Here is a 72,089-nt window from a genome sequence, read left to right as displayed (position 1 = left end):
TTGACTCCCAATCCATAGGTCATTCATTACAAAAATATAGCCCATTAAGCATGATCAATTACTTTACAATCCTCTATGATCTTTTGGTCTGTTTTTTTAAATGGGCAAAATTATGGCTTGTTTGATTCGGGTAAATATCCCATCGCACATTCACTTGAGAATTTAATGTTATTCTCTTTAAAAGGTTTGGATCCATAGGACATTTGCATCTTTAACCTGTTTGAAGCATGCATTTCCATTTTTTAAAACATGTGTAGAAAAATATCTTTCTTATAAAACTCCAAGCTATTAGGGATGAACTAGTGGAATTTCCAAAACATGGATAACAAAATTTTTGTGTTCATTTGTGGTGTGTGAATAAATTTTCATTACCTACATTTGTTATTGGTTTAAATTTTTTCCATACCTAAACTCTAAAATTTTTTTTTTGTTGTGATCGATTTGCCTGTTATCTTTTTTTTTTTGTTTACGAGATGAAGGGAGAGTGAAAACACTAGTTTTTTTTTAAGAAAAAAAATACATCTAAAATGGAAATGAATGATGCACAAATGTAAAGAGCGATAATTCCAAAAATGGTATGTAATTTTTAGGGATTGTAAACTCTTTTTATTTTTTATATATCAAGTTTTGAAATCGAATGGAAAAGGGGTAGGCGGGGGATTTTTAACCGAGTGTTGACTCCAAATCCATAGTCTTTCCTTAAAAAAAATATAGCTCGTTACGCATGATAAATCACTTTATAATCATCCACGATCGTTAGGTCTGCTTTTGTAAATGGGCAAAATAATGGCTTATTTGACTCGGGTAAATATCCAACCACACGTTCACTTGAGAATTTAATGCTATTCTCTATAAAAGGTTTGGATCCATAGATCATTTACATCTTTAACATGTTTCAAGCATGCATTTCCTTTTTTTAAAACATGTGTAGAAAAGTCTCTTTCTTATAAAATTCCAAGCTATTACGGTTGATCTAGTGGAATTTCCCAAACTAGGATAACAAAACTTTTGTGTTCATTTGTGATGTGTCAATACATTTTCTTTACTTACATTTTTTATTGCTTTAAATTTTTTCCATACATAAACTCTAAAAATTTCATTTTGTTGTGATCTATTTGGCTTTTATCTTTTTTTTTGTTTACAAGATGAAGGGAAAGTGAAAACTCAAGTTTTGATTTAAGAAAAAAAAAGTACACATCTAAAATGGAAATGCACGATGCACAAATGTAGACAGTGGTAATTCAAAAAAGTGTCTGTAATTTTTTGGTATAGTAAACTCTTTTTAGTTCTTACATATCACATTTTGCCATCGTCTAGAAAAGGGGGAGCCAAGGGATTTTTAACTGACTATTGACTCCTAATCCATAAGTCATTCCTTACAAAAATGTAGCCCGTTACGCATGATAAATCTATTTACATTCATCTATTATCGTTAGCTCAACTTTTTGTAAATAGGCAAAACAATGGCTTGTTTGACTCTGGTAAATATCCCACCACACGTTCACTGGAGAATTTAATGTTATTCTCTTTAAAAGTTTTTGATCCAAAGGGCATTTGCATCTTTAACATGTTTCAAGCATGGATATCGATTTTTTAAAACATGTGTAGAAAAATCACTTTCTTATAAAATTCCAAGCTTTTAGGGTTGAACTAGTGGAATTTCCCAAACATGGATAACAAAACTTTTGTGTTCATTTTTGGTGTGTGAATAAATTTTCTTTACTTACATTTGTTATTGCTTGAAATGTTTTCCATACATAAACTCTAAAATTTTCATTTTGTTGTAATCTATTTGCCTTTTATCTCTTTTTTTGTTTACGAGATGAACGGAAAGTGAAAACTCAAGTTTTGAATTAAGAAAAAAAAGTACACATCTAAAATGGAAATTCAAAATGCACAAATGTAGAGAGTCATAATGCCAAAAATAATCTGTAATTTTTAGGGATTGTAAACTCTTTTTAGTTTTTATACATCGGGTTTTACGATCGTCATGAAAAGGGGGAGGAGGGGGATTTTTGACCGAGTGTTGACTCCAAATCCACCGATCATTCCTTTAAAAATATATCCCGTTAAGCATGATAAATCACTTTAAAATCATCAATGATCGTTTGGTCAGATTTTTCTAAATGGACAAACTAATGACTTCTTTGACTCGAGTAAATATCCCACAACACGTTCACTTGAGAATTTAATGTTATTCGCTATAAAAGGTTTGGGTCCATAGGTCATTTGCATCTTTAACCTGTTTCAAGCATGCATTTCCATTTTTTAAAACATGTGTAGAAAATCTCTTTCTTATAAAATTTCAAGTTATTAGGGTTGAAGTAGTGGAATTTCCCAAACTTTGATAACAAAAATTTTGTGTTCATTTGTGGTGTGTGAATAAATTTTCATTACTTACATTTGTTATTGGTTTAAATTTTTTCCATACCTAAACTCTAAAATTTTCTTTTTGTTGTGATCAATTTGCCTTTTATCTTTTTTTTTGTGTGTTTATGAGATGAAGGGAAAGTGAAAACTCAAGTTTTGATTTAAGAAATAAGTATACATCTAAAATGGAAATGCATGATGCCCAAATATAGAGAGTGATAATTCCAAAAAGTGTCAGTAATTTTTAGGGATTGTAAACTCTTTTTAGTTTTTATATATTAGGTTTCACAATCGAAGGGAAAAGGAGGAGGCAGGGGATTTTTAACCGAGTGTTGACTCCCAATCCATAAGTCATTCCTTACAAAAACATAGCCTGTTACACACGATAAATCACTTTACAATTATCTATGATCGTTGGGTCAGCTTTTTGTAAATAGGAAAAATAATGGCTTGTTTTACTTGGGTAAATATCCCACCGCACGTTCACTTGAGAATTAAATATTATTCTCTTTAAAAGGTTTAAATCCACAGGACAATTGTATCTTTAACATGTTTCGAGCATGCATATCCATTTTTAAAAACATGTGTAGAAAAGTCTCTTTCTTATAAAATTCAAGCTATTAGAGTTGAACTAGTGCACTTTCCCAAACTTGGATAACAAAACTTTTTTAATCATTTGTGGTGTGTAAATAAATTTTCTTTACATACATTTGTTATTGCTTTAAATTTTTTCCATACATAAACACTAAAATTTTCATTTTGTTGTGATCTATTTGGCTTTTATCTCTTTTTTTGTTTATGAGATGAAAGGAAAGTGAAAACACAAGTTTTGATTTAAGAAAAAAAAAGTAAACATCTAAAATAGACATGCACAACGTACAAATGTAGGGAGTGATAATTCCAAAAAGTGTCTGTAATTTTTAGGGATTGTAAACTCTTTTTAGTTTTTATATATTAGGTTTTGTAATCATCGGGAAAAGGGGGAGGTGGGAGATTTTTAACCTAGTGCTGACTCCCTTTACTTAAATCATTCCTTAAAAAAATATATCCCGTTACGCATGATTAATCACTTTACAACCATCTATGATCGTTTGGTCAGCTTTTGTGAATGGGCAAAATAATGGCTTGTTTGACTTGGGTAAGTATCCCACAGCACGTTCACTTAAGAATTTAATGTTATTCACTTTAAAAGGTTTGGATCCATATGCCATTTGCATCTTTAACCTGTTTCAAGCAAGCATTTCCATATTTTAAAACATGTATAGAAAAATCTCTCTTATAAAATTCCAAGCTATTAGGGTTGAACTAGTGGAATTTCTGAAACTTGGATAAAAAATTTTTTTTTGTTCATTTTTGGTGTGTGAATAAATTTTCATTACTTACATTTTTTATTGGTTTAAATTTTTTCCATACCTAAACTCTAAAATTTTCTTTTTTTTGTGATCTATTTGTCTTTTATCTCTTTTTTTTTTTGTTTACAAGATGAAGGGAAAGTGAAAACTCGAGTTCTGATTTAAGAAAAAAGTATACATCTAATATGGAAATGCACGATGGACAAATGTAGAGAGTGATAATTCCAAAATCAAGTCTGTATTTTTTAGGGATTGTAAACACTTTTTAGTTTTTATATGTCAGCTTTTTCAATCAAAGGGAAAAGGGCGAGGCGGGGGATTTTTAACCGAGTGTTGACTCCCTATCCATAAGTCATTCTTCATAAAATATATCCGATTACACATGATAAATCACTTTATAATAATCTATGATCGTTAGGTCACTTTTTGTAAATGGGCAAAATAATCGCTTGTTTGACACGGGTAAATATCCGACCGCACGTTCAGTTGAGAATTTAATGTTAGTCTGGTTAAAAGGTTTGGATCCATTGGTCATTTGCATCTTTAACATGTTTCAAGCATGCATTTCCATTTTTTAAAACATGTGTAGAAAAGTTTCTTTCTTAACAAATTCCAAACTGTTAGGGTTGAACTAGTGGAATTTCCCAAACTAGGATAACAAAACTTTTGTGTTCATTTGTGATGTGTCAATAAATTTTCTTTACTTACATTTTTTATTTCTTTAAATTTTTTCCATACATAAACTCTAAAATTTTCATTTTGTTTTGATCTATTTGCCTTTTATCTCTTTTTTTGTTGACAAGATGAAGGGAAAGTGAAAACTCAAGTTTTGATTTAAGAAAAAAAAGTACACATCTAAAATGGAAATGCACGATGCACAAATCTAGAGAGTAATAATTCCAAAAAGTGCCTGTAATTTTGAGGGATTGTATACTCTTTTTAGTGTTTATATATCAGTTTTTGCAATCATCGGGAAAAGGGGGAGGCAGGGAATTTTTAACCGAGTGTTGACTCCCAATCCATAGGTCACTCCTTACAAAAATATAGCCCGTTACACATAATAAACCACTTTACAATCATCTATGATCGTTAGGTCAGTCTTTTTTAAAGGGGTAAAATAATGGCTTGTTTGACTATGGTAAATATCCCACCACATGTTCACTTAAGAATTTAATGTTATTCTCTTTAAATGGCTTGGATCCATAGGTCATTCGCATCTTTAACATGTTTCAAGCATGCATTTCCATTTTTTAAAACATGTGTAGAAAAATCTTTTTCTTATAAAATTCAAAGCTATTAGAGTTGAACTAGTGGAATTTCCAAAAATATGATAAAAAAACTTTAGTGTTCATTTGTGGTGAGTCAATAAATTTTCTTTACTTACATTTGTTATTGCTTTAAATATTTTCCATACATAAACTCTAAAATTTTCATTTTTTTGTGATCTATTAGCCTTTTATCTCTTTTTTTTGTCTATGAGATGAAGGGAACGTCAAAACACAAGTTTTGATTTAAGAAAAAAAAGTACAAATCTAAAATGGAAATGCAAAACGCACAAATGTAGGGAGTGATAATTCCAAAAAGTGTCTGTAATTTTTAGGGATTGTAAACTCTTTTTAGTTTTAAAATATTAGGTTTTGCAATCATCAGGAAAAAGGGGAGGCAGGGGATTTTTAACCTAGGGTTGACTCCCAATCCATAAGTCATTCCTTACAAAAATATAGCCCTTAACCCATGATAAATCACTTTATAATCATCTATGATCCTTAGTTCAGCTTTTTGCAAATAGGCAAAATAATGGCTTGTTTGACTCGAATAAATATCACACGTTCTCTTTAGAATTTAAAGTTATTCTCTTTAAAAGGTTTGGATCCATAGGTCATTTTCATCTTTTACATGTTTCATGCATGCATATCCATTTTTTTAAACATGTGTAGAAAAATCTTTTTCTTATAAAATCCCAAGCTATTAGGGTTGAACTAGTGGAATTTCCCAAACTTGGATAACAAAACTTTTGTGTTCATTTTTGTGTGTGAATAAATTTTATTTACTTACATTTGTTATTAATTTAAATTTTTTCCATACATAAACTCCAAAATTTTCATTTTGTTGTGATCTTTTTGCCTTTTATCTATTTTTTTATTTACGAGATGAATGGAAAGTGAAAACTCAAGTTCTTATTTAAGAAAAAAAGTACTCATAAAAAATGCAAATACACAACGCACAAATTTAGAGAGTGATAATTCCAAAAAGTGTCTGTATTTTTTATGGATTGTAAACTATTTTTTGTTTTTATATATCAGGTTTTGCAATTGTCGGGAAAAGGGGGTGGCGGGGGATTTTTAACCGACTGTTGACTCCCAAACCATTGGTCATTCCTTACAAAAATATAGACCATTGCGCAAGGTAAATCACTTTAGAATAATCTATGATCGTTAGGTCAGCCTTTTGTAAATGGGAAAAATAATGGCTTGTTTGATTCTGGTAAATATCCCACTGCACGTTCTCTTGAGAATTTAATGTTATTCTCTTTAAAAGGTTTGGATCCATTGGTCATTTGCATCTTTAACATGTGTCAAGTTTGCATATCCATTTTTTAAAACATGTGTAGAAAAGTTTTTTTCTTATAAATTCAAAGCTATTAGGGTTGAACTAGTGGAATTTCCCAAACTTGGATATTAAAACTTTTGTAATCATTTGCGGTGTGTCAATAAATTTTCTTAACTTACATTCGTTATTGCTTTAAATTTGTTCCATACATAAACTCTAAAATTTTCATTTTGCTGTGATATATTTGCCTTTTATATCTTTTTTTTTTTATGAGATGAAGGGAAAGTGAAAACTCAAGTTTTCATTTAAGGAAAAAAAGTAAACATCTAAAATGGAAATGCACAACGTACAAATGTAGGGAGTGATAATTCCAAAAAAGTGTCTGTATTTTGTAGGGATTGTAAACTCTTATTTGTTTTTATATATTAGGTTTTGCAATCGTCGGGAAAAGGGGGAGGCGGGGGATTTTTTACTGAGAGTTGACTTCCAATCCATAAGTCATTCCTTACAAAAATATAGCTCGTTACGCATGATAAATCACTTGAACTAGTGGAATTTCCCAAACTAGGATAACAAAAATTTTGTGTTCATTTGTAGTGTGTCAATAAATTTTCTTTACTTACATTTTTTATTGCTTTAAATTTTTTCCATATATAAACTCTAAAATTTTCATTTTGTTATCATCTATTTGCCTTTTATCTCTTTTTTTGTTTACGAGATGAAGGGAAAGTGAAAAGTCAAGTTTATATCTAAGAAAAAAAAGTGCACATCTAAAATGGAAGTGCACAACGCACAAATGTAGAGAGTGATAATTCAAAAAAGTGTCTGTAATTTTTAGGTAATGTAAACTCTTTTTAGTTCTTACAAATCAGATTTTGCAATCGTCGGGAAAAAGGGGAGGCGAGAGATTTTTAATTGACTACTGACTCCCAATCCATAATTCATTCCTTACAAAAATGTATCTCTTCACACATGATAAATCTCTTTACAATCATCTATGATCGTTAGGTCAGCTTTTTGTAAATAGGCAAAATAATGGCTTGTTTGACTCGGGTAAATATCCCACCGCACGTTCACTTGAGAATTTAATGTTATTCTAGTTAAAAGTTTTGGATCCATAGGTCATTTGCATCTTTAACATGTTTCAAGCATGCATATCCATTTTTTAAAACATGTGTAGAAAAATATCTTTCTTATAAAATTCCAAGCTATTAGGGTTGAACTAGAGGAATTTCCCAAACTTGGATAACAAAACTTTTGTGTTCATTTGTGGTGTGTGAATAAATTTTCTTTACTAACATTTGTTATTGCTTTAAATTTTTTCCATACGTAAAGTCCAAATTTTCATTTTTTTGTGATCTATTTCCCTTTTATCTCTTTTTTTTTTACGAGATGAAGTGAAAGTGAAAACTCAAGTTTTGATATAAGAAAAAAAAGTACTCTTCTAAAATGGAAATGCACAATGCAAAAATGTCGAGAGTGATAATTCCAAAAAATTTCTATAATTTTTAGGGATTGTAAACTCCTTTTAGTTTTAATATATCAGGTTTTGCCATCGTCGGGAATAGGGAGAGGTGGGGGATTTTTAACCGAGTGTTGACTCCCAATCCATAGGACATTTCTTATAAAAATATAGCCCGTTACACATGACAAATCACTTTACAATCATCTATGATCGTAACGTCAGCCTTTTTTAAAGGGAAAAATAATGGCTTATTTGACTATGGTAAATATCCCACCGCACGTTCACTTGAGAATTTAATGTTATTCTCTTTATATGGTTTGGATCCATAGGTCATTTGCATCTTTAACATGTTTCCAACTTGCATTTCAATTTTTTAAAACATGTCTAGAAAAATCTCTTTCTTATAAAATTCCAAGCTATTAGGGTTGAACTAGTGGAATTTCCCAAACTATGATAACAAAACTCTTGTGTTGATTTGTGGTGTGACAATAAATTTTCTTTACTTATATTTGTTATTGCTTGAAATTTTTTCCATACATAAACTTGAAAATTTTCATTTTGTTGAGATCTATTTGCCTTTTATCTCCTTTTTTTTTTATGAGATGAAGGGAAAGTGAAAACTCAAGTTTTGATATAAGAAAAAAAAAGTATACATCTAAAATGGAAATGCACAACGCCCAAATGTAGAGAGTGATAATTCAAAAAAGTGTCTGTAATTATTTGGGATTTTAAAACTTTTTAGTTCTTATATATAGATTTTTGCAATCGTAAGGAAAAGGGAGAGGCGAGGGATTTTTAACAAACTGTTGACTCCCAATCCATAAGTCCTTCCATAAAAAAATGTAGCACATTTTGCAAGATAAATCTCTTTACAATCATCTATGATCGTAAGGTCAGCTTTTTGTAAATGGGAAAAATAATGGCTTTTTTCAATCGGGTAAATATTCGACCACACATTCACTTGAGAATTTAATGTTATTCACTTTAAAAGGTTTGGATCGAAAGGTCATTTGCATCTTTAACCAGTTTCAAGCATGCATTTCCATTTTTTAAAACATGTGTAGAAAAATCGCTTTCCCAAACTAGGATAACAAAAATTTTGTGTTCATTTGTGGTGTGTGAATAAATTTTCATTACTTACATTTGTTATTGGTTTAAATTTTTTCCATACCTAAACACTAAAATTTTCTTTGTGTTGTGATCTATTTGCCTTTTATCTCTTTTTTTTTTTTATGAGATGAAGGGAAAGTGAAAACTCTAGTTTTGATTTAAGAAAAAAAAGTACACATCTAAAATGGAAATACACGATGCACAAATGTAGAGAGTGATAATTCCAAAAAGTGTCAGTAATTTTTAAGGATTGTAAACTCTTTTTAGTTTTTATATATCAGATTTTGCAATCGAAGGGAAAAGGGAGAGGAGGGGGATTTTTAACCGAGTGTTGACTCCCAATCCATAAGTCATTCCTAACAAAAATATAGCCCATTATGCTTGATAAATCACTTTATAATCATCTATGATCGTTAGGTCTGCTTTTTCTAAATGGGCAAAAAAATGGCTTGTTTGACTCGGGTAAATATCCGACCGCACGTTCACTTGATAATTTAATGATATTCTCTTTAAAAGGTTTTGATCCATAGGTCATTTCCATCTTTAACAAGTTTCAAGCTTGCATATCCATTTTTTAAAACATGTGTAGAAAAGTCTCTTTCATATAAAATTCAAAGTTATTAGGGATGAACTAGTGGAATTTCACAAACTTGGATAAAAAAACTTTTGTAATCATTTGTGGTGTATGAATAAATTTTCTTTACTTAAATTTGTTATTGTTTTAAAATTTTTCCATACATAAACTCTAAAATTTTTATTTTTTTGCAATCTATTTGCCTTTTATCTCTGTTTTTGTTTTTGAGATGAAGGGAAAGTGAAAACTCAAGTTTTGATTTAAGAAAAAAAAGTACACATCTAAAATGGAAATGTACAATGCACAAATATTGAGAGTGATAATTCCAAAAAGTGTCTGTAATTTTTAGGTATTGTGAACTCTTTTTAGTTTTTAAATATTAGGTTTTGCAATCATAGGAAAAAGGGGGAGGTGGGGGATTTTTAACCGAGTGTTGACTCCCAATCCATAAGTCATTTCTTATAAAAATATAGCCCGTTGCGCATGATAAATAAATTTACAGTCATCTATGATCATTAGGTCAGCTTTTTGTAAATGGGCAAAATAAAGGCTTGTTTGACTCGGGTAAATATCCTGTTGTACGTTCACTTGAGAATTTAATGTTATTCTCTTCAAAAGGTATGGATTCATAGGTCATTTTCATCTTTAAAATATTTTTAGCATGCATATCCATTTTTTAAAACATGTGTCGAAAAAAATTTCTTACAAAATTCAAAGCTATTAGGGTGTAACTTCTGGAATATCCCAAACTTGGATAACAAATCTTTTGTGTTCATTTGTAGTGTGTGAATAAATTTTCTTTACTTACTTTTGTTATTGCTTTAATTTTTTCCAAAAATAAACTTTAAAATTTTCATTTTGTTGTGATCTATTTGCCTTTTATCTCTTTTTTTATTTACGAGATGAAGGAAAAGTGAAAACTCAAGTTTCTATTTAAGAAAAAAAAGTACTCAAAAGGGAAATGCACAACGCACAAATGTAGAGAGTGATAATTCCAAAAAGTGTATGTAATTTTTAGGGATTGTAAACTCTTTTTAGTTTTTATATATGAGGTTTTGGAATCGTTGGGAAAAGGGGGAGGTGGGGGATTTTTAACCGAGTGTTGACTCCCCATCCATAAGTCATTCCTTACAAAAATATAGCCCGTTACACATGATAAATAACAATACAATCATCCATGATCTTTTGGTCAGCTTTTTGTAAATGGGAAAAATAATGGCTTGTTTGACTCAGGTAAATATCCCAACGCACGTTCACTTGAGAATTAAATGTTATTCTCTTTAAAATGTTTGGATCCATAGGTCATTTGCATCTTTAACATGTTTCAAGAAATCATTTTCATTTTCTAAGACAAGTGCAGAAAAATCTCTTTCTTATAAAATTCCAAGCTATTAGGGTTGAACTAGTGGAATTTCCAAAATTTTGATAACAAAACTTTTGTGTTCATTTGTGGTGTGTAAATATATTTTCTAAAAATTTTTTTTTTCGTGATCTATTTGCCTTGTATCTTTTTTTTTTTGTTTACGAGATGAAGGGAAAGTGAAAACTCATGTTTTGATTTAAGAAAATATTACACATCTAAAATGGTAATGCACAATGCACAAATGTAGAGAGTGATAATTCCAAAAAGTGTCTGTAATTTTTAGGGATTGTAAACGCTTTTTACTTTTTATGTCTGAGGTTTTGCAATCGTCGGGAAAAGGGGGAGGCAGGGGATTTTTAATGGAGTGTTGACTCCCAATACATAAATCATTTCTTACAAAAAATAGACCCCGTTACGCATGATAATCATTTTACAATCATCTATGATCGTTAGGTCAGCTTTTAGAAAATGGGGAAAATAAAGGCTTGTTTGACTCAGGTAAATATCCCACCAAACGTTCACTTGACAATTTAATGTTATTCTTTTTAAAGGTTTTGATCCATAGGTCATTTGCATCTTTAACATGTTTCAAGCGTGCATATGCCTTTTTTAAAACATGTGTAGAAAAGTCTCTTTCTTAAAAATTTCCATGCTATAAGGGCCGAACTGGTGGAATTTCCCAAACTTGGATAAGAAAACTTTTGTGTTCATTTGTGGTGTGTGAATAAATTTTCTTTACTTACATTTGTTATTGGATTAAAATTTTTCCATACATAAACTCTAAAATTTTCATTTTTTTCTGATCTATTTGCCTTTTATCCCTTTTTTTTGTTTACAAGATGAAGGAAACGTAATAACTCAAGTTTTGATTTAAGTAAACAAAATACTCATCTAAAATGGAAATGTAGAACACACAAATGTAGAGATTGATTATTCCAAAAAAGTGTCTGTAATTTTTAGGGATTGTAAACTCTTTTTAGTTTTTATCTATCCAGTTTTACAATCGTTGGGAAAAGGGGGAGGCGGGGGATTTTTAACCGAGTGTTGACTCGCAATCCATAAGTCATTCCTTAGAAAAATAAAGCCCATGACGCATGATAAATCACTTTACAATCATCTATGAATGTTAGGTCAACTTTTTGTAAATATGCAAAATAATGGCTTGTTTGACTCGGGTAAATATCCCACTGCATGTTCACTTGTGAATTTAATGTTATTCTTTTTAAAAGGTTTGGATCCATAGGTCATTTCCATCTTTAACATGTTTCAAGCATGCATATCCATTTTTTAAAACATGTGTAGAAAAATATCTTTCTTATAAAATTCCAAGCTATTAGGGTGTAACTAGAGGAATTTCCCAAAATTGGATAACAAAATTTTGGGTACATTAGTGGTTTGTTAATAAATTTTCTTTACTTACATTTTTTATTGTTTTAAATTTTTTCTTTCCTAAAATCAAAAATTTTCTTTTTTTAATGATCTATTTGCCTTTCCCCCTTTTTTTTTTGTTAACGAGATGAATGGAAAGTGAAAACTCAAGTTTTTATTTAGGAAAAAAAAAGTTCACATCTAAAATGGAAATTCACAATGCACAATTGTAGAGAGTGATAATTCCAAAAAGTAACTGTAATTTTTAGGGATTGTAAACTTATTTTTGTTTTAATATATCAGGTTTTGTAATCGTCGGGAAAAGGGGGAGGTGGGGAATTTTTAACCGAGTGTTGACTCCCAATCCATAAGTCATTCCTTACAAAAATATAGCCCGTTACACATGATAAATCACTTTACAATCATCTATGATCGTTTGGTCAGCTTTTTGTAAATGGGCAAAATAATGGCTAGTTTGACTCGGGTAAATATCCCACTATACGTCACCTGAGAATTTAATGTTATTCTCTTTAAATGGTTTGGATCCATAGGTCATTTCATCTTTAACATGTTTCAAGCATGCATTTCCAATTTTTAAAACATGTGTGGAAAAATATCTTTCTTATAAAATTCGAAGCTATTAGGGTTGAACTAGTGGAATATCCAAAACTTGGATAACAAAAGTTTTGTGTTCATTTGTGGTGTGTGAATAAATTTTCTATACTTACATTTGTTGTTGCTTTAAATTTTCCCATACATAAACTCTAAAATTTTCATTTTGTTCTGACCTGTTTGCCTTTTATCTCCTTTTTTGTTTACGAGATAAAGGGAAAGTGAACACTCAAGTTTGGATTTAAGAAAAAAAGTACACATCTTAAATGGAAAAGCACTATGCACAAATGTGGAAATTGATAATTCCAAAAAGTGACCGTAATTTTTAAGGATTGTAAACTCTTTTTTGTTTTTATATATCTGGTTTTGGAATCGTCGGGAAAATGGGGAGGCGGGCGATTTTCAACCGAGTGTTGACTTCCAATCCATAAGTCATTCCATACAAAAATATAGCCCGATACGCTTGATAAATCACTTTACAATCATCTATGATCGTTTGGTCAGCTTTTTGTAAATGGGCAAAATAAGGGCTTGTTTGACTCGGGTAAATATCCAACCGCACGTTCACTTGAGAATTTAATGTTATTCACTCTAAAAGGTTTGGATCGAAAGGTCATTTGCATCTTTAACTTGTTTCAAGCATGCATTTCCATTTTTTAAAACAAGTGTGGAAAAATCTTTTTCTGATAAAATTCGAAGCTATTAGGGTTGAACTAGTGGAATTTCCCAAACTTGGATAACAAAAATTTTGTGTTCATTTGTGGTGTGTGAATAAATTTTCATTATTTACATTTGTTATTGGCTTAATTTTTTCCATACCTAAACACTAAATTTTTCTTTGTGTTGTGATCTATTTGCCTTTTATCTCTCTTTTTTTTTACGAAATGAAGGGAAAGTGAAAACCCTAGTTTAAGAAAAAAAGTACACATCTAAAATGGAAATGCACAATGCACGAATGTAGAGAGTGATAATTCCAAGAAGTGTCTGTAATTTTTAGGGATTGTAAACTCTTTTTAGTTTTTATATATCAGGTTTTGCAATCGAAGGGAAAAGGGGGAGGAGGGGGATTTTTAACCGAGTGTTGACTCCCAATCCATAAGTCATTCCTAACAAAAATATAGCCCGTTATGCTTGATAAATCACTTTATAATCATCTATGATCGTTTGGTAAATTTTTTGTAAATAGGCAAAATAGTGGCTTGTTTGAGGTGGGTAAATATCCCACCATGCGTTCACTTGAGAATTTAATGTTATTCTCTTTAAAAGGTTTGGATCCATAGGTCATTTGCATCTTTAACATGTTTCAAGCATGCATTTTCGTTTTTTAAAACATGTGTAGAAAAATCTCTTTCTTATAAAATTCCAAGCTATTAGGGTTGAACTAGTGGAATTTCAAAATTTTGGATAATAAACATTTTGTGTTCATTTGTGGTGTTTGAATAAATTTTCTTTAACTACATATGTTATTGCTTTAAATTTTTTCCATACATAAAGTCTAAAATTTTCATTTTGTTGTGATCTATTTGCCTTTTGTCTCTTTTTTTTTTTTTATGAGATGAAGGGAAAGTGAAAATTCAAGCTTTGAGTTAAGAAAAAAAGTACACATCTAAAATGGAAGTGGACAATGCACAAATGTAGAGAGTGATAATTCCAAAAAGTATCTATAATTTTTATGGATTGTAAACTCTTTTTTAGTTTTTATATATCATGTTTTGGAATCGTCGGGAAAAGGGGGAGGCAGGGGATTTTTAACCGAGTGTTGACTCCCAATCCATAACTCATTCCTCAAAAAAATATAGGCCGTTGCACATGAGAAATCACTTTACGATCATCTATGATCGTTAGGTCAGCATTTTGTAAATGGGCAAAATAATGGCTTGTTTGACTCGGGTAAATATCCCATTGCATGTTCACTTAAGCATTTAATGGTATTCTCTATAAAAAGTTTGGATCCATAGGTCATTTGCATCTTTAAAAAGTTTCAAACATGCCTATCCATATTTTAAAACATGTGCAGAAAAATCTCTTTCTTATAAAATTCCAAGTTATTAGGGTTGAACTAGAGGAATTTCCCTAACTTGGATAACAAAGCTTTTGTGTTCATTAGAGGTGTGTGAAAAAAAATTTACTTATTTTTTTATTGATTGAAATTTTTTCCATACCTAAACTCTAAAATTTTCCTTTTGTTGTGGTCAATTTGCCTTTTATCTCTTTTTTTCTGTTTACGAGATGAAGGGAAAGTGAAAACTCAAGTTCTGATTAAAGAAAAAAAAGTACACATCTACAATGGAAATTCACAATACACAAATGTAGAGAGTGATAATTCCAAAAAGTGTCTGTAATTTTTAGGGATTGTAAACTCTTTTTAGTTTTTATATATGAGGTTTTACAATCGTCGGGAAAAGGGGAAGGCGGGGAATTTTTAACCAAGTGTTGACTCCCAATCCATAAGTTATTCCTCACAAAAATATAGCCCGTTACGCATGATAAATCACTTTACAATCATCTATGATCGTTAGGTCAGCTTTTTGTAAATGGGCAAAATAATGGCTAGTTTGACTCGGGTAAATATCCCACCGCACGTTCACTTGAGAATTTAATGTTATTCTCTTTAAAAGTTTTGGATCCATAGGTCATTTGCATCTTTAACATGTTTCAAGCATGCATTTCCAATTTTTAAAATTCATGTAGAAAAATCTCTTTCTTATAAAATTCCAAGCTATTAGGGTTGAACTAGTGGAATTTCCCAAACTAGGATAACAAAACTTTTGTGTTAGTTTGTGGTGTGTGAATAAATTTTCTCTACTTACATTTATTATTGATTTAAATGTTTTCCATACATAAACTCTAAAATTTTCATTTTGTTGTGATCTGTTTGCCTTTTATCTCTTGTTTTGTTTACGAGATAAAGGGAAAGTGAACACTCAAGTTTTATTTAGGAAAAAAAATTACACATCTTAAATGGAAATGCACGATGCACAAATCTAGAGAGTGATAATTCCAAAAAGTGTCTGTAATTTTTTGGGATAGTTAACTCTTTTTATTTTTTATATATCTGGTTTCGCAATCGTCGGGAAAAGGAGGAGGCGGTTGATTGTTAACCGAGTGTTTATTCTCAATCTATGAGTCATTCCTTACAAAAATATAGACCGTTACGCATGATAAATCACTTTACAATCATCTATGATCATCAGGTTAGCTTTTTGTCATTGGGCAAATTAATGGCTTGTTCGACTCGAGTAAATATCTCATCGCATGTTTACATGAGAATTTAATGTTATTCTCTTTAAAAGGTTTGGATCCATTGGTCATTTGCATCTTTAACATGTTTCAAGCATGCATTTCCGTTTTTGAAAACATGTGTAGAAAAATCTCTTTCTTATAAAATTCCAAGCAATTAGGGTTGAACTACTGGAATTTCCCAAATTTGGATAAGAAAACTTTTGTGCTCATTTGTGAAGTGTGAAGAAATTTTCTTTACTTACATATTTTATTGCTTTAAATTTTTTCCAAACATAAACTCGAAAATTTTTATTTTGTTGTAATCTATTTGCCTTTTATCTCTTTTTTTGTTTACGAGATGAAGGGAAAGTGAAAATTCAAGTTTTGATTTAAGAAAAAAAGTACACATCTAAAATGGAAATGCGAAATGCACAAATGTAGAGAGTGATAATTCCAAAAAGTGCCTGTAATTTTTAAGGGATTGTATACTCTTTCTTTGTTTTTATATATTTGATTTTGCAATCGTTGGAAAAAGGGGGAGGCGGGGGATTTTTAACCGAGTGTTGAATCCCAATCGATAAGACATTCCTTACAAAAATATAGCTCATTGCGCATGATAAATCACTTTACAATCATCTATGATCGTTAGGCAGCTTTTTTTAAATCGGCAAAATAATGGCTAGTTCGACTCAGATAAATATCCCACCGCACGTTCACTTGAGAATTTAATGACATTCTCTTTAAAAGGTTGGGATCCATATGTCATTTGCATCTTTAACATGTTTCAAGCATGCATTTCCATTTTTTAAAACATGTGTAGAAAAATCTTTCTTATAAAATTCCAAGCTATTAGGGTTGAACAAGTGGAATTTCCCAAATTTGGATAACAAAACTTTTGTGTTCATTTGTGGTGTGTGAATAAATTTTCTTTACTTACATATGTTATTGCTTTAAATTTTTTGCATACATAAACTCTAAATTTTTCATTTTGTTGTGATCTATTTGCCCTCTATTTCTTTTTTTGTTTACGTGATGAAAGGAAAGATAAAATTCAGGTTTTGATTTAAGAAAAAAAGTTCAAATCTAAAATGGAAATGCAGAATGCCCAAATGTAGAGAGTGATAATTTCAAAAAGTGTATGTAATTATTAGGGATTGTAAACTCTTTTTTAGTTTTTATATATCAGGTTTTGTAATCGTTGGGAAATGGGGGAGGCGGGGGATTTTTATCCAAGTGTTGACTCCCAATCCATAAGTCATTCCTTATAGAAATATAGCCCGTTATGCATGATAAATCACTTGATCCATGGCAAGGGAAGAACCTAACAGATTCACGCCTTCCATCACAGCATGCTAAAAATTTTGTGCGTATTTCTACCAATGCTAAAAACCTTGCACTTATTTCTCCCAATAGATTGAGTATGGCTAGACATTTTTCTCGGGATGAAGAATCACTCATTGTGTTCCCGCTCTGATATCAAATGTTAAGCACCTAGCCAATACTTACCAAAAGACCGATCTATTTGGTAGCAGAAAGCCAAGTACTTAACCCCAGGATCATAACAATACTCCCACCATTATGAGCCAACATCCTCAGTGGCCCACTCTAGCAACACTGGTTCGACCCACTTTTTGAGCCTACCAGTAATTTTAATCTGGCATCTAGGTCGCCCCCTCTGGGATTCAAACTTGCAACAACGGTATATCTCTAATACAAAGTTGTTATGGTCCCTTGCTTTGGTAACTCGGTGTGGGATTGGTGAATCCAGAGTTGTAAGAGAGTTGCTGCTCTCAATTGGAAGGAAAAGAGCTTCCTTTTTTCAGCTATGCTGCTGTTCTTGGTAAGAGGATGGGAAGCCCTTGCTGCTCTCGGACAGGAGGGGAATGGCCCCTTGCTGCTCACGACTGAGAGGGTTAGGACCCTTCCAGCTGCTGTCCGGGTTTAGGGGCTGAAAAGACTCTAACTTGGGCAGTCCACGGATGAGAGGTTAAGAGTCCCTAACCTTGCTGCTCTCTAGTTTAGTGGTTGAAGAACCTCTAGCCTTTGCTGCTCTCGGTATAGTGGCTGGAAAACCTCTATCTTGGCTCAAAAAGAGAGAGGGAGAGAGATCCTCTCTTGCTTTTGTGCACTGATTAGAGGCTAAAGGCCTCTTGTTGAGCTCGGAAAAGAGGAAGAAATCTCTCCTTGTTTTTGGTGAAGAGGAAGGTAAAACAAAAAATCAAAGAGAGAAGAAAGAAATTCATATTCAAGAGGGAACTTGATTCTAGAGCTCGTCAAGGAGAACTCTGAACCCTGTTTAACCTAATTTAAGACTTGCCTTTTCTCATTCTCCTTCCCCTCTAAGTAGGGTTGAAGGCAACATAATTTTAGGGTTTAATTTTAAAATTCTGCCCCTATGGCAATTTAACTTAAATAATGCATAAAAACGAATTTAAAACAATATGGAAATAAAGCAATTAACTCAGTGACTCAATGAGCCTCCTTTGGATGACTCGGTTAGTTTTAAAAAGGATAGTCCCACATACATTAGTGAGTATAAAGATCTTGCATTTATTAGTTGACAGAAGAGGTTTCCTAAGTGGCTAGTCATTTTGGGATAGGGCCTTCGATCCAATTTAACATGGTATCAGAGCAAGGTTCTCATATGTGGGCATCCACCCAAATTATCCACGTGCCGCCACATGAGGGCCTCTACCCAAAATATCCATGTGCCTACACGTGAGGGGGAGATTTCAAAAGGATAGTCCCACATACATGAGTGAGTATAAAGATCTGGCATTTATTAGTTGGTAGAAGATGTTTCCTAAGTGGCTAGTCATTTTGGGATAGGGCCTTCAACCCAATTTATCAGTTAGCTATTGAGTCCTCAACATTTTCTTGATGAAAATTCTTTCCAAGAAAAATTTTTGGTATAAATTTTTTTGTTGAAACTAATGACTTTCTACAATCATAAGGCTTTGTTAGTGCATTTTTTCAAAAAATGCTAGAAATTATTTCTTGTAAAAATATATCTTCAAGGTCCATTAGTGCCTCATTTATCTCTCAAACACTTTCACAATTGAGAATTTTTATCAGGAATATTTTGAAGAAACATTAAAATTTTGAAATTACTTTCTACAACTATTAGGCCTTCTTTGTGCATCTTTTGAGGAAACATTGGAAAAATATTTCTGGGAAAATTTTTTACTAGATAGTGTATGTTTACAAAAAATGTGAAAATTTTCTGGATACACTTTTTAAGTTGAAAATTTTACTAGGAAAATTTTGCTGAAATAAATCACTTTCTACAACAATCAGGTCTTGTTAGTGCATGTTTTACAGAAAATTTTGAAAAATATTTCTTTCTAAAATATATCTCACGGGACCATTAATACCTCATGTTCCCTAGAAACACTTTTCTAGCTGAAAATTCTTACCAAGAAAACTTTTTGGTTAGGCAATTTTTTGTTGAAACAAATTAGTTTCTAGAACTATAAGTCCTTGTTAGTGCATTTTTAGGAATTTTTGTTAAAGTATTTCAAGTAAAAATACGTCTCTGAGGAACATTAGTGCCTAATGTTTCCTAGAAACACTTTTCAAGACGAAAATTCTTAGGAAAATTTTGTGGTAAAGCAATTTTTGCATAAACAAATTACATTTTACAACTATAAGGCCTTGTTAGTGCCTTTTGTTTCAAAAAAGGTTGGAAACATATTTCTTGTAAAAATTCATCTCGTGGGATCATTAGTGTTTCATGTTTCCTGGAAACATTTTCTAGCTAAAAATTCTTACCTAGAAAGTATTGAGTTAAGGCAATTGTTGCTGAAACAAATTAATTTTTAGAAATGTAAGTTCTAGTTAGTACCTTATTTTTAGGAAACATTGGAAATGTATTTCTCATAAAAATAGCTCTACAAAGACCATTAGCGACTCATGTTTCTTGGAAACACTTTTCTAGCTTAAAATTCTTACCAAGTAAATTTTGAGTTAAGGTAATTTTTGTAGAAACAAACTACTTTGTATAACTATAAGGACTTGTTTATGCATTTTTCAAGAAACATTAGAAAACTATTTCTAGTAAAAATATGTCTCCAGTGACCGTAGTGTCTGAGGTTTCTAGGAAACACTTTTCTAGCAGAAATTTCTTACATGAAAAATTTTGAGGTAAGGGAATTTTTGCTTAAACAAAATACATTTTACAACTATATGGCCTTTTTATGCCTTTTTTCATGAAACGTTGGAAAAACATATCTAGTAAAAATACATATGTAAGGACCATTAGTGCCTCATGTTTCCTAGAATAATTTTTCTAGTAGAAAATTCTTACAATAAAACTTTTTTGCTTAGGCATTTTTTTAAACAAATTACTTTTTACAACCGTGATCCCTCAATAATGACTTTTTTCAGGAAACATTGGAAATAGTATTTCTAGTAAAAATATGTCTCCAGAGACCTTTAGTGCCTCATGTTTCCTAGCATTTCTTACTTAGACAAATTACTTCTTAAAACTATAAGGTCTTGTTAGTGAATTTTTTTTTGGAAACATTGAAAAAACGTTTATAGGAAAAAAAATGTCTCTAGGGCCCATTAGTGAATCATGTTTCCTGGAAACACTTTTCAACTTGGAAATTCTTACCAGGAAATTTTTGTGGAAATCCTATTTTTTATGAAACAAACTCTTTTTACAACTATAAGGCATTGTTAGTGCTTTTTTTAAGGAAATGTTGGAAAAGTATTTCTAGGAAAAATCCATCTCCAGGGAGCATTAGTGCCTCAGGTTTCCTTGAAACCCTTTTAAAACTAAACATTCTTACCAATTGTAAGGCTTCGTTACTAAAAAGTTTGCGGTAACGATTTTTTTGCAGAAAAAATTACTTTCAACAATTGTAAGGCCTTGATAGTCTTTTTTTCAGGAAACGTAGGAAAAGTATTTCCAATAAAAATATGTCACCAAGGACTATTAGTGCCTCAAGTTTCTAGGAAATACTTTTCGAGATAAAAAATTTTACCAAGAAAATTTTCTGGTTTTGCAATTTTTTCTAAAACAAATTACTTTCAACAATTATAAGGCCTTGTTATTGCATTTTTTTAGGAAACGTTGGAATAATAATACTAGTAATAATGCATATCCATGGGCCATTAGTGCCTCATGTTTCTTGGAAACACTTTTCTTGCAGAAAATTCTTCCCAGTAAAATTCTGTGGTATGGCAATTCTTTTCTAAAACAACTTATTTCTATAACTAAAAGGCCTCGGTAGTTGCTTTTTTTAGGAAACATTGTCCAAGTATTTCTAGTAAAAAAATGTCTTCAGGGTCCACTAATGCCTCATGTTTCCTAGAAACACTTTTCTAGCAGACAATTCTTACCACGAAAATTTTGTGGTAAGACAATTATTTCCAAAACAAATTACTTTCTAAAATTATAAGGCCTTGCTAGTTTTTTTTTCAAGCAACGTTGGCAAAGTATTTTTTTTAAAAAAAATACATCTCCTAGGACTATTATTGCCTCATGTTTCCTGGATACACTTTTCTAGCTGAAAATTCTTACCAAGAAATTTTTTTATAATGCGTTTTTTTCTTAAACAAATTATTTAGTAAAACTATAAGGCCTTGTTAGTTCTTATTTTTTTTCTAGAAACATTGGAAAATTATTTTTAGGAAAAATACGTCTTATAGGACCATTAGTGCCTCATGTTTCCTGGTAACACTTTTCAACCTAAAAATTCTTACCAGGAAAGCTTTGAGGTTAGGCAATATTTGTTGAAACAATCTACTTTCAACAACTATATGGTTTCATTAGTGCATTTTTTTAAGAAATGTTGGAAATTTATTTGTAGTACAAATATGTCTTCGGGCACCATTAATGTCTCATGTTTCCTGGAAATTCTTTTCAAACAAAAATTCTTACAAGAAAAATTGTGATAAAAGAAATAACTTACTACAACTATATGGCCTTGTTAGGGAATGTTTTAAATAAACGTTGCAAAAATATTTTTAGTACAAAATAAGTATCCAAGGACCATTAGTGCCTTATGTTTCCTAGAAACACTTCTCTAGCTAAAAATACTTACAAAGAAAATTTTTAAGGTAGGCAATTTTTTGTGAAACGAATTAGTTTCTACAACTTTAACGTTTTCTTAGTGCAATTGATTAGGAATGTTGGAAAGTATTTATTGTAAAAATATGTCTCTAGGCACCATTGGAGCCTCATGATTCCAGAACACACTTTCCTAGCTAAAAGTTCTTACCTAGAAAATTTTGTGGTAAAATTATTTTTGCTGAAACAAATTACATTTAACCACTCTGAGGCGTTGTTATTGCGCTTTTTCAGGAAATATTGGAGAAATATTTCTAGTAAAAATACATACCTTGTTAGTGGCTCATTCAGGAAATATTGGAAAAATTATTTCTATGAGCCTCATGTTTCCTGAAAACACTTTTCTAGCTAAAAATTCTTATCAAGACAATATTATTGGAGCCAATATTGTCTGAAGCTAATTACTTTCTAGAACTATAAGGCCTTGTTAGTGCCTTTTTCAGGAAATGTTGGAAAAAAAATTTCTTGTAAAAATATGTCTCCAGAGACCATTTGTGCCTCAAGTTCCCTGTAAACACATTTCTAGCTGAAAATTCTTACAAAGAAAATTTAGTGGTAAGGCAATTGTTGATGAAACAAATTACATTTTTCAACTATAAGGCCTTGTTAGTTTCTTTTTTTTCAGGTAATGTTGGAAAAGTATTTTTTGTAAAAATACGTCTCCACGGACCATTAGTGCCTGATGTATCCATGAAACACGTTTTCAGTTAAAACATCTGACCTAAAATTTTTTGTGATAAGGCATTTTTCGTTGAAGCAAATTAAATTTTACAAATAGAAGGCCTTGTTAGTGGCTTTTTTTAGGAAAGTATTTCGTAAAAATACGTCTATAGGGAGCATTAGTGCCTCATGTTTCCTAGAAACACTTTTCTAACAGAAAATTCTTATGAGAAATTTTTTGAGGTAAAGCAATTTTTGTTGAAACAAATTTGTTTCTAAAATAATAAGGCCTTGAAAGTGACTCTTTTTGGGAAACATTAGCAAAGCATTTCTAATAAAAATACATTTTAAGGGACCATTAGTGCTTCATGTTTCTTGGAAACACTTTTATGGTAAGGCTTTTTTTTTAAAGAAATTACATTCCACTACTAGAAGGCTTTATGTATGTATTTTTTAAGGAAATGTTGGAAAAGTATTTCTGGTAAAAATATATCAGTAGAGATAATTAGTACCTCAAGTTACTTGGAAACACTTTTCCAGCAAAAAAATATTATGAGGAAAATTTTCGAGTCAGACAATTTTTGCTGAAACCAATTACTTTCTACAACTATGAGGCCTTGTTAGTGCATTTTTTTTCAGGAAACTTAGGAAAAGTATTTCTAGTAAAAATACCACTCCAGGGACCATTAGTTCCTTATGTTTCTTGGAAACACTTTTCTAGCTAAAAATTCTTCCCTTGAAAATTTTGGGGTAAGACAATTTTTTTCTAAAATAACTTACCTTCTACAACTATAAGGCCTATCAGTGCCTATTTTTAGGAAAATTTGGCCAATATGTCTAGTAAAGAAACATCTATGGAGACCATTAGTGCCTCATGTTTCTTGGAAACACTTTTCTAGGTGAAAGTTCTTACCATGAAAATATTGTGGTAAGGCATTTTTTTTGCTGAATCAAATTACGTTCTTCAACTATAAGGCCATGTTAGTGATTTTTTTTTCAAAAAATGTTGGACAAGTATTTATTTTAAAAATAAAAATACGTCTCAAGGACCATTAGTGCCTCATATTTCCTAGAAACACTTTTCTTGCAAAAACTTCTTACGAGAAAAGTTTTGAGGCATGCTAATGCCATTTTTTAGGAAACGTTGAAAACTATTTCTAGTGAAAAAATGTCTCCATGGACCATTACTAGCTCATGTTTTCTTAAAACACTTTTCTAGCTAAAAATTCTTACCAGGAAATTTTTTTGGTATGGCAATTTTTGTTGAAACAAATTACTTTCTAAAACTATAAGGCCTTGTTAGTGCATTTTTTGCAGGAAACGATGGAAAAGGGTCTCCAGTAAAAATATATCGCTAAAAACCATTAGTGCCTCTTTTTCTTGGAAACAATTTTCTAGAAAAAAATTTATACCAAGAAAATTTTGTGGTAAACAATTTTTGTTGAAACAAATTAATTTCTACAACTATCAGGCCTTACTAGTGCCTTTTTTTCAAACATGTTGGAAATGTTTTTCTTGTAAAAATACATCTCTTGGGACTATTAGTGCCTCATATTTCTTGGAAACACTTTTCTAGCTGAACATTCTTACCTGGAAAATTTAGTGCTAGGGTATTTTTTCTAAAACAAATTACTTTCTACCACTATAAGGCCTGGTTCATGCATTTTTAGGAATCTTTGGAAAAGTATTTTGTATAAAAATATTTCTCCACGAACCATTAGTGCCTCAAGTTTCTTGGAAACACTTTTCGAGAAAAAAAGTCTTACCAGAAAGATTTTGTGGAAAAGCAATTTTTGGTGATACAAATTACTTTCTTCAACTATAAAGCCTTGTTTTTGTATTTTTTTTTTAGGAAATGTTGGAAACGTATTTATAGTAAAAATACTTCTCCAGGGATAATTAGTGCCTCAAGTTTCTTGGAAATACTTTTCTAGCTAAAAAATTATTACTAAGAAAATTTTGTGGGCATTTTTTTCTAAAACAAATTACTTTCTACTACTATAAGGCCTTGTCATTTCATTTTTCTAGGAAATGTTGGAAAGTTATTTCTCATAAAAAATACGTATCTAAAGACTATTTGTGCATGATGTTTTATGCAAACACTTTTCTAGCTGAAAATTGTTACTAAAAATTTTTTGTGGTTAGGGGTATTTTAGTGAAACAAATTCTTTCAACAACTATAAGGCCTTTTTAGTGCCATTTTTAGGAAATGTTGGAAAATTATTTCTAGTAAAAATACATCTCTAAGGATCATTAGTACTTCATTGTTCTTGGGAGCACTTTCCTAGTTGAAAATTCTTACCTGAAAAATTTTGTGGTCAAGCAATTTTTGATAAAATAAATTACTTTCTAAAACTATAATGCCTTGTTAGTTTCTTTTTTTGAAATCATTGGCAAAATATTTCTAGTAGGAATATGTCTCTAGGTACCATTAGTGCTTCATGTTTCCTTGAAACACATTTCTAGTTGAACATTCTTACCAAGAAAATTTTGTGGTAAGACAATTTTTTAAACAAATTATTTTCTAAAACTATAATGCCGTTTTATAGAATTTTTTCAGAAAATGTTGGAAATATTTTTCATGTAAAATACATCCCTAGGGACCATTAGTTCCTCATGTTTCCTCTGAACGCTTTTCATTCTAAAAATTCATTCCAGGTAAATTTTATGGTCAGGCATTTTTTGTTGAACCAAATTGCTTTCTACAACTATAAGGCCTTATTTGTGCATTTTTAGGAAACGTTGGAAAAATATTTCTAGTAAAAATACATCTATTGAGACCATTAATGCCTCATGTTTCTTGGAAACATTTTTCTAACTAAAATTTCTTAGCGGGAAAATTTTGTGTTCAGGCAATTTTTGCTGAAACAAATTACATTCTATGATCAGGAGTCATAAAAATACCTCTTGAGGGACCATTAGTGCCTCCTGTTTCCTGGAAACACTTTTCTAGAAGAAAATTATTACCAAGAAAATTTTGTGGAATAGTAATTTTTGTTGAACCAAATTACTTTCTACCACTATAAGGCCTTGTTCGTGTATTTTTATGAAAAATATTGGAAAAGTATTTCTAGTAAAAATACATCTCAAGTGACCATTAGTGCCTCTTGTTTCCTAGAAACACTTTTCTCGCTGAAAATTCTTTCTAGGAAAATTTTGTGGTGAAGAAATTTTTGGTTCAACGACTTACTTTTACAACTATACGGCCTTGTTAGTGCATTTTTTTAGGAAATAATGGAAAATTATTTCTTGTAAAAATACATCTGTAGGGACCATTAGTGCATCATGTTTCCTTGAAACACTATTCAAACTTAAAATTCTTACCAGGAAAATTTTGTGGTAAGGCAATTTTTTCTAAAACAAATTATTCTACAACTATAAGGCCTTGTTAGTGCATTTTTCGCTAAAAGTTTAAAATGTATTTCTAGTAAAAATAAGTCTCCAGGGATGATTAGTGCCTCATGTTTTCTTGAAACACTTTTTTAGCTGAAAATTCTTATAGGGAAAATTTAGTGGTAATGCAATTTTTGCTGAAACAAATTTCTTTCAAAAACTATAAGGTTTTTTTAGTAAAACATTTCAAAAAAAGTTCGCAATATATTTCTTGTAAAAATAAAACTACAGGGATCATTAGTGCTTCTTGTTACCTCAAACACTTTTCTTGTTAAAAATTCCCAAAAAGAAATTTTTGTGGTAAGACAATTTTTGGTGAATGAAATAAATTTTTATAACTATAAGGCCTTGTTAGTGCAGTTTTTCAGGAAACGTTGGAAAAGTATTTCTGGTCAAAATACATCTTTAGAGACCATTAGTGCCTCATGTTTCTTGGAAACATTTTTCTAGCTAAAAATTCCTACAAGGATATTTTTTTAGTAAGGCATTTTTGGTTGAAACAAATTACTTTTTAATAATATAAGGCCTAGTTAGGGCATTTTTTAAGGAAAATTTGGAAAAATATTTCTTGTAAAAATGTGTCTCTAGGGACCATTAGTCCCCAATGTTTCATGGAAAAACTTATCTAGCTTAAAATTCTTTTAAAGAAAATTTTGTGGTAAGGCCTTTTTTTCTGGAACAAAGTACTTTCTACGTCTATTAGGCTTTGATAATCCATTTTTTTTAGGAAACATTGGAAAATTATTTCCAGTAAAAATTCATCTTCTGGAACCATTAGTGCCACATGTAACTGGAAACATTTTTTAACTTGAAAATTCTTACCAGGAAAAATTTGTGGCAAGGCTTTTTTTCTAAAACAAAATTACTTTCTACATCTATAACAACTTGTTAGTGCATTTTTCAAGAAGCGTTGGAAAACTATTTGTAGTAGAAATTCGTCTCCAAAGACCGTTAGTGCCTCAAGTTTTGAGGAAACACTTTTCAAGCTGAAAATTCTTACCAGGAAAATTTTGTGGTTAGGCAATTTTTAATGAAACAAATTACTTCTTACAACTATATGGCCTTGTTAGTATATTTCTTAGGGAAACATTAGAAAAGTATTTCTAGTAAAAATATGTCTATAGGGACTATTAGTTCCTTTTTTCAAGAAACATTGTCAAAGAATTTCTTGAAAAAATACGTCTCCAGGGACCATTAGTGCCTCATGTTTCCTGGACACACTTTTCTAGCTGAAAATTCTTACCAAGAAATAATTGTGGAAATTTTTTTTTTTGAAACAAATTAGTTTCTATGACCATAAGGCCTTGTTTGTGCCTTTTATCGGGAAAATATGGAAATGGCTTTCTTGTAAAAATACGTCTCCAGGGACCCATAGACCTCATATTTCCCGGAAACACTTTTCGAACTGAAAATTCTTACTTGGAAAATTTTGTGGTATGACAATATTTGTAGAAACAAATTAATTTCTACAACTATGAGGCCTTTTTTAGTTCTTTTTTTTTCCAACAAACATTAGAAAATTGTTTCTAGTAATAATACATATCCAAAGACCATTAGTGCTTCATGTTTCTTGGAACACTTTTCTAGTTGAAAATTCTTACAAGGACAATTTTGTGGAGAACCATATTTTGCATAAACAAAATACATTCTACAATTAAATGGCCATGTTACTGCATTTTTTAGGAGATGTTGGAAAAGTATTTATAGTGAAAATACGTCTCCAGGGACTATTAGTGCCTCATGTTTCCTGGAAACATCTTTCTAGCTGAAAATTCTTACGAGGAAAATTTTATGGTGTGGCAATGTTTGCTGAAACATTTACTTGCTACAACTATAAGGCCTTTTTATTGCCTTTTTTTAAAGGAAATGTTTCAAAAGTATTTCTAGTTAACATACAGCTCCAGGGACCATTAGTGTCTCAAGTTGTTGGGAAACTCTTTTCAAGAAAAAAATTCTTACTAGAAAATTTTTATGGTGAGACATTTTTTGCTGAATCAAATAACTTTTGACAACTATAAAGCCTTGTTACTGCATTTTAGGAAATATTGGAAATGTAGTTATAGTAAAAATACATCTCCAAGGTCCATTAGTTCCCCATGTTTTTTGGAAACAATTTTCAAGCTGAAAATTTCATCCCACAAAAATTTTGTGTTAAGATATTGTTGCTGAATCAAATTACTTTCTACAACTATTTGGCTTTGCTAATGCATTCTTTTCTGAAATGTTGGAAAATTATTTCTACTAAAAATTAGTCTATAGAGACTATTAGTGCCTCTTGTTTCTAGGAAACATTTTTCAAGCAAAAAAATCTTACCAAGATATTTTTTTGAAGAGGCAATTTTGGGTGAAAGAAGTTACATTCTACTACTCTAAGTCCTAGTTACTACAATATTTCAGGAACCATTGGAAAAGTGTTTCTAGTAAAAATATGTTTCCAGGGACCATTAGTGCCTCATATTTCCAGGAAACACTTTTCTCATAGAAAATTTTTACGAAAAAATTTTTGTGGAGAGGCTATTTTTCCTAAAACAAATTACATTCTGCTACTATAAGTCCTTGTTAGTGCAATATTTCAGGAACCATTGGAAAAGTATTTCAAGTAAAAATACGTCTCCAAGGACCATTAGTGCCTCTTGTTTACTGGAAACACTTTTCTCATTGAAATGTTTTTTTTCCAAAAAAATTGGTGGTAAGGCATTTTTGCTGAAACATATTACTTTCCTCAACTATATGACCTTGTTAGTGCCTTTTTTTTTGGAAATACTGGTAATATATTTCTTTCAAAAATATGTATCTAAAGACCATTTGTGCCTCAAGTTTCCCGAAAACACTTTTCAAGATTAAAAATGTTACTCGAAAAATTGTGGTAAGGCAATTTTTGCTAAAATAATTACTATCTAGAACTATAAGACCTTGCTAGTGCAGTTTTCTGGAAACGTTGGAAAATTATTTCTAGTAAATACACATCTATAGGGACCATTAGTTCCTCATGTTTCCTAGAAACAATTTTCAAGATAAAATTTCTTACAAAGATTTTATTTTTAATGTGGCAATATTTTTGCGTAACAAATTTCTTTCTACAACTAGAAGGACTTGTTAGTGAATTTTTTAAAAAACTTTCAAAATTTATTCCTAGTAAAAATACATCTTTAGGAACCATTAGTGCCTCATGTTTCCTGGAAACACTTTTCTATCAGAAAATTCTTACCAGGAAAACTTTGTAGTAAGGCAATATTTGTTGAAACATATAGAGGCCTTGTTGATTCATTTTTGTTTTTTTTTTGGGAAGTGTAAGCAAAGTATTTGTAGTGAAAATTTATCTCCAGAGACCATTAGTGCCTCATGTTTCCTGGAAACATTTTTCTTGTTGAAAATTCATATCAGGAAAATTTCGCGGTAAGGCATTTCAAGAAAAATACATCTCCAGGGACCCATTAGTGCCTCAAGTTTCTTGGAACCACTTTACAAGGTGTAAATTTTTTTCTAGGAAATTTTTATTGTAAGGCAATTTTTTATGAAGCAAATTACATTCTACAACAATAAGGTCGTGATCTTGCAACAAATTTCTTTCTACAATTATAAGGCTTTGTTAGTGCATTTTTTCCAGGAAAACCATGGAAAAATTTTGTTGTAAAAATATGTCTCCAGGGACCATTAATGCCTTATCTTTGGTGGAAACACTTTTCAAGTTGAAAACTCTTATCATGAAAATTTTGTGGTGATGCAATTTTTGCTGAAACATATTACTTTATACAACTATAACAACTTGTTATTGCATTATTTTTAGGAAATGTTGGAAAAATATTTCCAGTAAAAATGCATCTCTTGGGATCTTTAATGCCTCATGTTTCCTAGAAACACTTTTCTAGCTAAAAATTCTTTGCAAGAAAATTTTGTGGTAAGGCAATTTTAGTTGAACCAAATTACTTTCTACAACTATAACGCCATGTTAGTACCTTTTTTCAGGAAACATTGGAAATGTATTTCAAGTCAAAATATGTTGTGGTCCTTGACCATAGACCTCGTCACTCGATGAAGGGAAGGATGACCAAGGGGAACAGGGGATGAACCAGGCCTAACGGACTTACCTGGTCAACCTATGTTGCCGAGAATGGGAGGGAGTGAAGGAAGGATTGGAGATGTGGAGTCAGACTCGTCGAAGGGATGCCTGAACCTTGGATTCGTCAAGGAGAACGCCGATCCAGGGTTCCTTAGAGGAGAATCCCGATCCTGGTTAGGTTGAAATCATTCTTGCCTAATTTCATTTCGTGAGCTCCCTTAAAGCAATTCACGCTAAGGGCCCAATTGAATGTTTTTACAATCCTGCCATTGTGGATTACATGCTAACGACTTATGAAATAAAATAGACATATACATGCTAACGACTTATGAAATAAAATAGACATATAATCCTATGGTACTTGGTTGTTCCACTGAGTCACCAACTCGCCCGCATCGCTTATGGATGACTCGTCCTGCTATAGAGTCCATAACATCACTCCCCCCTTGGAGAAAGAGCTTGTCCACAAGCTCGAACGTAGGGTAGACGTGCTAGAAAAAATCTAGGTCTTCCCAAGTGGCTTTTGTGGCATCTGTGTGTCCACTAGACTAGGACTTCTTTGCGCTCATGATTCAATCGAGCACTTAATATTTTGGCAGGAGTGAGAGAAACTTTACCGTCTTCAATAGGTGGTAAGGTGGGAATAGATTGGGAGTGGGACCCTTGAGCGGCTTGAGTAAGGAGACATGAAAGACATTGTGTAGCTTGGACTTTGGAGGAATTTGTAGCTTATATGCAACCTGCCCAATACGCTGGATAATTTTGAAGGGGCCAAAATATTTTGGAGAAAGCTTGTGATGAGTGCTTGCAATAGAATTTTGACGATAAGTTTGACGGTAGAGCCATAAAAAATCATCCGGATTGTACTGAATATCGCGGTGTCCCTGATCATAATAGTGCTTCATGCAGGCTTGAGTTGTTCGAAGGTGTTGGACAGTAAATTTCAACAATTGACCACGAGTTATAAGAGCTTGGTCCACTGCATCCACTCTGGTAGTCCCACGAGCATAGGAGAGCAAGTGAGGAGGATCCCTGCCATATAGTATATTGAATGGTGTTGCATGTAAAGTCTTGTGGAAAGAAGTGTTGTAGCAGTACTCCACCCAAGGAAGGCAATCTACCCACTTTTTAGGACTGTCCCCCACAAAACACTGCAAGTACATCTCAATTGTGCGGTTGACCACCTCAGTCTGGTTGTCTGTTTGAGGGTGATATGTGGAGGAGTATTTGAGTTTGGTACCACAAAACTTGAAAATGTCCTTCCAAAAGATACTAGTAAAGACCACATCTCGATCACTGACGATGGATTCCGGAATACTATGGAGGTAGACAATGTTGGCAAAGAAAACTTGGGCTACAGTGGCTACTGTATATGGATGCTCAATAGGGATAAAGTGTGCATATTTAGAAAAATGGTCTACCACCACCAAGAGAACAGATTTGCTCGAAGTTTTCGGAAGCCCTTCAAGGAAATCCTTAGAAATGTCTGCCCATACCTGCGTGGGAAGAATGAGTGGTTGTAAGACGCCAGCTGGACTCAAATGATCAGCTTTGTTCCATTGACACACCAGAAACTCAGCCACATACGTTGCAACTGTGGATTTCATCCCTGGCCAATAAAAATCTTCTCAGATGCGCTAAAGAGTTTTCTGTAGCCCTTCATGTGTGCTGTCATGATAAGAAGAGAGAGCCAGTGCTACCAACGGTGAAGTGGATGCTAGATATACTGTTTATAGAGAATAATGTGGTCATGAATGGACCAATGGGCTGACTTAGTGCCTACAGCAATCTGTTGTGACAACTCCTATAAATTTGGTGTGTGCTGGTGTTCCTCTCTGATGGAATCTAGTAAGATAGAAGTGGTGTGTCTGATGGCAGCCAAATGAAGTTGGTCTTCGGTACGATGGGAGAGGGCATCAATAGCTTTATTCAGAGTACCCGCTGTTGAAAGATAAACTCAAGCCCACACGACCAAGGAAGGCCCACATATCTAAGATTATTATAAGATGGGCCACACGGCCAAGGAAGGCCTACAAGATGGGCCCAAGCCCATAAGAAGTAGGATCCACAATGATTACCATGATCTGGCATCCTTATCACATCAATTGGAAGATCAAGGACTCACAAAAGTATCTTTATCTTAGACCAAGAAGAGTTTTAGTTTGAGTTATGTTTGTGTTTTATCAATATTGAGTTATTTAATTGTGTTAGGACTTATCTTTAAGTGTTAGAGTTTGGGTGTAATTGGGACAAGGGTAGTTTTATTTTAATTGGACTCTACTACCTTCCTCTATTATAAATAGAAGTTCATGTACTCTAATTACAACAAGTTATTGATCTCAATGAAGTATTTCACTTTTCCATAAATTCAACATGGTATCAGAGCAGGTTCTATGATTTAATGTGATCTTTTTCTCTAAACCCTAAACCCTAAGTCTAGGTTCATAGTTATTTTTTTCAGTCCCTATACCCATAGATTTCTTTGCGGTTTTTACCTCTATACAAAGTTTTTCATATTGCAAATTATATATTGATGGAAATATATTTGATTTTACTTTCTAAGGAAAATGATTTGTTCCAATCGGAGTTATCTACAGAGAGATGTTGATATTTGAATGAGCGCAAGTCAGATTGCAAAAAGGTTCGAGCAACAACAACAATCTTTAGATTCTGAGGTATTTTTTGCTATCAATAACTAGACTTTATATTGAGAAATATATAGCAAAAGAAATATCAATACATCTATTCTTTTAACCATTCAAAAAATTTCTTATCTGAGTTATCTACAAATAGAAATCGATATTTGAAACAGAAAAGGTCAGATTGAAAATGAGGTTCGAGCGGCAGCAGAAAGCTTCAAATTCTGAGGTATTTTATGCTATCAAGAAAGATACTTTATATGGAGAATTATATATCAAAAGAAATATCCATAAGTCTATTTTCTTACCAACTCAACCAATCCTCGGTATGATCTTTTTATAAGGAGATATTGATCTTTGAAGAATCAATGGTCATTCTGGAAAAAAAAAGTAGAAACAGTGCTTCATTCGTCCAAATGATAGAGACTAAAATATATCAGATTATTTATCTTCTTAAAATTATATTTTATGAAATGAAGTTATACTTGTATGAAATATATTTAATTCTAGGTTCAGACGAATAAAATCTCATGTCAATCTGAACTATATTTAAAGAAATATTCGCATTGCAAGAATCAAAGGTCATGCTAGTATTCTATTGTATTGAAAAATCCGAATTCATGCCCATTGTTTTGCATCACTTTTTGAGTTGATATATCAGAAAAATATCTCACTTATCCCTGGTTTGAGGACTTATCTATGCATATATGTTATATGGGCTTATTTCTACATCAATGATATTTGGTTCAGCTTGAGGGGGAGATTGTGCATCTAAGAAGAAATTTTTATATCGGATTATTTCATGGGTAATTTTACAAAGTTTATTATTTCGTTCATGTTATATGTGTTGGAAGATGGTCGTGTTATATTCAGCTGCAACTATTATGTCTCTTTGGGGACATTATTATAGAAGAAGAGGTGGCCTCATGTCATCATTTATTTTACCCCGTCAAAAAGATGAAAATAATTAGTGGTTGGGAATCCATGATGGAGGAACTTCATCCCCGTCAAAAAGATCAAAATTATTTGTGGTTGGAAGTCCATGACCGAGGAACTTCATCCCCATCAAAAAGATCAAAATTATTTGTGGTTGAAAGTCCATGACGGAGGAACTTATAATTACATATATGTTATCCCTCCCCCCTCCCCTCCCCCCCCTGTAATGGTTTTTATGTCTCCTACCACTTGAGAGTCGTTGTCCTATGGAGGGACATGGTGGTGGACACTTTAGAGCAATGCCGATAGACACACTACCGATAGAAGTGGAGTGTGTCCTACATCTAGCATTAAGACTGGAGTATGAAGCAATGGCTTGCCGGCTAGGAGTGATTTTCATAAGGCCTCAATAAAGGACGCAACAACATGAGGGGGAGTATTGGAAGATGAAGGCATATTGGAAGATGTGCCATTTTATACAAAAATATTCTATACATCATTTGCAGCAAGTTAGGAGTTCATGTTGTTCTCTCACCCCCAGCTTGAGGGGGAGTGTTGAAAGATAAGCTCAAGCCTACACGACCAAAGAAGGCCCACAAGATGCGCCCAAGCTCATAAGAAGTAGGACCCACAATGATTACCATGAGCTGGCATCCTTATCACATTAGTTGGAAGATCAAGAAGGGCTCACAAAAGTATCTTTATCTTAGGGTCATGACCAAGAAGAGTTTTAGTTTGAGTTATGTTTGTCTTTGATCAATATTGAGTTATTTAATTGTGTTAGGACTTATCTTTAAGTGTTAGAGTTTGGGTGTAATTGGGACAAGGGTAGTTTTATTGTAATTGGACTCTACTACCTTCCTCTATTATAAATAGAGGTTCATGTACTCTGATTACAACAAGTTCTTGATGTCAATGAAATATTTCACTTTTCCATAAATTCAACACCCGCTTTATGTTCCACCTAAAAATCAAAGCCCATTAACTTGCTAAGCCAGTGTTGTTGGGGAGAAGTTGATATGCGTTGATTCAACAAAAACTTCAAACTATAGTGGTTTGTGTGGATAAGAAAAAAGCATCCCCATAAATAAGGTCACCAATGGCGGACGGCCTTGGCTAAGCCAATGAATTCCCATTCATAGGCTGGTAGCTTATGATGGTGAAGTCGGAGTTGACGGCTGAAATAGGCAATAGGGTGCTTGGATTGTTGAAGCACCGCCACAATCCCTCCTCCTAAGGCGTCACATTCTACCAAATCTTTGAAATCTCGTAACTGCTGCATCGGAACTGATGCTAGAGCTTGCTTGAGTGCTTGGAATGATTTGCAGTGCTATCATGCCAGTGGAAGGTATTGCGGCGGAGAAGATTGGATAGAGGAGCAGCTAGTGGTGCATAGTTGTGGATAAACTTTCTGTAATACCCGGCTAAGACCAGAAATCCTCTCAATGCTGAAATATGGTACGGTAGTGGCCAATGCACAATTGCTTCAATCTTTTTCGGATCCACTGTTTCCCCTATGGCTGTAATAAAATGACCAGATAGGCCACCTGATTGGTACCAAATGAGCACTTGGAATGTTTTAATTATAAATGATGTGTCCGAAGAAGTTGGAACACCAGACGTAAGTCTCTTAAATGGTGACTCCAAGACTTGTTGTAGATCAAAATGTCATCAAAGAATACTAAAACAAATTTTTGGAGATAGTCATTAAATACCTCGTTCATTAGTGCCTAAAATGTAGAAGGGGCGTTGGAGAGACCGAAAGGCATGACAATGAACTCAAAGTGACCTTGGTGAGTACGGAATGCGGTCTTCTCTATATCCAGAGGGTACATTCTGACTTGGTGATACCCCGAGCGCAAGTCTAACTTTGTGAAAACTTTTGCTCCAAGCAATTAGTCTAATAACTCATCCACAACTGGAATAGGGAACTTGTCCTTAATGGTCTTGGCATTTAACTCATGGTAGTCCACACAAAAGTGCCTAGTACTATCATTTTTCTTTACCATTAAAACTGACGAGGAGAAAGGGGACATACTTGGCCGGATGAAACCCCATTTCAGCATGTTTCGGCATTGACGTTCAATTGCATCCTTTTGGAGGTGGGGGTACCTATATAGTCTCACAACCACCACTTCAGACCCAGCCTTCAAAGTGATCCAATGATGACAATGTCTCAATGGCGGTAGAGTAATAGGTTCCAAAAATAAGTCCTGGAAGTGATTCATCAAGTTGTCTAAATTGCTGTCCACCGGGGTGTGTTGCTGAAGTCCATGTAGATACACTGGCACCTCAGTTTTACATCCTTGTAGTGTAACCTTGTAGTTGCCAACTTCAAAGCTCATCATCAATGCTGAAAAGTCCCACAAGATGGGCCCTAATGTTTGGAGCCACTTAACCCCCAAAACCATATCGAATCCTGCCAGTGGGATGATAAAAAACTCCGCAGAAAATTGTTGATTATCAATAGTAAACCTGACTTCCTTGCTGATCCCATAACTAGGCACATTTTCCCCATTTGCAACAGAGACTGAAGCTACATGCCACGTTTGAATTGGAAGCTTTAAAAACTTGGCAGCCGTGAAACTCAATAAATTATGAGTGCTGCCGGAGTCCACAAGACTTAAAAGGGGTTGCTCGTTGACTAAGGCACAAACTTGCATGGTTGTGGTAGACTGGAGGCCTGTGATTGTGTGCAAAGAAATGGCAGGCTCTTCAACCTCGAGCTGCTCTACTTCTGAATTTTCTGCTCATCCTTCACTTCTAACCAGAATAGTTTCTTACACTGGTGGCTGAATGTGTACTGCTCATCACAATTATAACATAACCCCTTCGATCTACGTTCTTCCATTTCAGACCGATTTAATTTCCAGATGAATGCTGGAGTGGATGGAGGAGGTTTAGGTGTTGTAGAAGTAGTGGTAGCAGTATTACTTTGCCACAGTGGTGCTATGGTAGGCACTGTGGAGCTGTTCTTTCCCCCTTGCCAGACAGGTCTTCGAGTTTGAAATTTCTGTTTGGTTTCCAAGGCTCTTGTCAAATCCCTAGGCCCAAGTAGTTCCACTTCTAAATGGAGGGACTCAGTGAGGCCAGCCGTGAACAAACTGACATGTCAGTCCACTCGTACCACTTTGCTGGCTCGTGCTAATTTCTCTTGAAATTGCTTTTGGTACTAGGCGACATTACCCGTCTGTCATAATAGTACTAAATCGCCCAAAGGATTGCTTTGAGCAGGGGACCCAAACCGTATGGTGCACAATTCTTTAAATTCATCCCATTCTATGCCAGGATGTTCCAACTCAAGTTGATGGCCCCATAGTTGCGTTTCATCGAGCATGTGGAATGCGCCCAACCCAACTTTGTCTATTTCAGTCGTTCGTTGATTGTAAAACAAAATTTCACAGTGATATAACCAAATTAAAGGGCCGTCAACCCCATTGTAAACCGGAAAATAGAGTTTAGTGTACCTTGGGACCGCCCAATTGCTTGGACTTAAATTTCCCCCATATCCAGTGTGTTATGTGCGTCCAATGTGATGTGCTCCTTGTCCATTTGTAGGTGCCCTCTCTCGAGGTTGGTTTTTTTTCCTGAAATCATCTTATACTTGAGAGAGTCAACTATCCAGCAATGCTACTAGTCGGCCCTCAGTCTCCTCCGGTCTGGTGTAAACCATTTCCGAGACTCTTACCAAAAAATCCTCATGGGTCGAAGACTCCCCCATATTTACCTGCTCTGATACCAACGTGTTGTGGTCCTTGACCATAGATCTCGTCACTCGACGAAGGGAAGGTTCGCCAAGGGCAACAGGGGATGAACCAGGCCTAAAGGACTTACCTGGTTGACCTATGTTGCCGAGAATGGGAGGGAATGAAGGAAGGATTGGAGATGTAGAGTCAGACTCATCGAAGGGATGCCTGAACCTTGGGTTTGTCAAGGAGAACGCCAATCTTGGGGTCCTTAGAAGAGAACGCTGATCCTAGTTAGGTTGAAATCATTCTTGCCTCATTTCATTTCGTGAGCTCCCTTAAAGCAATTCACGCTAAGGGCCCAATTGAATGTTTTTACAATCCTGCCATTGTGGCTTACATGCTAATGACTTATGAAATAAAATAGACATATAATCCTACGGTACTTGGTTGTTCCACTGAATCACCAACTCCTCCACGTCACCTCTGGATGACTCGTCCTACTATGAATTCCATAACAAAATACATCTCCAAGGACCATTAGTGCCTCATGTTTCCTTGAACCATTTTCCAAAATTTAAATTCTTACCAAGAAAATTTTGTGGTTAGACAATGTTTAATGAATAAAAATTACTTTCTACAACTATAAGGCCTTGTTAATGCAATTTTCTGGAAACGTTGGAAAAATATTTTTAGTGAAAATACATCTCTAAGGAACATTAGTGCCTCATGTTTCTTGGAAACACTTTTCAAGCATAAAATTCTTACCAGGAAATTTTTTTGGAGAGGCAATTTTTCATAATCAAATTACTTTTTACAACTATAAGGTATTGTTAGAGGCATTTTTTTTAGGAAACATTTGAAAAGTATTTCTTATAAAAATACGTCACATGTGAAAATTTGTGCCTCATGTTTCCCTTAAACAATTTATAATAAAAAAATCATTCTAGGAATATTGTTATGGAAGGCAATTTTTTAAACAAATAAGGCCTTGGTGGTGCATTTGTTAAGGAAAAATTGCAAAAGTATTTGTAGTAAAAATACGACTCCAAAGACCATTAGTTTCTCTTGATTCCTGGAAACATTTTTCTTGATGAAAATTCTTAGAAGGAAAATTTTGTGGTAAAGCAATATTTGCTTAAACCAATTACTTTCTACAACTATAACACCTTGTTAGTGCCCTTTTTTAGGAAACATTGGAAAATTATTTCTAATAAAAATAAATAACAGGAGACTATTTGTGCCTCGTGTTTCTTGGAAACACTTTACAAACAAAAAAATCAATCTAGGAAAATTTTATTGTAATGGTGTTTTTAAAAAAATTACTTTCTAAAACTATAAGGCCTTGCTAGTGCATATGTTAAGGAAACATTGCAAAAAGTATTTTTAGTAAAAATACTTCTCCAGAGTCCATTAGTGCCTCATGTTTCATGGAAACACTTTTTAAGCTACCAGGAAAATTTTGTAGTTCTGCAATTTTTGCTAAAATAAATTACTTTATACAACTATAATGTCTTGTCATGTAGGAAATGTATTTCTACTAAAAATACATCTACAGGGACCATTAATGCCTTATGTTTGGTGGAAACACTTTTCAAGTTGAAAACTCCTATATGAAAAATTTTGTGGTGAGGCAATTTTTGCTGAAACATATTACTTTATACAACTATAACAACTTGTTAGTGCACTTTTTAAGGAAATTTTTGAAAAGTATTTCTAGTAAAAATGCATCTCTTGGGATCATTAATGCCTCATGTTTCCTAGAAACACTTTTCTTGCTGAAAATTCTTTACAAGAAATTTTTGTGGTAAGGCAATTTTAGCTCAAATAAATTACTTTCTATAACTATAACGCCATGTTAGTGCCTTTTTTCAGGAAACATTGGAAATGTATTTCAAGTAAAAATACATCTCTAGGGACCATTAGTGCCTCATGTTTCCTTGAACCACTTTCCAAAATGTAAATTCTTACCAAGAAAAGTTTGTGGTTTGCCAATGTTTAATGAAGAAACATTACTTTCTACAACTATAAGGCCTTGTTAATGCATTTTTTTGGAAACGTTGGAAAAGTATTTTTAGTTAAAATATGTCTCTAGAGAACATTAGTGGCTCACGTTTCCTGGAAACACTTTTCAATCTGAAAATTCTTAAGAGAAAATTTTTTTTGGAAAGCAATTTTTGGTATAACAAATTACTTGCTACTACTATTTTGTCTTTTAACAAGAAACTTTGGAAAAAAATATTTCTAGTTAAAATACGTCTACAGGGACCATTAGTGCCTCATGTTTCTTGGAAATACTATTCAAGCAGAAAATTCTTACTAGGAAAATTTTCTGAAGAGGCAATTTTTTCAGAATCAAATTACAATTTACAACTATAAGGTATTGTTACAGGCATTTTTTAGGAAACAATGAAAAATTATTTCTAATAAAAATACGTCACATGTGACAATTTGTGTCTCATGTTTCAAGTAAATAATGTATAAGAAAAAGATCGTTCTAGGAATATTTTTATGGTAAGGAATTTTTTTAAAACAAATTGCTTTCTACAACTATAAGGCCTTGGTGGTGCATGTGTTAAGGAAATGTTGCAAAGTATTTATAGTAAAAGTACGTCTCCAGAGTCCATTAGTGCCTCATGATTCCTAAAAACATTTTTCTTGCTGAAAATTCTTACAATGAAAATTTTGAGGTAAGGCAATATTTGCTTAAACCTATTACTTTTTACAACTATAACACCTTGTTACTGCCTTTTTTCAGGAAACATTGGAAAATTATTTCTAATAAAAATACATCACATGAGACTATTTGTACCTCATGTTTCTTGGAAACACTTTCCTAGCAAAAAAAATATTCTAGGAAAATTTTATGGTAAGACGTTTTTTTTAAAACATTATTTTCTAAAACTTTAAGGACTTGCTAGTGCATTTGTTAAGGAAACATTGCAAAAAGTACGTCTCCAGAGTCCATTAGTGCCTCATGTTTCCTTAAAACACTTTTTATGCTACAAGGAAAATTTTGTAGTTGTGCAATTTTTGCTAAAACAAATTACTTCATACAACTATAAGGCCTTGTCTGTGCATTTCTTCAGGAAATGAAGGAAATGTATTTCTAGTAAAAATACCTCTCTAGGGACCATTAGTGCCTCATGTTTCCTGGAAACACTTTTCTTGCTAAAAATTATTACAAGGAAAATTTTGAGGTAAGGTAACATTTGCTCAAACCAATTACTTTCTACAACAATAAGGACTTGTTAGTGCCTTTTTTTCAATAAACATTGAAAATGAATTTCTAGTAAAAATACATCTCTAGGGACCAATAGTGCCTCATGTTTCCTTAAACCACTTTTCAAGATGTAAATTGTTACTAGGAAAATTGTGGTAAGGAATTTTTTGTTGAAAGAAATTACTTTCTACAACTAAAAGGCCTTGTTAAGGCATTTTTTTAAGGAAAAGTGAGAAAAATATTTCTTGTAAAAATACATGTCTAGGCACCATTAGTAGCTAATGTTTCCAAGAAACAATTTTCAAGTTGAAAATGCTTACCAGGAAAAACTTGTCGTACGGAAATTTTTGCTTAAACAAATTACTTTCTACTACTATAAGGCCTTGTTAGTACCTTTTTAAAGGAAATGTAGGGAAAGTATTTCTTGTAAAATTACGTCTCAAGGGACCATCCGTGCCTCATTTTTGTTGCAAACACTTTTCTTGCTTAAAATTCTACAATGAAAATTTTGTGATGTGGCCTTTTTTAAAAACAAATTACTTTCTAAAACAATAAGGCATTATTAGTGTATTTTTTAGGAAATGCTGGAAAATTATTTCTAGAAAAAATACGTCTCCAAGGAAATTTAGTGCCTCGTGTTTCCTGGAAACATTTTTCTAGCTGAAAATTTGTACTTGGAAAATTATATGGTGTGATAATTTTATCTGAAACAACTTACCTCCTACAACTATATGGCCTTGTTAGTGGATTTTTTCAAGAAAATAGTGGAAAACTATTTATAGTAAAAATACATCTCCAGGGATCATATGTTTATTGGAAACACTTTTCAAGCTGAAAATTCTTTGTAGAAATTTTTTGTGGTAACACAATTTTTTTCTTAAACATATTACATTATACAACTATTAGTCTTGGTTAGTGCATTTTTTTTAGGAAACGTTGGAAAAGTATTTCTAATAAAAATATGTCTCCAGGGACCATTATTGCCTCATGTTTCATGGAAACACTTATCAAGAGGAAAACTCTTAGTTGTAAAATTTTGTGATGCCTTTTTTACAACATTAATTCCTTCTTAGAGCCTTTTTTTATGAAACGTTGGAAATGTCCTCTTAGCCAATGCATTTATTTATAGCTTTACAGTGCCCTTAGGACTACAACATGATAAAAGAAGAGACATAAAAGGAACATGTATTTACATCTCTATGCCATCTTTATCGAAAGCATCTTATTTTACCCATATGCCACCACTTAGATGTGTGGACTTACTAGCCTTGATCTTGTGGACTTGAGCCCATCTTCCAACAAGGGACATCTGTTGATCAAATAGGCAGCGGTGCTAATAGCTGTCGACCAGAACATCTTTGGCAATCATGAATGTAATCTCATGCTCCTAGCACGCTCGTTTTGAGTTATGTTCATCCTCTCAGCCACACAATTCTTTTGAGGTTTTCCAGGAATGTTCTTCTTCATCTTGGTATCATTATCGGCACAATACCACTTGAAATCATCATCTATGTATTCTCCCCCATTATCTGACTGCAGACACTTCACCTTCAAATACATCTCATTCTCAACCATTGCTTTTAATCTCTTGAATGTATCAAAGACATCAGATTTATTTTTTAGGAAATAAACCCATGCCTTTCTGCTTGTATCATCAATAAATGTCACATAGTAGTTAGAACTACCAAGGGAAGTAACAGTTGAAGGCCCCCCCACATCTGTGTGAACCAACTTAAATTTTGCTGTCTTTTGCTCATTTCTAGCCTTAGAAATGCTAACCCTTTTCTGCTTGCTGAAAATACAACCTTTACAAATACTATTATTTACAGTTTTCAACCTTGGTAGTTTCCCTTGTGACTGAAGCACTTTCATTCTCTTCTCACTCATGTGATCGAGCCTATAATGCCACAAGTTAGAATTAGCAAGAGCATTAGCAACTGCAACCATGTCTCTGCAACTGGAAGTGATGTAAAGAGTTCCAGTTTTAACTCCTTGTATAACAACCATGGCTCCCTTAGTGACTTTCCAGGTAACACCATTAAAAGTCACATTATGACCTTCATCGTCAAGCTACCCTTACTGAAATCAAATTATGCATAGGTTTTGGTACATGTCTCACCTTGTGAATTTTCCACACTGTCCCATTTCACATCCTCAAACTGACATTACCAATATCGACAATATCCAAATGTTCTCCATTAGCAAGATATAGCTTCCCATGATCTCCAACAACATAATTCTCCATGATCTCACAATGTGCAGTGGTGTGAAAAGAAACTCCTGAATCAAACACCCAAGAGTCAATAGGGCTATCAATCAACAAGAGTAAAACATCTTGTATTTATTTAGTTACCGAATTTGCAGCATTGTTTTTATTTTCATTTTCTTCGATGCTCTGCAGTTTTTCTCTATGTGACTTGACTTTCTAAAATGCATGCACTCCACATTCCTTCCGAATGTGGACTTGCTTCTTCCATTCCTTGACTTCTCGCTACCATTGCCCTTGATGGAATTCCTCTCGAAGTTTCTGCCACTAGTATTGACACTTAAGGCAGAATTAGATGTCGACGATTCTCCAGAGTCCTTTCTACAAACTTCTGTTATGAAATCAATAGCAAGCTGACTCATGCAGGGATGCCATGGCTGAGTCAGTTATTTAGTCATTAAGTTACTTAGTTGTTAATTTACTTAGTCAGTAAGTTAAGTCAATTACTTAGTCATTAATTTTATTTACTTTAAATGTTGTGGAGGGGAAAATCTATAATTTTCTCTTGAACCTTTTTTATGTGATCTCTATTTAGGGGTGTAAGGAATGGAAAAGTGACAAGTCTGAATTTAGGTTAAACAAAGGGTTTTGAGTTCTCCTAAATGAGCTAGGGTGTGTGTGTTCTCCTTAATGAACCTAGGGTTTTTACGTTTCCCTATGCCTTTATTTTCTTTTCTTCTCTTCTTCTTCCCTAGGAATCGTTGTGTTAGATTCGGGATCTTAACAACGTGGTATTAGAGTGGGAACACAATGAGTGATGCTTTGTCCCAAGAAAAATGGCTTGCCATACTCGACCTATTGGGAGAAATACACACAGGGGTTTCAACATTGTGGAATGAAATGTATGAGTCTTCCAGTATAATGTCTGAGCCATTTCTAGAAATCGAGAAGCATCACGTTAAGGCCTCATAGGGGAAGGTCACCACTCTAGAAGATTAACAATTGCTGCCCATCGTTCGACCTCAAATCGCATCAGAACTGCCAAATTTGGGTTCAACCTCAAATCTCCCCTATTCACGGAAACCTAACCTTCTTTCAGAAATTGAGACTGGAAATTTTTTAGCAGAGGAACCCCATGCTAAATTTTGGCTATGACTTGCTGCTACTCACCGAAACAGGCCAGGCTCTCCTTCGTCATGAGGCATAAAAATCTTCTCCCAGTAGTTTTGATTGTTCATCATTAGCAGTTTATACGAACAGGAAGGTAAAACAAATCCAGAGATTTTCATTTCGAAGTGGAAATTTTTACCGTGGCGGAAGGAGAATCTGAAGCGAGCTTGAGTGCAAGAGCAAAGACGAAGAGCTTCGGGACTCAGGACTTTCCTTGGGGTCGATTGATTCTGTGACCCATAGAGACCATAATGTTCTCGATGCCAGCACACCCAATTTTTTCAGAAAATACAAGCTCGGCAGGCTCATTGGCCAGGGACCCTTCGCCAAGGTTTATTACGCCAAGTCTGTCATTGATGGCACGACGTTCCCTATCAAGGTCATCGGCAAGAAGATCTTGGATGAGATCACCATGGTTCCAATAATCCTCTGTGAGGTCTCCATCATTCAGGACTAGGACTTCAACTCTACTTTCCAAAATAATTAGAGATTGAAGTTCAAAAGCCCTATTAGCTTCAGGGGTACCTCATATTATGACTTATATGAAGCAATAGCGAAGCTCCTTCCCAAACTTCTCGAACAACTGACGGTTTCTCTTATTCCGGCTAACTGCAGAGCGGATAAAAAATTGGAGAAAAGGAAATGGCGACCACAATGGGAGAAATGGCATCGACAGTAGGATTTGAAATCAGGAACAGAGAATTCCAAAAAATTGCATATTGCATTTGGGTTTCTGGCAGCGAATGTTTTCTCAAAGGTACAAGTTGTTTCAGTTATTGGCTATGTGTGGGTCTTTGGATCAGAATGTTGAGCACCTAGCCGTTGCTACCCAAAAGACTGGCATGTTATGAGCTAAAGGCATAAGTACTTAACCCACGACCATAACATCACACCTACCTTCATGAGCCGATGACCACGGCGGTCACACTCTAGCGACGACCCACTCTAGCGACGCCCCACTCTAGTTTCTGCTAGGTCACCCCCTCCACTTAGGACTCACGCCGCGGGGATTCGAACTCGCGACGTAGCACATGCTCTGATACCTAATGTTGAGCACCTAGCCAATCCTACCCAAAAGACTGGCCTGCTAAGAGCGGAAGGCAAAGGTACTTAACCCAAGACCATAACACAGGACTCCTGGGAGGCTTTCTATTTCAATTTTTTTTTTTTTTTTGACAATACAAGCTTCTCAAGAGACTGGGTTTTAGTGATGGAGAATATCCTTGGTTTTTCTCTATACCGAGGTCTATATGAGTTTGCACAGCATGCCTTTATTGGAAATTCTGTTGGAATTTCTGGAATGCTTTGGAGGGATCTGAATGACATTAATAATGGGATCAAAGAAGTTTTAACTATTATTTTTAATGAAATGTCTAAAAGAAATGTGGGTTCTTGGATTAGGAGGATTACAGGATATGCTCAAAAGGGGCAAAGAGGCTTATGGCCAGTTGAAGGTGTTAACCTAGATGGGGTTGATGTTGTTTCAGTCCTCTCAGCTTGTGCTCAATTAAAGGTGTACATACAAGTTAATTGTTTCAAAGAGGCTACTGCTGTCAGCATTTTTGTCAACTTTATCCTTGCTGCCTTGTATGGCATTGCAGTGGCAGCTCTTGGAATGCTGGACCACCATTGTTACTGGTGTGGCCATTGATGCATATGGTCCCATTAGTGACAACGCTGGAGGTATTGCTGAGATGGCTGGCATGAGTCATAGGATATGCGAAATAACTATTGCCCTTGAGGCCGTTGGAACCACTACTGCTGCTATTGGAAGAGGGTTTTGTTATGCACGAGATAACATTATTATTTTAGTTGTTTTATTTAATTTACTTTATTTTATTTCAGTTTTAGGCCATAGGGGTATTTTTGGAATTATTTATTAATAGGGATATTTTTGAAATATTTTATTCATAGGGATATTTCTGTAATATTTGATTAAACCCTAACAGGGTGAACCCTATTTAAGGGCTAAGAGTAATGAGAAAAGGGAGGATTGAAGTATTAAGAATTAGGTTAAATCTAGCATAGAGAGGCTTAAAGTTCTCCTCAACGAGCTCTAGGGTTTTCAAGCTTCCCTTAGGCTTGATCTTTCATTTTCATCTTCCCCATATCTTCCTACTACCCCTACAGTAACGCCTGGAAGACCCGTAACCCGTGGCAGACCACAGATCCTCCCAAAGAATCCTTGTGTCAGATCCGGGACCGTAACAATTGGTATCAGAGCGGGAACACAATTGGTTATTCTATATCCCAAGAAAGATGGATTGCTATGGGTAAGTAATTGGAGGAAATACGAGCGCGCTTAGATGCTTCAATTGAACGTTCGGCAAGGGAGGCTCCCACAAAAAAGGTCATACGACCTGAAATCTCTGATTACGGCATATGCATAGAAGAGGCAGTTGCTGCCTTGGACGAGCAGAAAGGCCAAGGGCCAGGAACTCCAACGGCGACGACATCGGAATCTGGGGATTCCGAAACACCAAAAATAGCTGCACTAGAAATTCCGACGGCACTCGAAATCTTCGAGCAAGCGCAAAACTTCTGAAATACCTCCAAGGGCTACGATTCACCTCCAAGTGGTGCGATTCGCCGCCGGAGTAGCAGGTGACTCAGTCGCGTCCCTCGGGTCCGTCGGCAAACTACCCGAGAGCCCTCTATCTCGAAAAAATTCCAAGCAGCGACACCTTAGCGGGCTTCTCGTCGCCACCGGCATAGCAGGATAGTTTGTCGGTGCCGTAAGCAACTTTTCCGCAAGGGATCTCGGTTCCGGGGGGCTGAGCAACGACGATTCACAAGTTTCCAAGACCCCTCTGTCTCGAAAACTATCCAGGCGGCGAAGCCCCGACGGGCTGCTATTCGCCACCGAAAAATCAGGCGATTCCGTCGGTGCCAGGAGAGAGGAAGGAGACGCCCATCGCCGGACTTTGTCGGTGCCGTGAGGAACGGAACCACCGGCCGTAGAGTTCGGGAGCTGCCGAAGGAAGAAGATGACTCCCGATTAAATTTTCCTAACTTAGGAAAATTTAATAGGCCCGGTCCGCTGAGTCGCACGCCGGACCGGGTTCCTGAACCGAGTCAACCCAGGTTAACTCGGACTGGCCCACCCCAAAAAAAAAAAAAAAAAAAAGTGGGCAAACAGAGGGAGCGTCATAGCTATCGCGGATGCTACTTCAGCACCTGTGAAGACGTCGACATACAGACACTACTTCCGAGCTTGAGGACAAGCTCGTCTTCCAAGGGGGGTGTAATGTTATGCACGCAATAACATTATTATTTTAGTTGTTTTATTTAATTTAATTTATTTTATTTCAGTTTTAGGCCATAGGGGTATTTTTGGAATTATTTATTAATAGGGATATTTTTGGAATATTTTATTCATGGGGATATTTCTGTAATATTTGATTAAACCCTAACAGGGTGAACCCTATTTAAGGGGTAAGAGTAATGAGAAAATGGAGGATTGAAGTATTAAGAATTAGGTTAAATCTAGCGTAGAGAGGCTTAGAGTTCTCCTCAACGAGCTCTAGGGTTTTCAAGCTTCCCTTAGGTTTGATCTTTCATTTTCATCTTCCCCATGTCTTCCTACTACCCCTACGGTAATCCCTGGAAGACCCGTAACTCGTGGCAGACCGAAGATCCTCCCAAAGAATCCTTGTGTCAAATCCAGGACCGTAACAAAACCCGTAGGTTCGTTAAGGAGAAAGCATACCCCCGCGCTCATATAGGAGAACTCAAAACCCTCTGTTTAATCTAAATTCAGACTTGTCTCTTTTCCATTCCTTACACCCCTAAACAGGGATCACGTCAATAAGGTTCAAGAGAAAATTATAGATTGCCCCTCCGTGGAATTTAAAGTAAATAAACTTAATGACTAAGTAATTGATTTAACTTATTGACTAAGTAACTTAACATGTAAGTAACTTAATAACTAAGAAACTGACTCAGCCAAAGTAATTGACTCAGCCATGATATCTCTGCATGATTCGGCTTGCTATTGAGTTCATAACATTACACCCCTCTTGGAGAAAGAGCTTGTCCTCAAGCTTGAAGATCGGGATGCTTGCCAAAATGTTGCCATATCTCATCTATGGCATCCGCGTCAACCCACAGGATGTCATAAGTGGTGTAAGCGCTGCAATGTAACACCCCAGACAGAGAGATTGTGGTATTTGAAACCTTCCACTAGCTCCCCCAGTTGGCAAAAAGTTTCCTCTGAAAATTAACAATTTTTTTTTAATCCAAGTACTATACTGTGGTAGAAGCACCAATAGTATTCAACATATATTCTCCACCTCGGAGTGCATTTTTTGCTCCTTTCCTTTCTTCTTCAGCCTCATTTTCACCTTCTTTCCAACTCTCATATGCATGGTTTTCTATTTGTAGCTCATGCCTGCAGATCGAGCACGAATTATACTCATCCAGCCATTGGAAATAAATTCTTGCAAGGCAACTCCATCATCTTGTCATCTATAACCAAGTTATCCCTGCAAAGTGCTCATTCTGTCTCTCTCCCTAGCATCACCCAGATTTCAGGTGTGACTGTGATGACTGGAAGCCTTGCAACCATCTCTTTTGAGGTTGGAGGTGGCTTCTTTGGTCTAGCACCAATTTCCTGTAGTGAAGCTTCAATGACAGAATGAATGTCCTGCAAACCACTGATTTCTTGCATAGTTTTTACCAACTCTTCCAACATTGCAGAAGTAGCATCGAGACCAAAATCGTTTGTTCTATTACTCTCCCCATGGGATTGAGAAGACTCAACAGCACTAACCTGCTCTTGTGTGGTAGCAAGAGTTGTAAGTAAATTATGTGCCACGAGCCATCCAGGTGGCCAGGGCTCAAGTCCAACTGTTAAATGTCCTTCAAACAGAAATATATAATCTCTGTGCAGAGTATTTGGTGTGGAGTCTGAGGCCTGGTGTCCATTCTCTGCCTCATCTAAATGTTCAAGAGCCCTAGCAATGCATGCTCCCAGGTGCTCCTTTTGTGAAGACTCAGCAACAATGCGTTCTGCATCTTCAAAAAGCCTCAAACCTGCATGCCAGAATCCCATTGGTGTACATCTAGTCTGCAAGATCGTTGCTGCCCGAAAAATTACAGAATAAATGAATTTATGAAGTTACGGAGAAGTAGAAGAATGGATTGGATCAAAGACACGGCTTCTTCAAAAGTCTGTTTCTTCCCTAGCTGTTTCTGCAGCTCTTGCAATTTCTGCTACACAGAATCTTCGGACGCCATTAGTTTTAGCTCACTACTCCTTCTTTCTTGTAGCTTCTCTAGTGTCTTAGAAAGGGAAGTGAAATTCCAGAGAATAAGAAATGCATTTCCCGCACTCTTCATGATCACAGCAGAGAACCAGTATGGAAGCATTGCACCCACAATCAACCCAGTGAAGACTTAAGGTGTCAAAACATCCACTGTGGAAATTTCAGCACGGCTCACAAAGGCACCAAAGAGAGCCAAAGACACCAAGGCGGTTGAACCAATGGCAAACCTGTTACAGTCCCGGATCTGACACAAGGATTCTTTGGGAGGATCTGAGGTCTGCCATGGGTTACGGGTCTTCTAGGCATTACCGTAGGGGTAGTAGGAAGATATGGGGAAGATGAAAACGAAAGTTCAAGCCTAAGGGAAGCTTGAAAACCCTAGAGCTCGTTGAGGAGAACTCGAAGCCTCTCTACGCTAGATTTAACCTAATTCTTAATACTTCAATCCTTCCTTTTCTCATTACTCTTACCCCTTAAATAGGGTTCACCCTGTTAGGGTTTAATCAAATATTACAGAAATATCCCTATGAATAAAATATTCCAACAATATCCCTATTAATAAATAATTCCAAAAATAACCCTATGGCCTAAAACTGAAATAAAATAAAGTAAATTAAATAAAAAAACTAAAATAATAATGTTATTGCGTGCATAATAGGTTTTCAAACTTCTTTTTGGCTTGATATTCTTTCCTTCTCTACGAATCGTTGTGTTAGATCCGGGATCGTAACAGCTTCCCCCTGCAAGAATGGTATCTCAAACATCATTAAAGATCAATTTTCCATTACTTGCATAGGGTCTGACCGCAACCCTCATAAGTTCCCAACAATTTGGCAGAGATGCCAAAAGATTTAATGCATGAACCTTATCATCAAATTTAATTTGAACGGAGGTCAATTGATTGACAATCATGCTAAACTCTTTTAAATGTTATGCTACTAATTTTTTTCTATCAAATTTAAATTGAAGAATTTTTTTTCGTTAGATGTACCTTATTATTTGTGGAAGGCTGCTCATACATTTCGGACATAATCTTCATCATCCCCTCTGTGGTTTTCTCCGATGCCATGCTTAGAGCAATGTTCTTTGACAATTTTAATGGGACTACTCCCAACACTTGTCTATTGAGGAGATTCCATCGATCATCCTTCATACCGTCTGGTTGCATATCCAGAAGTGGTGCGTGTAGCTTTTTACTATAAAAATAATCTTTGATCTGCATCCTCCAGAATACAATCCATACCATCGAACTTGTTGATTCCAAGTGTCAATCCTTCTCCGCCAGCCATTTCTTTCAATCACAAACCAAACCTCTGATACCACTTGTTAGGAATTAGATGCACTAATTCCAAACTAACGAGAGCAATAATAATAAACAAGGAAGAAATAAAAGCAAGCAATGAAAATTAAAAACAAGATTTATACAGGTTCTTCTAGAGGTGAGACTACGTCTTGTCTTCTGCCGCTACAGTAATCAACTATGAAGATGAAATAGTTTACAAAGAGAAACCACACACACTTACATGTGCTTTTCTCTAACCTCTCAAGCTACAATTCCAGATGCTCCTCAAGATGATGATACTCATCAAAATGATAAAACCCTAACAACGACGACCCCATATATAAAAAGAAAATAGGGCAATTAGATTACAAGTGTGAAATTCCCACACTACCCTTAATGACACATCAGTCAAAATATCATGTCAGATGGTAAGATTTAATTAAGCTCCACAACTTAACACGCATGGCATGAAATATTTTCCAAAATATAGGCCTAGAGATGAACCGATGGAGTGGGAGCTTATATGTCTAATTTTTTTCCTTTTTAACTGTCGAAAGATGGGCCCAAGCCCACACAACCAAGGAAGGCCCACACATCCAAGAGATATGGAAGATTGGCTCAAGGCCCATAGACCAAGGAGAAGGCCCACATACCTATACAATAATGGAAGGATGGTAAATAAAGAGTCGTCTCATAAAGATGGCACTGATGTAATTAGTTTAAGTACCAGGGGCATAATTGTAATATTGTAGGATTATTAATATGTAAATTGAGTTTTAGGGGAAGGGTTAGGAGACAAGTCCATAACCTCTTCTTCCTCCTATTTTCTCCCAATATGCGTCTCTCCTTTTTTCCTTGAGCTAAATCCATGGAGTCTTGAAAATCAATATGGTATCAAAGCATGATTTTTAGGACTATTGCTATTGTTTTTAGAATTCTCATTTTTTTTTGGGCACATGATTCTGCGTCTTCTCCTATTTTTTTTTTATTTTAAAAGCTCACAATCTCATTTACTCTATGGGGTTTTCCCCTTACGTGATTATTCAAAGTTTGTTGTTGTTTGTCTTTGCTGCTGATAATTCTCTGCTTCTGTCCTTGGCGAATTCTAATTCTGAATCTAGTGGTCTATCTCAAGTAGCGGTTATTTAGGCAAGGTTCGTATTTTTCTGTGTGATTTAATATTGGATATCTCTAGGCTCTTTTCCATTGTTTTTTGTTGGTTACTGGTTGCTTGGTAACATATATAATTCTGAGTCTTTGTTAATCGACGTAACCACTTGAACTGCAAGCTAGAGAATCATTGTGCTCCAATTTTGGGTGTCCACATGACGCAGATAGGTTCTGGTTTCTGGTGCTTACTGGTTTGTTTCTATGACGTGGATATGGATTGCTGGTTTTTGCGAATCCTTGGCAATCGTTGTCTCTGATTATTGGTTCCTAAGAATCTTTACTGATTCTGTCTCTGATTATTGGTTCCTAAGAATCTTTACTGATTCTGGTGGTTGATTTTGTTACTTTGTGCAACGGTCATTGGATAACAGTAGAGTAAGAGAATATTTCTGCTGCAGTTAGTCTCCACGGATTCATCTACTACTGATTATATTGCGAAATGCTTTTATGCATTAGAGTGTGCATGGTACTCATTATTCATCAGCTGTTGTAGTCTTCATGTAACAAAGCAAAGGGAGTAGTAATCTCGGTAGAGGGAGCAATAATTTTTTTGCAGTCTGGTATGTGGTGGTCTTGACGTAATCTGTTATGGTCCCGGATCTGACACAAAGATTCATTGTTAAGGTTCCGGTTTGGTCATGGGAAATTGTAGAACAACCTGGCAGAATTGTAGAGAGACATGGAAAGGAAGATAAAAATCAATTGAAAACCCTAGAGCTCGTTGAGGACAGCTCTTAGTCTGTTTAACCTAAATTTAACCTAAAATCAATGCTTGTCTTTCTCATTACTCTTACCCCTTAAATAGGGTTCCCCCTGTTAGGGTTTAAGATAAAATATTACAAAAATACCTCTATAAATAAAATATTCCAAAAATACCCTTATAATTAAAATATTCCAAAAATACCCATGTGGCCTAAAATGAAATAAAATAATATAAATTAAATAAAAATAATTAAATATTAATATTATTGCATGCATAACATTACACCCCCCTCAGAAGAATGAGTTTGTCCTCAAGCTCGTAACTAGGGTCTGTACGCCGACGTCTCCTCCTGGGGCCAAGTAGCATCCGTGATCGCTATGTCTGCCCTCTGGATGCCCAAAACTGGAGCACTCCCTCTAGCAACTTTCTTTTTTTTACGCTTGACTGTAGGGATGCATGTCGAATGTCGCTACATCTCCCCAAACAGCATCTCTGCCCTTCCTCAGTCCTGGACTGGTGTGAAACAGCCCCTCATGGTGGCCCCCCATTGGCCAGGTTGCACTGCCTACACTTTGCCAGCCTGGCAGCAACAACATCAAGACCAGCCCCTTGGGATGGAGAAGAATCAGCAGCACTAACCCCCTCCATTTGCTGCACCTTGAAACACTCAAAGGCCGGAAACCATCACTGATAACAGGTTCAGCAGAAGCAATAGATTCAGCATCTGAGAAATGATACAGCCTGTGTCCAACACTCTGGGTTAGTGCCTTGATTGCATGCCAATAGCCCTCTGCATCCACAAGAAGCACCTCGGCTGGGCTGGCTAGCAGCAGTGTATGCTGGACTGTCACAGCAGCCTTGTTGGCTTGGCTGGCTGTTAGCAGAGTATGCTGGACTGCCACAGCACTCCACTGGGTTAAGAGAGCCTTTGCTAGGTGTAAAGAACTCCATGGAGTGGAACTTCCTCTCTGCCCATAAACACTGCCATACCGCTTGCCTAAATATGGACCGATTAGGTGTGTTGTTTCCCATTGGTGTTCACCGAACTAGACAGCATTAATCACTGCGGCATGTCCCTGAATCACATCAGCTATAGATGCACCCTGTGAGTCATTTCCATTTTGGTCTACATATTCCAGGTGTTGCTCATCTGCACCACAGTAGCAATTTGCAGGCCACTGTCCAAGTCAGGTGTGCATGAAGCTATGTCCCATTCATGGTTCTATCTCTGTACACAATATGGAACTGCATTATATTTTTCAGGTTGTCGTTGCTGCTGGGGTGCCCTTATCTGCACTACAATAACAGCAGCAACATGAGATAGCCTCTTTGGCTCCAACTCAAAGCTAGAGGTGAAGTCTACATAACTAGACTCCATTGCACCAGATCAATGGTCTTTAGAACTGATGTGCCTGTTACAATATCACTAATGTCGACTACATCAACAATAGGAATCTGGGTAGCATCTTCAAGAACTTCCATCCCAAAGATAGACATGTCAAATCCATAGACATTTTCCCATAATGGAACGCTAGGTCCACCTCTCCCAACTCCAGGACCAAACATAGTTGTCATATCAGGGAGAATGGTCCCTGCTTTAGTAGCAAATAAAATAAGTATTCCAGTACCACAACCAACATCCAGAACTGTTGCATGGCTCATGAGAGAAGGATTATTCAGAATAGCTGCCCTATAAGAATCTGTCCTCACCATCTCGCTGATCATCTCTCTGTGACTTCCAAAAGAACTGTATGCCCCAAAATAATTCTCGTTTACTTTCTTGACTTCTCTGGCAGCAACATTTGCAAAAGAACCCTTCAAACTTTTATCCTTCCTTTCCCATGCAGGAAATCTTCCAAGCTCACCCCCCGGCATGCCATTTCCAGCAATAACATTTTGGGCCTTGTAAGCAACAATTGGAAATTCATGAACATCTTCATGTGCCTTCTTAAAGGGTCCATGAACATAATCAAATTCAGATAAAACAGCATCAAGAACATTCTCATCCGCCAAGCAAATTCCAGCAAAATCTTTGACGTTGTCCACCTCCCTCAGGAATTCCTCTCTATCAACTGTTGGGGTACATTCATCTCGGTCATCTTCGTCCCCGCCAAAACTATGCAAAAATGCATCCTCCGACATGAATGGTTTCAAATCTAATGTCTTCCTTTCAGGGATAGAAGCACAAGCAGTGCTAATAGTGACAATATGGAAGGACACTTCTGCTGAATTGCCTCCAAATTCAAATACTGGGGCTGTGAAGAAAATTACCTCATAGTCTTTCTTGGTGAGCCACACAAGGAATGGAGATTTTTCCAACTGTTCCATATACTCCAGTTCATTTTTTTCTTTGTCATCCAACGTTAAGCTGGGCAATGTGGAAGTGTTGTTGGAAGCATATTCTGCATCATTAAACATATAACTGAATAACTCCATGCAGCTCCTCAAGCCAGGTAGTAAGTTCCTAGCTATAAGGCAACTATTTCTTCCAAAATTCTCAATTCCTTTCATGTATAACTCCTTCTCAATAGGAGACCAACTGTTTTCAGCAACATCTGCTTCTAATTCTCCCTTGCCTGAATAGAAACTTTGCAGTGTAATAGGAACTTCAATCCCAATGTTTGGGTGGACTCCTGATATACTTTCATCCATTTTTCCCTCCACAAGATCAGAAGCTGCCTTTGGGCCGTCCACTGTTTTCTGTTTGTTAGTTATTGAAGAAATAGATGTTTCATTAGTGGCCAACACGCTATAGTTTATAGCATTAGGCTTCCCCATATTTTTAGGACTTGTTATCTCTTCAAATTTTGTAGTTACATCCTTTTCTATGGAAGCCATATTGCCTATCAACCCAAAGTGTTTGGACAAGGGCCTCAGCTACATAACGGCTAGTCTCCTCCAAAAAAACTTCAACTTGAACCCCACATCCAAAAATTTGAAGACTCACAGCCGCACAGATATTGTGCTCATCCACAGAAAAACAAAGCCCCTCAAAAAAAAATTCAGCATTCTCTGTAAAATTATTTCTATGAATCCAGGCAGCCCCAGAAAAAATTACATGTCAAAATTCATACACCCAAAATTTCTCTGCTTCTTAGAACAGAAACACACCAAGCCAAAATTTTGAATTGGAAGTTTGTGGCCGAACAGCATACATGGGATCCCAAAAATTAAACAGAAAACCCCTATTTCGCAACACTAAAATTTTCACGGAACAATTTTGATGCCATTGGGAAGGAATTATGTAAAATATAGATGGATTTCAGAAAAGAGAAGATGAAATTTTGGAAAATTTGTCGCAGGAGTTTACCCCAGATTTTGTGGAAATTCGTTTGCCGCTATGCTGCCAAGACCGAGTTTGAGTGGAAATTTCACCGACGGACCCGACGGAGTCTCCTGCTTCTCCGGTGGCAAATCGTAGCCCGTTGGGGCTTCGCCATTTGGGAGTTTTCCATGTCGACGGTGAAGAACCGACCTTCTGCCGGCCATGATAATGAATATTGGGAGTCAAACCCAAATCAACTTTTATTGACGAGATTGTGTCTGCATACCCTTCCGATTTCGGATTTCTAGTGTCCTTGGAGATTTTTGAGGCCCCCGTATTCGGATTTGGGTTCGCACCAGTGTTGTCCACGACCGATGACGTCTTGGCAGAAAACCCTGCCGAGTGTCCCAAATAGTGGTCCCCGGTGTGCGGCTTTGGCTCTCCCTGGGCTGAAATTTTGAAGGTTTTCGAGACATGGCTTTTCTGTCCATCCGGATTTGTGGTTTCCCCCAAATCTTCCGCAGGGCCTTCAGTCGGCAAACGACACAAATTTTTTTATTTTTCTAGGTCGTGGCCTGTTGCTCCGACCAAGACAACTTCTACTGCTTTCCCTTCTCATATATCCTGCTCGGGGATTTCAAGGCGTATGAATTTTTCGATGGCAAAGTCAGCAGAAAATACTTCTCTTGTTGTACGCAATTCTTTGTCAATTGCTCTATACCGTGCATGTCTTTCTTCCCATTGATCATTCATGGCAATCCTTTTTTCTCAGGACATAGACGGGTTTATAGTGTTCCCACACTGATACCAATTGTTATAGTTCCGGATCTGACACAAGGATTCATTGTTAAGGTTCTGGTTCGGCCATGGGGAATTGTAGAACAACATGGCAAAATTGTAGGGAGACATGGAGAGGAAGACGAAAATCAATCGAAAACCCTAGAGCTCTTTGAGGAGAGCTCCAAGCCTGTTTAACCTAAATTTAACCTAAAATCAATGCTTGTCTTTCTCATTACTCTTACCCCTTAAATAGGGTTCAACCTGTTAGGGTTTAAGATAAAATATTACAAAAATACCCTTATAAATAAAATATTCTAAAAATACCTCTATAATTATAATATTCCAAAAATACCCCTATGGCCTAACTGAAATAAAATAATATAAATTAAATAAAAATAATTAAATATTAATGTTATTGCATGCATAACATAATCGGAGTAGACGAAGCATTGAATCACCATCGTTGAAGTCATTCCTTGCTGCTGCAAAGGCAAGATGGAAGTGGCAAGCTCAGACACATCCGTTTCTGAGGAAACTTACCCACATTGGTGAAGCAATTAGCGACCTATTCAGATTCCATATCACAATCTCTGGTCTGTGTCATTGCTGCTGTTTAAGGGGCGTTACAACAAGAATTTTGGTTTGGAATTTCTATTTAAGGGGTGTTCCAGATTTCCCGCTAGTATTGTTGTTTGGACATCTCATTAACAGAAAATACACATCCTTTTAAGAAGCATAATTTTTGGTTTGGATTTTTGTTTGGATATCTGCATCTCATTAGCAGGAGATACATATCCCTTCAGCAACAGATCAAGTCTTTGTCAGATTTTTTTTTTCAGCAACAGAGGCAGCTTCGTCTTCGTTGGTATGGCTTATACAAGCTGCTGATTTACCGATTGATTTCCAGAAACTTATCTTGATCTTACTGCTGATTTTCTGGAAAATCCTCTAATCAGTACCTTGAATTTAATGTACCGGGAAGAGAGTCTTTGTTTTTAATCAGAGTTCTCTGCTATCTTTTGAAGATAGAATCGTATCTTCCTGCTATCAAAATCTTCTAGCTGGTTTACTGAGCTGACTCTAATCCTCCTTTGCTTGGCAATCACCAGCACCACAATGTTACCATTTCTGGCTGAAGATGCATCTTTTGATCCGAAGGCTTCTGCTTCGTATGAATCTGAGTTTATTTATGGAAGATATCTTGATTTTGTATTGTCACCTACTGCTATTAATCTAAAGAAAATGTTGTCGAGTTTCTGATTATAACTGTCACGTTCATTGTTGCTGCTTCATTGGCAGATCATACTGCTGTTTTTAGGACCACTTGCTCATCATTGACAGCCGCAACAATACCTCTCTACTCTCTCTGGTTTTCTGCTGTGTTCGGAAGTGGGGAAGACGATAAATAAATTAAATTTCCAACTTAGGTGTGTTGGATGATATCGTGGACTGCTATTTTATACAGGAAAATCTTATACACCATTTGCAGCAAGCTGGGCATTCATGATGTTTTATCACCCTCAGCTTGAGGGGAAGTATTACAAAATGGACCTAAGCCCACATGACTAAGGAAGACCCACACATCCAAATGTTTTAAAATATGGGTTCAAGCCCATAAGACCAAGGCCCACACATCCAAGAGATGCGAAAGATGGGCTCATATAGTGATGGTAAGATGGTAAATAAAGAGTCATCTCATAGATATTGCATTGATGTAATTAGATTAAGTTCCAGAGCATAATTTTAATATTGTAGTTTCATTAATCTATAAATTGAGCTTTAAGGGAAAGGTTAGGACACAAGTCCATAACCTCTTTCTTCTTCCTATTTTATCCCAATATATCATCTCTCCTTTTCTCCATGAGCTAAATGCATGGAATTCTGAAAATTAACACGTTATCGGAGCATTGATTTTCAGGACTCGTAGCTATGATTTTTAGGATTCCAAAAACCCTTTTATTTGTCATATTGATGGTTCATTTTTTATAGTTCTTTTTATGTCATCTCCTTCAGCTTTATGATTATTTTATTTCTTTGGCTTTCTTTGCATCATTCTTGAGAGGAGAATCTCCACCATCTGAGTGTTGAATCCTTTGCCTTCTGACATCACTTGGCTCCAGTTCAATCATCAGTCACTACCCATACAGTGATAGTTTTATTACTAAAAAGAGTAGTACCAATGTCAAAAAATGAAGAGGTGTTTGTGATGCCGAGAAGACTAAAAAAACTTGTATTGTGGTCTTTATATCAGAGTCGTATATGGTATTAGTATTACACCTTTGGTCCCTATCGACAAGATGGAGTGCGAGGAGACGATGAAGAAGGGAGGGAAGGAGGTGCAAGTGCTATACAACTTTGGTCTCGGGCACTGATTCTACTTGAACAAAATTTACATCGTCTCCATCCCCATCCAATCCACGCCCACATGCATTTTCTACCACTCTTGTCAATTCATCTAAACTAGAGTAACCGGCTCAGAAAAGGAGAAAGTAGAAAGCTTCGGATCCGATAAGTAGAAGCAGAGGAGTGTTACAGCATCCACAACAACTGTGATTCAAGTGCTAGTGATGGAGCTAGTGAATAGCAGACAATATTATACTCTTCTAGTTGTTGTCTGGTTGCATGCTTTCCTCCTATAGCCATTGCCTTTGTCATCGTATCACGACGACACCAGTTTGTAGCTGAATAGCTATTATTCACTAGATTATTTTTCTCTATCACAAAAAGAGGTTTATGCCAAGAATACATTTGCTCTTGCTGCTATTTCCTTTTTTGGAAAATTCCTTGGCTCATCTCCTTGCGTCAGGTCCATTACCATTTACAGAGACTCATTAGTTGTTGTTATATCTATTTTTCAGAATGTCTCGTGACTGTATCCCTTTGTGTTGCCATTTTTGGATGACAACTCTAATTATTTTAGAATCTCCTTGTTGGTCCTCTACTGTTTAAGTAACTTCTAAAGATAGAGTTTTTTCTGCTAGCCTTTCCTGCCCCAGCTAGATTACCATTTTGGGAGGATGGAGATGATAGCTAGATTGATTTCACCAACAAGTCTCGTAGCTGTCTCACCATTTGATATGCCGAGCTTCAATCACGACTTGAAGATTTTCTAGGATATTTCTGGAAGATGACTGCTCCATTGTGATGTTTAGGGATGATGACTTCTTGAAAAATTAAATGTTTATTAAGTTAGGAAACTTGTTTTCATCCAACACTGATTCAACTTCAAGCCCAACTCAGACCAGACCTTGTCGGGTCAACCCACCGACCCGAGAATCATTGCGTGCCGCTTGGGTTAACCTAGTGGGTTGGGTCAACTCAGACTGAATCAACTCAGTTCAGATCAACCTGACTCAGCCACTTGTTTTCCTGCCTCGATTATACAGGTCCGGGTCCTGAGTTTTATACCCATTTCTTCCGTGACTCAACTACATTGGTCTATTACTTAACTCAGCTTGACACGGTCCCTTGTCTTCAGCATGATATTATGTAGAATTAATTGACAACTTATTCCTTGATCAACATATTATTTGGTGCACAACGTTCTAATGATCTCTGAGCGGATTATTTTATGGGTCCTTGGATTTTCATTAATTGGTACATGTTATTGGGCTCATGCCCATTTCATCTGTTACTATTGTGTCTCTTTGGCTGAGACATTATTATTGAAAGACTTGTCAGTTGCTGACTGTTGTCAGCATTGGTTATTTGATGACGTAGAAAGCATATGGTGGCCCCAAAATATTATCTTTCGGGTGATTACCTATTACACTCCTTAATTGGAATTTATTACTCTTGCCTATGGAGGGACACGATGATGGAGGAGTTTGATTACACTTGTAAGAAATTCCTATAGACCCACTACCTACAGAAGATAGGAGTTTGCCCAACATCCAACATGAGTTATTTGACTAGAGTATGGAGCGATGTCTTACTTCTAGGAGTGATTTTACTCTCACTTATATTATGCCAATTGGGCCAATTAGAAGAGACCACCGGATTGAGGGGGAGTATCGAAAGATATGTTGAACTACCATTTTATACAAGAAGATCCTATACGCCATTTGCAGCAAGCTAGGCGTTCATGTTGTTCTCTCACCTCCAGCTTGAGGGGGAGAGTTGGAAGATGGGCCCATAAGACCAAGGAAGTCCCACCCATCCAAGAGATGTGGAAGATGAGCTCAAGGCTCCTAGACCAAGGAGAAGGTCCATAGGCCCATATAGTGATGGCAAGATGGTAAATAAAGAGTCATCTCATAGAGATGGTATTGATGTAATTAGGTTAAGTTTTTGGGGCATAATTGTAATACCATAGTTTCAATAATCTATAAATTGAGCTTCAGGGGAAGGGTTAGGACACAAGTCCATAACCTCTTTATTCCTCTAGTTTCTCCCAATTTGTCATCTATCCTTTTTTCCATAAGCTAAATCCATGTATTCCTAAAAATCAACAAGGTGTTGTAGAGATTTTATTCTGTCGAGTGACCCGAACCGGGTTTGTTCTGTTCCACATGGTAAACCCAATGGGCGAGCGCCAGACTCATTCTGTTCCACTTGGGTTAACTCAGTGGGTTGGGTCAACTCGGTCTAGGTCAACCCGACTATGCCCTCTTGTTTATTTTCCTATGTTATATGTGTTCGGGTCATGAGTTCTCTATTGATTTCTCTTGCGACTAAGTAATTTGGTCTGATATTTGACTCGGCTCAACTTGGTTCCTTGTCTCTGGCTGGATTATTATTTTAAAGTTTTGGCAGCTTATTCCTTGGTCAGTATATTATTTTGTGCACAAACTTACAACAAATTATTTTTAAGGATAATTTTTTTAGTATTTTTATTATTTGGTACGTGTTATTGGGCCCAAGCCCATTTCATTTGTTGTTAATATGTCTCTTTGGCTGAGACATTATTATTGAAGGACTTCTCACTTGATGATTTTTGTCAGCATTGGTTATTTTGATGAAAAAAAAAAGCACATGGTGGCCCCAGAATATTTTCTTCGGGTGATTACTCGTTACCCCTCCTTAATTGGTATTTTTTATTCCTACCATTTGAGACTCGGTGTTTTGTGGAGGGATACAGTGGTTGAGGAGTTTTATTACACTTCAGAGCAATGCCTATAGACCCACTACCTACAAAAGATAGGAGTGTACCCAACATGTAGCATGAGTTATTTGACTCGAGTATGGAGCGATGTCTAATAGCTAGGAGTGATTTTGTTACAGTCCCAAATCTTACACGGTGATTCACAGGGGGAGAAGATGAAGGAAGAAGAAAATCAAGCCAAAGGGAAACTTGAGACCCGAGGTTTGTTGACCTGAACGCACATCCCTTAGCTCGTTTAGGAGAACTCAAAAAATCCTTTCTTTAACCTAAAATCAAGACTTCTCTTTTCCATTCCTTTCACCCCTTAAGTAGGGTTCAAGAGTAAAAAATTACAAATATACCCCTCCATGCCATTCAACTTGAAAAGTAAATAAACTTAATGACTTAACTTAATAACTAAGTAACTTAACAACTAAGTAATTTAACGACTAAGTAATAGACTCAGCCACGTCGCCTTTGAATGACTCGGCTTGCTATTGACTCCATAACATTACTCCCCCCTGGAGAAAGAGCTTGTTCTCAAGTTCAAAGGCAGGGTAGGCTTGGCGGAGCGTCTCCATGTTCTCCCGTGGGCCAGTCCTATCATTTGTGGCATCTGTTGGGAGATTTTGTTCCTCTTCTTGTTTGATGTTGTGAATATTATGATGTTTCTCGTCTACAGAAAGTTGGTTGATGTCATATTGCACTACTTGGGAAAACCAATTTTCACACACTTCCATGCTTGTTGGACTATGTGCTCCATCCAAAAAGAAAATGAGACCTCCAAATTTACAACTACCCTCACTCTGTGTAGTAGCATGTGGGCAAGATTAGCCATGGACCAAAAGTGTGAGAACTTGGGACTGATATCAGATATAGTCAACATTTCATTAAAACGCTTGTGGCCCTCTGATATTAATCATGCATGAATATAAGCATAGAATAGACCACTAAAGGTAATTTCTGTGGTCAACACATTTTCTTTGATGTTGCCTTGGCACCCATTTTTTTACTGAAACTTTGTCCCACCATTGCCACAAGACATCCATGAATACAGTGTCCCAACATCATTGCATTCCAACAATTTAAATTCCTCTGTGAGATTTGGTCAAAAACTCTTCTAGTATCATCCACCTAAAGTACCTTGACAAGCATGTCATGAAACTGGTTAGCAACATCATACACCCTACATACCAGTGGTTGGGCAGTTTCAAATTGACACACAAATCCGATTTTTGAAATCCAAATAGGATTCAATTGATTCATAATTACTTCTGTCCACCCCAGTTCTTTCAGTGTAGCATATCTTTTCTTTGCATAAACTATTGCCCTAGGATCCCCCAATTTCTAGTGACCATTAGTCAGTGCATTCCATGCTAGTAAAACTTTTTGGTCCATTCTATCAAGTACATAATGAACAATCTTGATTTCTCCACATTTGGCATACATGTAAATAAGACATGTTACAACAAACACCTCATATAACAAACCAGTCCATATAGTTCTTCCTGGAATTACCATTCCTTGTCGCATAGATCCTAAATGGGATAAAGCAGGGAGAAGGCTTATAATAGTACCCTGATTTACTAGTATGCCTCCAGACTTACCCAGAACATGGAAAGCTTAATTGCCCCTTCAGCAAGCCCATTCTTTGCAAAACCAGTGAGGATAGTGTTCCATGACATCACATCTTTTTGGCAGAATCCTACTCTCATGGTGTGCCAAAATACCCACATCTCGAAAGGGCATTTCATCAATTGTTTGGTAAGCACCAGGAATATCCCCGAACTTGGAATACATATGCATCAGAGAAGCGACCACAAACACATCTCCACACATTTCATAATCGTCCACAATAGCATTCCCACAACCCCCACCTGGTCGAAGAATTTCAACGAATAAGTGTCCTAGAGGACACTACATCTCCGCAAGCTGAATACATGTGACCCAAAAAATCCCCATCACAAATTTTTGACACTAGAGCCTGAACTCCTTCCAAATCACCAGTGGAAGCCAATATATGAACAAGCAACACATAACGTTCAAGCTTATGCGAGTAACCTTTCTGGTTCTCAGCCCAACTGAACACCCTCAACACCATTGTAGAGTTTTTTCTTACAAAGTCTAGGGACTTGAGAATGGACAAGACAAAATTTGGAGAAAATTGGTTTTGAAACTTGCCACAAAATTCGGTCAAGTCGGTTTCCAGCTTGGAGGCCGAGAACGAGAGTGAGAGGTTGCAACTCGATGGTCATAATTTCAGATCGAAACCAACAAGTCTAGACTTCTCATCTTCCGCCAAGGCAACTATTTCCACTCCGAAATCAAAATTTCAAGATTTTTATGCCCCCTAATGAAGTTGTGCCTGATCTGTTGCCGATGGCAAACAACTAAAACAAGGGGCTTCTCCGCTCGAAAATTTTTTGTCTCCAATTTTGGGAGAAGTTTAGGTTGCCTTGAACAAGGGAGATTTGAGGTTGAACCAAAATTTGGCTGTTCTGACGCGATTTGAGGTCGAATGATGGGCAACAACTGTTCATCTTTCGGAGCGGCGACCTTCCCTCTAAGGCCTTAACGCGATGCTTCTCAATTTTGGCCAAGCTCAAGTCTTCTACCCTTCAATCTAGGGGTGGATTTCTTCCAAACATCATACCCCACATCCTATTGATTTTTTGGTCGATTCTTTTCATTCTTTCCTCACTTTCTGCCCTCATTGCTACAAATTGCACCTCTTTGGCAATTGCTCGAAGCTTGTAACTCTTGGACGAATCACCCATGTTCAATCTCTTATACCAAGTTGTTACGGTTCCGGATCTCACATGATGATTCACAGGGGGAGAAGATGAAAGACAAAGAAAATCAAGCCGAAGGGAAGCTTGAGACCCTAGGTTCGTTGAGGAGAACGCACACCCTAGAGCTCATTTAGGAGAACTCAAAAATCCTTTGTTTAACCAAAAATCAAGACTTCTCTTTCCCATTCCTTTCACCCCTTAAGTAAGGTTCAAGAGTACAAAATTATAGATATGCCCCTCCACGACATTCAACTTGAAAAGTAAATAAACGTAATAAACTAACTTAATAACTAAGTAACTTAATGACTAAGTAACTGACTCAGCCAAAGTAATTGACACAACCACATCACCTCTGAATGACTCAAGCTACTATTGAATCCATAACAGATTTTACTCTCACTTATATTATGATAGTTGGACCTCTTGGAAGAAACCACCAGCTTAAGGGGGAGTGTTGGAAAATATGGTGGACTGCCATTTTATACAAAAGATCCCATACAACATTTGCAGCAAGTTGGGCTTCCATTATGTTCTATCACCCCCAACATGAGGGGGAGTGTTGGAAGATGAGCCCAAACCCACATGACCAAGGAAGGCCCACACATCCAAGAGATGTGGAAGATGGGCTCAAGGCCCGTATACCAAGGAGAAGGCCCACAAGCCCATACAATTATGGTAGGATGGTAAATAAAGAGTCATCTCATAGAGATGGCATTGATATAATTAGTTTAAGTACCATGGGCATAATTATAATATTGTAGGTTTATTAATCTATAAGTTGAGCTTGAAGGGAAGGGTTGGGATACAAGTCCATAACCTCTTCTTCCTCATGTTTTCTCCAATATGTCATCTCTCCTTTTCTCCATGAGCTAAATCTATGGAGTCCTAAAAATCAACATCAATAAACTGATGAAAACCAAAAAATTCTTCTAGCTTCTTTCCATCTAGAAGGAGATATGTGTGTTGGTTCCAAGAGAACAACCACACCAGTCCTCTTATCACTTGGCATGTGTTTGTACAAGATCTATGCATATGATTTGGGCCAACCAATATCAAGATTGTGATTATCTTCTCATAAAGCTCAAGCAAAGTGGCTCAATCAAAAAGTACCAAACAAAGTTTGAATGCATAGTCAATTGAGTCAATTGGCTCAAGTTGGTAGCTTCATTGGAGGCCTTAAACAAGAAATACCGAGGTAAGGTTATACCATTCTAGAATCCCTATTGGAGAAATTTACTAAGCTCACATACAAAAAGAAAAATTACCCCTCCTATGTTTCAAACTTAAGTGTTCTGTTATGGACTCAATAGTAGGCCGAGTCATTCAGATGCGTCGTGGCTAAGTCATTTAGTTATTCAGTTAATTGCTTTTTTTTAAATTTGCTTTTACTTCATTTTTATTTCAATTGCAGAGTTAATATGCCATAGGGGAATTATTTTAATTCTTTCTCTTGAACTCTTGTTGGCACCAAATCTACTTAGGGGGGAACAAGGAATGGGAAAAGACAATTCTAATTTTAGCCTAAATAGGGATTTAGAGTTCTCCTCCACAAGCTCTAGGGTTGGAGTTATCCTCAGCGAACTCAAATGTCCAGGTTCCCTTTTGAATTTTACTTCTCTTTTCTTCTTTCTCTTTTCCATTTTCCAAAACCAAGAGTGACCTTAGCCGTGCTGAACCCGTCCCCAGAACTCTGGATTACCCTTTCTAGCACCGTTTTACAAGATCCATATCCCGGGACCATAACAACTTGTTATTAGAGTAGTGTAACATGGGTGATATGTCTAGCAATGAAGAGCTGAGAGCCATGGTTAGAGAGATGCAGGACGCAAAGGCCGAACAAGAGGTGAGAATGACAAATTTCGGCCAGCAGCTAGAACAAATTCCAAGTATTATCCTACATGTGGAGATACTCTCAGGTATGGTTTCAGATCTTTCGGCTGCAAGAAACCCAACCCCAGACCGAAGGGGGGAGGACAACTCGCACAGTAGAAGGGGGGAGCATCATGCACGGTGCATTGGTGTCCATGCACAGTAGGGTGGAGGTACAATACCCAGGTATACAAAATTGTATTTTCCCACTTTTGCTGGGCCCGACAACCTGTTAATTCGGTTGCATAGATGTGAGAGTTTTTTTTAATCAAGGGACACCTGAATTTGATAAGGTGGGACTATCCACCTTCCACATGCTTGTTGAAGTGCAGTTATGGTTTCATCAAGTAGAATCTGAGAGATTGGTGCTAGATTGGGAGGAATTTAAAGAGTTATGTACTATAAGATTGAGCCCCCCAGCACACAGCAGCCCGTTGGGGGATTTGGTCCTATTAAGACAAACCAGATCCATGGAACATTATCATAAAAAATTCCAAGAAAAATTGGCTCAAGCAAGCAGGAAGGTTAGAGTCGACCAACAAGTAAATTTGTTTACATCAGGCCTTAATGAGTCTTTGAAGTTAGAGGTGGAACTCCATGCACTTGCTGATTTGGCACAAGCAATGAATTTAGCTCAAGCATTGGAAGCATGATAGAAAGTTCAAATTTGGATGACTGGTTGGCAAGGGGGAGGAACTACTCACCTTAGGTGACCTTGCCAACAATGCAGTCACCCAAAAATACTCAGACTAATACTATGGCAGCAGATAAAAGGACAAACCACCATTGCAATACATAAAAAAATTAACTAGTTTAGAAATGGCTGACCGCAGGGCAAAAAACCTATGTTATAACTGTGATGAACCTTACAGAGTAGACAACCAATGTAAAAGATTGTTCTGGTTGGAGTTAGATGCATTGGGATAAGAAGAACCGAATGAAGGTCCTCAAGAGGACAAACCAGAAATTTCTTTGAATGCAATTACTAGACAGAAATCAGCCAAAAGTATATAAAGGACGGGCAAGGGTTCTAGACAAGGAACTTGTGGGGTTAGTGGACTCTGGAAGTACCCACAATTTCTTAAGCTAAACAGCTGCTAAACATCTTCAACTTGGGATCCAACCTCACCCAATTGCCATGGTTTTAGTTGCCAATGGTGAGAAAATCCCTAGCTATGGGGTCAACAAGGGCGGTAAAGTTTTCAATTGGTAACACTCATTTTACCACTGAATTTTTTGTCATACTATTAGCTGGATTTGATATGGTACTTGGATTCAAATGGTTGCAAACCTTGGGCCAAATTTTGTGGGATTTCTCTGGTATAACAATGAGTTTTGTGTCGGAAGGAAGCCAAGTAATGCTAAAGGGTAGTCAAGCTGAAGCAGCACATCATATCCACCTACTACACGAACAGGAACCATTGGACAGCACGTTAGAAAAGTGACTAGAAGAGTTCATAGACTTTTTTCAAGAGCTTTCAGGGCTGCCTCCATTGAGACACTGTGATCATAGAATTTGTTTAAAATCCGGATCAGATGTGGTGGTTATTAGACCATATAGGTATCCACACCTCCAAAAAGATGAAATAGAATGGCAGTGCCAAGCCTTACTAGAATAGGGCCTTATTTGCAGCAATTGTTCCCCATTCTCTTCACCAGTCCTTCTAGTTAAGAAACATGATGGCACATGGAGATTTTGTGTGGACTATAGGGAGCTAAATATAAAAATAGTCAAAGACAAGTTTCCCATACCAGTAGTGGATAAGCTATTGGATGAATTGCATGGTTTTCAAATTTTTACCGAGTCAGATTTATGATCGGGTTGTCATCAAGTTAGAATGCATCCTTCCTGTTGGAAGATGGGCTCAAGCCACGAGCTCAAGACAAGAAGCCCACACATCAAAGGAGTGGCATATGTGTAAAATATGGTACTTTCCATAAAGATGGCATAGAAGTGTAAATATGTGTTCCTTTTATGTCTTTTGTTTTATCAAGTTGTAGCCCTAAGGGCATTGTAAAACTATACATAATGGCATTGGCTAAGAGGTAGGGCATTGAAGCACTCTCCTCTCTTCCACAAATTTGTCCAGTCCTCATTTTTCTTTTTGATGCAACCCTCTTCTCCCTTAATCCAAACTCTCTCCTTCCACGTTCTTCTTCTTCTTCTTCTCCTTCTCTCTTCTTCTTCTTCTTCTTTCTTGTTGATCTAAAGTTCCTTTCATGAGATCCTAAATTCTACATGGTATTATAGCAAGGAGTTTAGGATCTCTTCATGGAGTTATTATGAAATCTGTTCAAGAAGTTGTAAAAGGAGTTCAGTCATGAAGAGATAAGTTCATACTCTTCTTCTTTACATTTTTTTTTGTTTCCTTTTCTTATTTACATACTCCTTTTTAATTTTTTTCTTTACTTCTTGAATTTTGAGTCACATCAAGTCAAGATAAATCTTTATATGTTGTAAAGATTTATTTCTATGACTAAATTGATGTTATAATCTTGACTTCTTGTAAATCAATTATAAGAGTGATCAAGATCATTTGTTGTTTGCATCTTATTAAGATTGATGGGTGAAATTAAATTACCTTTATGTAATTTGGATCCATCTCATTTGAGGTAGAATTCTAGCACATGTTGTTGTATCTTCTCCTACTTAAGGTTGCTCATGGGTTTGTGTTATGTTGTTGGATGCCCATTATATGTTTGATGAAATTCCAGTAGTCATTTACCCTTTGTAGTTTCGTTTTTTTTTAACTTCAACAATTGATTTTTTTTTTTACATTGAAATCTCCAATGAGCTGAAGATAAATCTCTTCCAAGTGTCTTGGTTTGTCGTTAAATCTTCTCTAAATTTTTGTCTATTACTCGTTTGTGTTGGAGTTTGGATTAAGGCCTAATCGGTTGCATCTACTTTCTTCTCTTTGTTCTTATGAATACAAGAAAAGTTGAGTGATGGCTAGATGATATTATCGCTTTCTAAAGGCACAAATTTATTGATAATTTGGTGCTTGCCCTTGTGAAAGAAATTGGTTCTTGTTCTCTTTTGTTGGTGATTGATTTGGTCTACGGGTTCTTCCATTACATTGAGTAATTGTTCTTTGAAGAAGATCTTTTTCCCTTGACCTCCATATTTTACTTGCCTCATCATGGAGATTGGATACAATAGTAATAAGAGTGATATACTCTGTATTACTAAAAATCCACTTAGAGGTCTCTCCAATTACATGAGCTGGTCACAATCAGTTCGGAGGGTTCTTATTACTCTTGACCTCTTGAGCCACGTTGTTAACTTTCCTCCTCCGATTGATGAAGAAGATGCGTCCTACTACAAGTGGGTTAAGGATGATAACATGGTGATAAGTTGGCTCATTAATATCATGGAAGAGCAGGTGGCCAACAATGTGGTCCACTTGGAGACCGCTAAGAACATATGGGACACTTGTGCCAAGCTTTACTCAAGCACTGCTTCATTACATAAAATATATGATGTATTACAAAACATGCTGCATACGAAACATGGAGATAATATTCACGAATTTTTGGCATGGTTTCGATGTTTTCTTCAAGAATGGAAACTAGCTCAGCCATATTCTATTGATATTGCCATTCAAGAACGACAAAGAGAAGCTTTGGCAGCAGCCATTTTCTTATCGAATATTAAACCATACCTTGAGGTGGCCAAAACTCAGCTTCTAAGTTCTTCTACTCTTCCATCCTTCGATGATATTAGTGCTACATTACTTTGGATACCGGATCCATCCCCTCCTTCTCCTATTGGTGCTCCATTGGCGATGTTCTCTGGCAATCGGGGAACATCTTCCTCATCCCGAGGACAGGGCAGAAATATGAGAGGGGGTCAAACTATGAGAGGGGTTGAAAATAGAGGTGGTAGAATGGGTCAGAATTTTTTCCGTACTGAGGCTCAACTTTGCACTTATTGTGGCCATCAGAACCACCTTGTGGCATCATGCTGGAAACTTCATGGCAAGCCTGATTGGGCTACAGCTAACCCAGTCTCGGTTAACGTTGAGAAAAATGAAGATAAGGTTGAATCATCATCCGAAAATGTGACTCTTACGGCTGAGGACTATGCTGTATTTCAGAAAATGAAGTCCTTCAAGGAATCCTCTATTCCCTCATCATCTACTGATGCCACTACTATTGCCTCAGGTATGCTCTCTTCATCTTCTTCCTCTTCCTCTTGGATCATCGACTTCGGGGCCTCTGAACATCTATCAGGTAACAAACACTTGTTGCAGTCCTTATCTCCTTGTTATCCTCATAAATTCGTTACTATTGTTGATGGTACCCAAACCAAGGTCCTTGGCAAAGGTTCCTCCTCTCTTACTTCATCTATTCCCCTTCGAGATGTTTTGTTTTTTCCTCAATTTCCTTTAAATTTTCTCTCAGTTAGCAAATTGACCAAACAATTAAATTGCTCTATCACCTTCTCACCGTCTTCTTGTGTCTTTCAAGATCTCACTACGAAGCGGGTGATTGGTGGCGGCCATGAAAAGGGGGTTTTGTACTACTTCACTCTTCCACCATTAGTTGCATTCTCGTCCACTACATCTGAGGCCCAACTTTGGCACAATCGACTTGGTCATCCGTCTACCTCTTCACTTCGTTCTTTGGTTCCATCTTTAAAAGAACTTTCTAATTTCAGTTGTGAGGTTTGTCAATTAAGTAAACATGTCAGGAGTACATATTCTCCTCGTCTTACAACTACAAGTACTGCTCCATTTGAGCTAATACATTCTGATGTATGGGGCCCTTTATGTGTCTCAAATATTTCCCAAGTTAAATATTTTGTTATTTTTGTTGATGATTTTACTCGAGTGACTTGGTTATATCTATTTAAAGAGCGTTCCAAAATTCCTCCTTTGTTTAAAAATTTTCATGCTATGGTCTTGACACAATTTGGGAAGAAAATTCAAACCCTTAGATCTGATAATGCTAAGGAATACATGTCTCATGACTTCAAATTATTTTGTGAGAGTAATGGGCTTATTCATCAAACATCATGTACCTATACTCCTCAACAAAATGGTGTTGCTGAAAGGAAGAATCATCATCTTCTTGACATTGCTCGGGGCCTCCTCTGCTCCATGAAGGTACCCTATTTCTATTGGCCTCATACTATACTTACAACATGCTTTCTCATTAATAGGTTACCTTCATGAGTCCTTCATCATAAAACTCCTTACTCTGTGTTATTTAATGGTGAAAATCCTTTTTCTCTTCCTTTGAAAGTGTTTGGATGTACGTGTTTTGTTCATGTTACATCTCCACATAAAAACAAACTAGATCCTTGATCTATGAAGTGCATTTTTTTGGGATACTCTTGCACCCTGAAAGGTTATGTCTGTTACAATCCTACTCTTCGGAGGATGTTTATCTCTAGGGATGTGACTTTCTTTGAGAACACTCCCTTCTACTCCTCCCATGATGCTCCTCCATGATGCTCCTCCATGATGGACGTGTCCTTCTACTACTCCTTGTCCGCTTGTGCCGTTCAATCTTGGAGTGGATCCATCCCCTGATGCACCGGCCATACCTTCACCTGTGGAGTTGTTGGATCCACCCGAGGTAAGTCCATCTCCTCCTATGTATGGGCCTGAATTTTATACTCGGTCTATTGCTTTAAGAAAATAACATCGCTCTTGTACTACTTTGTATCCTATCTCAAATTTTATGTCTCACCATCGCTTGTCTTCCAAGTGTTTTCAGTTTCTTGCGTCCCTTTCTTCTACTTCCATTCTGTAGTCGTATCAGGAGGCCCTGAGACATCCAGGATGGAAGGTGGCTATGGATGAAGAAATGCACGTCTTATACGAAAACCAAAC

The 72,089-nt window shown here is 35.9% G+C and overlaps 1 protein-coding gene and 1 pseudogene across 1 annotated transcript; both read right to left on the bottom strand.

The window, feature by feature from the left end:
- Positions 1-48,073: 48,073 nt before the first annotated feature.
- On the bottom strand, positions 48,074-49,273 carry LOC137938391 (E3 ubiquitin-protein ligase AIP2-like; annotated as a pseudogene).
- Positions 49,274-53,802: 4,529 nt separating this feature from the next.
- On the bottom strand, positions 53,803-56,290 carry LOC137939196 (probable protein arginine N-methyltransferase 3). The gene is made up of 2 exons (XM_068784419.1): positions 56,009-56,290; positions 53,803-55,935 (listed from the first exon to the last, which is right to left on the bottom strand). Exon 2 carries the CDS (start codon positions 55,293-55,295, stop codon positions 53,817-53,819), a length of 1,479 nt encoding a protein of 492 aa, XP_068640520.1. The 5' UTR covers positions 55,296-55,935; positions 56,009-56,290; the 3' UTR covers positions 53,803-53,816.
- Positions 56,291-72,089: the final 15,799 nt, after the last annotated feature.

This window comes from Aristolochia californica, unplaced genomic scaffold (assembly GCF_029961685.1).
Source record: "Aristolochia californica isolate CCGP_79_NKW_82.1479 unplaced genomic scaffold, dmAriCali1.0.hap1 SCAF_8, whole genome shotgun sequence".
Lineage (NCBI taxonomy): Eukaryota > Viridiplantae > Streptophyta > Magnoliopsida > Piperales > Aristolochiaceae > Aristolochia > Aristolochia californica.
The sequence above is the reverse complement of the archived record's forward strand: the minus strand, read 5'-3'. Positions and strand labels throughout refer to the sequence as shown.

Coding starts and splice junctions, on each gene's coding strand:
- LOC137939196 (XM_068784419.1), bottom strand. CDS start 55,295: ATGGCTTCCATAGAAAAGGATGTAACTACAAAATTTGAAGAGATAACA.